Raw genomic sequence first — 65,764 nt, 5'->3', positions numbered from 1 at the left:
TTCCTATCGGTTATATTGGACAAGATTTTTTGAATTTCTGGCCAACACCGGGCTGGCTGGCTAGCTGCATGCGGCTAGCCCTTTTGCCTTTTCAGATTTCATGGGGCCCATGAGCCCTCTGGCCTAGCTCTCGGTTAGAGACGATTTTCGAACTATTTTCGACCCTCTGACCCTCAAAATCCTTTTGTTGAAGATGGTCTAATAGTGTGGAGCCTATAAGGAGGTGGCCTCCGCTGCGGACCCACTTTCAGGTTCAGAGCAGCCCGCCAAAATAATATAAACATAGAAAAACACTGTATGTTTATATATTGTAAAGTGAGTGACAAAAGTCAGTGGATTCCCCACTTGGAGTTGGAGGGTAGTGAAAAAGCTAAACTATATATAATTGCAGGGAAATTTGCAGGAAATTTCCTCTCCATATATTCAACTATACAAGTGAAAGGTCCCTATCGCACGAGGAAGAAAGACACACGCCTACCAACTAATAATTTTGGATAATACATCTTTAAGGGAAGATATCAGTAGGTCTGGAAGAGATTTCTCATATTTTTACAAATATAACGGTTAGTGTGTGGGATTCACATCACATCGCTTTATGATTCCAAACGTTTATTTTTCAAGTTGCACCTCATATATCATCTTTATAAAATATTAGCTAAATTAAAAATATTTAAGATATCTAATTGAGTTCAAATTTTACAACTAATAATTTTGGATAATACATCACATCGCCTACCAACTAATAATTTTACAACTAATAAGTTGCACCTCATACATCACATCGCCTACCAACTAATAATTTTGGATAATACATCTTTAAGGGAAGATATCAGTAGGTCTGGAAGAGATTTCTCATATTTTTACAAATATAACGGTTAGTGTGTGGGATTCACATCACATCGCTTTATGATTCCAAACGTTTATTTTTCAAGTTGCACCTCATATATCATCTTTATAAAATATTAGCTAAATTAAAAATATTTAAGATATCTAATTGAGTTCAAAGAAATTAACGAACACTTTATTCTAAGAGGACATTAAAATTTTATTGTGATAATTAAATACACAAATGGTTTTAGATTGAATTCAATTTTTTTTTGCAAGGATGATATATGAATCAAGATTTACAAAATAGACGGTTTGGATTGTTAAAATTTGATGTGGGGAGGGGATCTCTCTCTTTCCTTAAAGTGCATGATACTTACATTCCTAGCAGGGCAGTCTCTGAGATTTTGGGGGCCCTGTGCAAAATTTATAAAAGGGGCTCATCTTATAAGACATTTAAAAAAAAAAATTGAACAACGTATTGATGCTAAAAAGCAATATTGAAATAAACGTTAAAACTAACTAACCATCTATTTCTAAATATTATTAAATGTAAAGAAAGCTACAAAATAACCATAGTACTAATAACTAACAATAAGTTCAATCTAAAGAAACCAAATAAACAAAACTTAAAAAAGTTAGCATTGAAGCTTCACTTAAAGATGGCTCTTCGTGCCTTTTTTGCTGCAAAATCATCAATTAAACCTTCATAATCAATTTTGTCTAAACAATCACTTTCAATCAATATCAAAGCTAGTCCATTTAACCTTTCCTACAACATGGTTGACCGCAAGTATGATTTTAATAACTTTAACTTTGAGAAACTCCTTTCTGCAGATGCAACAGTAACATGTATAGTCAACAAAATTTTGTATGCAATGCTTGCAGTCGGGAAATAATGCATCATCTTCAAGTAGTTCAATATGTCAATGGATGTCTTTATTTCTTTTGGCAAACGCTCTCGTAAAAGCTTCAACTCTACTAATAATGCATCCCCATCAACATCAAAGAGCTCATCTTTCTTGAGAAAGTTTTGAAGCCGATCACAACAATCTTTCAATTTATCATTGTCTATCGAATTCAACCGTTCTGAAGTGAACAAAAATCCAAATATATCATCATACACTTGATATTCTTCAAACCTTCTCTTCAGTGAACCAATAGCTTGATCTATTATATACAAGAAGTAATGAACCCTAAAAGATTCCTCCACTGATTGTTTAGTTGGTTGGGATGATTCACCTTCATTCTCATCAAAATGTCTTTTTCTACGAACTTGACGTTTTTCTGGAAACACGGGATCAATTTCCATTTCAATAGCAAGTTTTTTAGCATTAATCATAGCCTCTGCAAATCCAGTTTCTCTGTACTTTTCAAAATAAGCGATCAATGCTTGTACTTGTTCTATAGCAATATCAATAATCATGTCTTTAGATTACAAATTTTTGCTAACCTCATTAACAGCAGCCAATATTTTATACCTAATAGTCATGCCCAATAAAAACTCAAAATTCCCAATGTCGTATGTTGCCAAAGATTTAGCTGCACTTCTTGTTACAAAGTCAGTGTCACTTTCTGCTAATTGGAATAAAGCTTTTTTTATTTGTAGAGGTTGGGATTGAATTGCTTTAACACTCACAACACGGCTTTCCCATCGTGTGGCCAACAATGATTTAAGAGTTGGTCCTTTTATATTTTCTTTCAAAATCAGCCATCGTTTTGTAGAATTTGCAAACAAGCTGTAAATACGTTGTACTATTCCAAAGAAGACCTTCGCTTTGCTACAAGAATTTGCCATATCACAAAGCGTTAAGTTAAGACTACGGCAACCACATGGAGTGTACATTGCCCTAGGATTTATATCCAAAAGCCTCTTTTGTACACCTTAGTGTCTCCCTCTCATATTTGATCCATTATCATAACCTTGCCCTTTTACATCATCAATATCAAGATCAAGAACTTTTAATGCCTTCTGCAACTCTTCAAACAGTCATTCTCCTAATGTGTTATTCACAATCAGATATTGCAAAAAATATTCTTCTATTTTTACTGGAGTACTGTTCATATCCACACATCTTATGATCAAGGTCATCTGTTCTTGGTGGTTAAAATCAGGTGTACAATCAACTATCATGGTAAAATATTTAGTTTCTTTGACTTTTTGAATGATTGTAGCTTTGATTTCACAAGATATCAACAATATCAACTCATTCTGGATGGTATGACTAAGATACTGATAACGAATCTCATTATTTTGGAAGCATTGAAGATGATTCTTTATCAATGGATCAGATTCAACCATCATTTGAACTAGGCCCATAAAAATTTTGCATTACTTGATAAAGCGTATCGTTATTTCCACAAAAAGCCAGTGTGTGTTTAGCTAAATATTTCACAATGTAAATCAACCTTCGTAATAACTCCCTCTAATGCTCTTTTTCTTTCTTGATCTGGTCTTGCACAACTTTGTCAATTGTTTCATTTTTCTGCAATCTAAGACGCAAATCAATCCAAGTGGTCATGTTCAAGATGTGATCAAAACTGTTTTCATGCTCTTTAAGCCTCACATTAAGATGTGTCCAATCTTTGTAGCCCTGATTTGCTAATTGACCTTTGAGAGGCCCTTTCTTGAACAATTTACAACAAAAGCAGAACACTTTATCAACATCCCTTGAATAGACTAGCCAATCTCTATCATGTTTCTCTTCATTGGATAAGTATCGAGTGTAAAAGGCTGCATTAAAACACCTATTAAATTGATCTTTAGGACCTTTCTCAATTGATAGATCTCTTGCAAGACCTTTTTCTGCCAACCAATCAATCCATTTAGGATCAAGACTATCCGAAATTTGAGGATCATAAATGTTTGAGGGAATGGACTCACTCGGTTGATCAGTGACAATAGGAGCATCCTCATGATTATCATTCTCATCAAGGTCATCATCAATTTCATCATTACCCAAATCATCAACTAATTTCTCATTGTCATCTTGTTGTTCCGTAATTAAATCATGCACTGAACTTTGTGGTTCTTTTTCTTTCAAAAATAACCTATCAATAGCTCATTTTTGAAACTGAATCAATTGTTCAACTTTTCTTTTTCTTTGACGCTTCAAGTAGCCAGATGGATATTTTCTAGTAAGTGCCATCTTTTATATCTCAGAAAAGATCACAATAAAATTATAGTAAGTATGAACAATGAAAGCTGATAGTTCGTAATACGTGTGCGTCTAGCGATTTTTTGATTTTGTCCTGAAAGGTACAAAAGAAAAAAAATTATTATAGATGAGAATTACCCAAATCTTCAAGTTTCGAGTCAATATACTTAAATTAGTAGATATCTTATTTTGATCTAGGTCTACATCACTTTGATCAGTTGAACTGTCTTTATGATTTGGAAGTTTTTCTTTAATTTCATAAATTTATAAATTAGGGTTTAATAATTTGTGGGAAATATAACAATGGGATGAAGAGAAAAAGGAATTACACTGGGAGTCTGAGACACTCACACTGGCACAGCATTCTGGTGCTCTGCGCTGAATTATTTGCCTCTGTAGTGACGGTAATCTGGTGTGAAAAGAAGAAAAGTGAAACGCAGCAATGGGATTTTGGCGTGAAAGAGAGAAGTAGTCTGAATTGTTTGCCTCGGTAGTGGGGTTCTCCAATTGATTAACTTTGCCCTTTATTAGTTATTATTTTATATATTTTCGTATAGATAGTACTAGTAGTCTGATGGCTTTTAACCCTTTAGTCTTTTAGGTAGTAGTCTGACTGATGGTTTTTAGGTAGTAGACTAGTAGTCTGATGGCTTTTGGCCCATCATATATTTATATGTATATATTTTGATTTGGTTAGTATTTCTATATATTATTTTTATATAATATTATTTTATATGTATTATTATATTCAATAAAAAAATATTTTTAGGGGTTCCAAAAACCAAAATTTTGGGGCCCTGTGCCATAGAACCGGTCGCACTCCCCCAAAGCCAGCTCTGATTCCTAGTAAAGAGAATGGATATATCCCACTCATTGCGAATTATATATCTTTATTGTATAAATGTTTATAATAATAATAATCATTTAACTCTTAATTCTTATTAAAAAAAATCATTAATTTGAACTAGAGATCACTTACACATCCTAATGTAAGGACAAATCGACAATGTTAGTACTATACTAGCATATTCATGAATAACAGTTTATTTACATGACACATTTTGCTGACTAAATGATCCATTTGGAATGATTATTTTTTTAAAATATTGTCACATCCCGGCCCGGGACGGATCACTTCCCGAGCCCGCTCCACCACCGTAGCACGATATTGTCCGCTTTGGGCTTACCATTCCCTCACGGTTTTGTTTTTTTGGGAACTCACGAGCAACTTCCCAGTGGGTCACCCATCATGGGATTGCTCTAGCCCCCTTCTCGCTTAACTTCGGAGTTCCTATGGAACCCGAAGCCAGTGAGCTCCCAAAAGGCCTCGTGCTAGCTAGGGATGGGAATATAAATTTAAGGATCACTCCCCTGGGTGATGTGGGATGTCACAATCCACACCCCTTAGGGGCCCGACGTCCTCGTCGGCACACCACAGCCAGGGTTAGGCTCTGATACCAAATTGTCACATCCCGGCCCGGGACGGATCACTTACCGGGCCCGCTCCACCACCGTAGCACGATATTATCCGCTTTGGGCTTACCATTTTCTCACGGTTTTGTTTTTTTTTGGAGCTCACGAGCAACTTCCCAGTGGGTCACCCATCATGAGATTGCTCTAGCCCCCTTCTCACTTAACTTCGGAGTTCCTATGGAACCCGAAGCCAGTGAGCTCCCAAAAGGCATCGTGCTAGGTAGGGATGGGAATATACATTTAAGGATCACTCCCCTGGGTGATGTGGGATGTCACAAATATCCTTTAATAAAGATTAGGAAGTTAAACGGTTCTAATTATGCGATTTATGTAGTAATAACACACTATTCATAAGGATAAAATATGTATATTCTCCATATGATGCAAGTATTACTCTAATAATAATTAGCAATAATCGTAATAAATAGTAATTTATGATCACGGTGGCATAAAAATTTGGCTTCCCCGCATCCGAGGAGGCGACGCCCGCCGCACTGCTTGGAAGGAGACAATCCGCCGAAAAGAAACGAGGATTGAAAATCAAATACAAGAGAAAGTGGTAGGGCGCAGCCCGATGCTCAACTATTGGTGAACCTTGTTATGGTTGGGGCACAAATTTGTGAGAATATCTAAGACAGGATTTATTATTAGAAGTGTATCTAAATTATAATATACTTGGTAGTCAATTGTGAAATATTAGCTAGAGGTAAAATGAGTAGAAACATTGAAAGTCTGTCTCATCCAAACATACTCTTTAACTTTGGATTGTTACATTGTTTCACATGTGTGTTTATTATTAAAAGTGATTAATGAGATGAGACTAGTTATAATATTTACATGTATTTGATATAATTATTATATAACTGTCATATATAATTAATGTGAATATATGTATTTAATACGATCACTATTTGACAGTCAGATAAATCGGAATTGACCACTCAAGAATTTGAATATATGGCTCCCTAGCTAAAAAGCATATCGATCAAACAGTGCCACAAATATATACTTTTTAAGATAATTCAACAAGAATGAAATTACACTTTGCAAACTCTTTTAAGAACGAAGAATGTTTGGCTACGGACCTATGTGAAGCACTACGAAACTACAGTATTTGGAATTAGGCTCAACTAAAATACAGACAATTTGACATATTGTTTACTGTTTAGTATTGTCTGTGTCTATTGGAATCGAGATCCTCTTTGTATATCTGTGTTTGTCACTCAAGGACTCGGAGATCCGGGCCGTTGAAGCGAGACTAGAGAACTGGAGAATATCTCACTTCTGTTTAGAGTGTTGGCCATCCATAAATTAAATCTTATATACTGATTTTTGACGTTCTTGAAACTGGTAATGATTAAAGAAGGGAGATGATTTTCACACATATTTTTTAGTTTCTCATGCACTCTTGTTTGTTCATGTTTATTTCCGTTTGATTTAATCAATTTAATAGTTAAAAATAAAAGAAACAAAGGCCTACTGACGCTCCGGTTAGAAGATGTGATTATGGGACAGAGGTTCAGGGTCGAAGGGATAGAGGAAGACCTAGGAAGGGACTCTAAGAAAAGACTTAGTATTTGGACCTAACAAAACACATGCGTTCTAAGATTCATGTAGCCTACCCCAGTTAGTGGGAAAAAAGTTTTGTTGTTGTTATTGTAATAGTTAAAAATAAAAAGGAAAATTTTATTAAAACCCATTCAACCTCTTTTTACACCCAACTCTAAAAATATTTTATTAAAATTCCTAATTCACCCTTGTATAAAACCGAAAAACAAAAAACAAAATCAAAATGTATTTCCACACCCACCGTTCTTCCAGCTCAAACCCCACCAGAGATTTGCTGACGATTTTTCAAGGCAACTTCAAATCAAACTGCCTTCCATGGCAGCCCATTTACCTTCCGTTCAAGCTTTGACATCGAACGCCTTCCATACAACATAAAGGCACCCTTGGTTGTGATTCTCCACGTCACCGACTCTGTAACACTTGAAAACTTTATAGGCCCCCATCTTTGTTGGCATTTGTCGATTGAAGGAAGTGAGCAATAAAGAGAAAAAGGGGTAGAAGGAGAGAGAAGGAGAGAGGGAGGGAGAGAGAGAGAGAGAGAGAATAGAGGATGAGAACAAACAGAAAGGAAAAGGAGCCTGAAAATAGAAGACGTTGACACGAAAAATTTACCGGCGTCAGTGAAGAAGTTGTCGGAAAGCTATGGGAGTTGGTGGGGTTGATATGGGTTCATCTCCTTTCAATATATTTTTCTTATTTCACATTAATTTACGGTTAAAGTGAAGAGTTCAATGGTAAAAATATTTAAGTTGAGTGTGGAAATAAGTTTTTAGGGTCTAAATAAAATTTCCCAAATAAAAATGGGTGGGGGAAAGGCTTAAAATATGTAATGTGGAAATTGGTTTCCATAAAGAACTTACATATTAAGAGGATTAGGCGCATGGACTTGAACAACAAGCGGCAAGGTTTGATGAAAACTTATAGGCTATGTTTGGATAGTGGTTTCCACGTCTCACGAGATTGATGTCAAGTTATGAAGTAACGAATCATAAAATGCACATGAGAAGGATGTCAAGTTATATAGATGGCTTAGGAAAGTCCTCCATGAACATTGTAAATGCACGTGAGAGGGATTTGTAGATAATACCTCCCAATGAAGGAATTAGCAAATCTCTCTCATATACCTGTGATGCTCAAGTAAGAGTTTTTCTAATCCCTTCCAAGTGACATTTTATGATTCATTCCCTAAAAACTTAACATCGGTATATCCCTTGAAACTCAGAAACCCCACATCTAAACACAGCCATGGAGTTGATTTGATATCTTTATGGTCAATGAAAATTATATCAAATAAAAATGTGGATTAGGTGTCTATGCTACATCAATTCTTTATCTTTTTAAGTGATATCATTATCATGTATGGTTTTGTCTGCGATAGCATTAGTATCACGTTTATATATAAGAAGTTAACAACGAAAAGTCTAGTCGTCCAGCTACCTTTATTTTTTGTGGCATCAGTTGTGTCATGAGTCATGACTGCTTGTTGCGTTCCTCTAAAATATCTTATCTTGATTTTTTCTTTATTATCAAAATTGTAACAATGGTCCTAATAAACTTTCTGAACGTTGGTCATTGAAATATGAATTTTTTTTTTTTTAAATAAAAAGAGACTAGTTGGTGACTTAGTTACTGTGGTCCACTTTTTTGGTGGTCGAAAAAAAATCACAGAAGCATTTTAGTCTCTTCATGGCCGCCATCATGTAATTCACCGGTACCAAAAAATCGAACCAAAACGTGCTTTGTGGAATACAGGTTTGGAAGATGATATTAGAAGTGGTATATTTTCCTTGTAGTGCCTTCAGTTATATGAAGAATTAATTAAGTTGGAAGATGTTTTGGAATATATATGGTGTTTAAAAACATCGGGGTTGGAATAAAGTTGACATCTTTAATACCTATAATGATAAAAAATTGATCACTCAAAAATTTATACTTATTTAAAATTAACATTATCTTGAACTTGTTATGTTCTTATTAATTATCACTTCTTGAAAAGAAATTAAAAAAAAAAATAGTTGTTCAAAACTTTATCCCCCCATCTTGTAATTGTTATTTGGATCGTCACCAAATTCTGGAAAGTGTTTAAGCTCATCTCCTCCAATTTCTTAAATACTTCTATAAACTCTGTTTATTCGATCTCAAAATGGTGAGCTTTGATTGCTGGAGCTAAGCCTCTTGGTCCTTCTAATGTGCTTTTGGTGGAAGCTACAACTAGGCTTGGCAAACGGATCGTGTCTGTCATGTTCGTGTCGTTTTCGTGTAACACCTGTTATCTTAATGGGTCGTGTTGTGTCACACCCGTTATCTTAACGGGTCCTTAACAGGTCAGGTCACTTTATCCAACAGGTAAAGTGACCCGACCCGTTATGACCCGCTATGACCCGTTTAGAAAAATCTTTTTTTTTCTTAAATTTGCACATACCACACATTGCCACATAAATATTACTTCAAAACATTAAAACACATTTGTCGTTTAAGTACTACATATACACTTGAAAATAAGAGCCTAATAAACAAACATCCATACACTACTAATCTATTACAAAATATTAAATGTGCAAGGATATGCAAAATGAAAAAAATTTTGTTTTCAAGGTTGTGAAGCCTTTCTCGAAAGTTAAAACCTTGCCAATGGAACTCAGAGCTTGCATGTTATTCCTTTTACAAAATCCTCAATTTTCATCGATCATCATGACATAAGAATTTGTGGTATCAATAGTGTAAATATTTTAAATTGAAGATCGAATTCATCTCTGAATGTTTGGTTTTTGCAATTTTTGGCTTATGCGATCTTGAAGCACATAGACTAAAGGTCTAATCTAGTGCTTTACACCTTTGATAACCTTGTGAACCTTCAGTACTCCTAACACACCCCCTCAAGCTAAAGGTAAAAGAGCGAACTGAAAGCTTGTCAATCAAGGAAGCAAATGATCAGCAAGAAGAGACTTGGTGAAAATATCAGCAATCTGTGACAATGTACTAACATGTTGTACAACAATCTGTCCCAAAAGAACCTTCTCACGGATGAAATGATAGTCAATCTCAACATGCTTTGTTCGAGCATGGAAAACTGGATTGAAAGCTAGGGCAACAACACTTTTGTTATCACAGAAGGTGACAAGTTTATGGAGAAGGGGGAATGAAATATCAGAAAGAATCTTGGTTATCCACAAAATTTCTGCAGCAGTGTTTGCAAGAGACCGGTACTCGGCCTCAGTGGATGATCGAGCCACTGTGATTTGTTTCTTAGCACTCCAAGCAACCAAGTTTGGTCCCAAAAACTCACAATAAACACCTGTAGAGCGTCTGTCAACAGGACAACCAACCAAATCAGCGTCTGACCAAGATGTGAGATGTTGAGCACCCTTTGTAAACCATAGACCTAAGTCAATGGTATCTTTGAGATATCTCAAGATACGCTTAACAGCTTGCAAATGAATGGTTCGTGAAGTCTGCATGTGTTGGCACACTTGATTCACTGCAAAAGCTAGATCAGGTCGAGTCCAAGTAAGATACTGCAATGCACCAATAATGGACATGTAGGAAGTAGGATCCGAAAGTGGAGTTCCAGAGTGATCTAGTTTAGAAGAACTGACTGGAGTGTTGTAAAGTTTGACTCTTAACATATCAGTTTTCTTAAGTAGATCCAAGGTATACTTTGATTGATGTAGAAATAGACCTTTGGAAGATCATTGCACTTCAATTCCCAGAAAATAGTGAATATCACCAAGATCTTTAACAGAAAAATAGCTTGCAGGTAAGAAATAATAGTTTGGTAGACTTAAGAGGAGCTGCTAGTGATGATTATATCATCGACATAAACCAAGATGAAAGTAATAATGGTGTCTTTCTTTATGAAAAGACTTGTATCAGATGAGGATAAAGAGAATCCCAAGGACAAAAGAGCCCGATAAAAAGCTTCATACTATGCTCTAGGAGCCTGTTTAAGACCATATAGCGATTTCTTAAGTTTACAAACATGAGTGGGCTTGGAAGTATTAACAAAACCAGGGGGCTGCACCATATAGACATCCTCTTTTAAATGACCATGTAGAAATGTATCGCTAACATCTAGTTGATGAATAAACCAATCATAATGCACTACAATGGAAAGCAAAATCCGAATGGTTTGTGATTTAGCCACGGGACTGAAAGTTTTTGAGAAATCCAATCCATCTTGTTGATGAAACCCCTTAGCAACTAGATGTGCTTTATACATTTCTATAGACCCAACTGCCTTGTATTTCACTTTGAAGACCCATTTACAACCAACAAGATTGCAAGAAGGATGATGAGGCACCAAATCCCATGTACCAGTGGAATGAAGAGCGTGAAACTCATATTGCATTGCTGTCATCCAAGGTGCATATTTAAAAGCTTGGAGATAAGTAGTTGGTGCTAATGGTATTTTGGTGAGAGAATCAACTAAAGAAGGAAGAGGATGCTTTATAGCAGTGAAAACTTTGGGCTTATGAATACTAGATTTAGCTCTAGTAATCATAGGATGAGTGTTGATAGGTGCTACAATATGTTGATTTGAATCTGGTGCTGCAACATTATGATCAAAGACATTGATTGATGAATGAAATGTGGAAGGAAGAGATGTTGGAACATCCATTGGTCGTGCAAAAGAGTCATTAGGACTTACAGAGATCTGAGCTTGCAAATCTACAATTTGAATGGCACATGTATAGTAACTGAGACTGAAGGAGTAGCAGAAATGGAATTGAATAGTGCAGAACATGGAGAAATTGAAAAGTTGTGTTGAAGATAAGGAAAAACACCCTCATCAAACACAACATGCCTTGAGATATAGAACTTCTCAGTTTCTAGATCATAACACCTATAGTCATTGTGATTCAAACTATAACCCAGAAAGATGCACTGCTTATTCTTGGGTTCCAACTTGTGACTGGAATAAGATTTCAACCATGGATAACATGCACAACCAAAAGGCTTCAATGTTTAATAGTTTGGTGGAGCTTGAAATAATTATTCCCATGGACTCAAAGAGGAAGTCTGTGAAGGCAACCTGTTAATGAGATACACTGATGTTTGAAAAGTTTTAACCTAAAATTTGGATAGGAGATCACTCTAAGAAAGTAAAGTCCTGCCCATTTCAACAACATGGTGATGTTTTCTCTCAGCACACCCATTTTGTTCAGGTGTATGAGGACAACTCAGCTGATGTGTTATGCCTTAAGCATTGCAGAAACTTTGGAGTGTTTTGTTTAAAAACTCACCCCCTGAATCAAATCTAAGGCATTGAACCTTAGAGGCAAACAGTGTTTGGACTTTGAGAATAAAGGTTTGAAGTATTGAAGCAACATCAGATTTAAGATAGAAAGGATATAACCAACTGTATTTTGTGAAATCATCCACTAGTATTAAGTAATATTTGTAACGAGTACAATAGGAGGTAGGAGAAGGTCCCCATACATCTGCATAAACCAAATGGAATGGTTTAACTAAGTTACAAGGCAACTAAGAGAATGGAAGCTTAGAAGCTTTGCCCATTTGACAAGCTACACAAACTTGCAATTTATTTACTGAACCAAGTACAAGTAAATGGTTAGTATGTAAAACAGAATGTAAAACTGCAATAGAAGGGTGTCCAAGTCTTTTATGCCAGAGCTAAATATCAACCTTTGCAACCATCAAGGCACGATGAGACACTATGATTCCATAAGATCCATTTGAAGCTATCAAGTAGAAAATATAAAGACCACCTTCACTGGGGCCTTGGAAGAGCATCTTCCCAATTCTTAGATCCTTAATATAGAATCCAAAAGGATCAAACATCAAAGAACACCAATTATCACGGACAAACTTGTACACAGATAACAGATTATGAAATGCTTGAGGTATAAGTAAAACATAATTAAGATGAAAAGCAGCAGTAGGTGTGCGTATAAAGGTATAACCAATATGAGATATACACAGACCTTTACCATCTCCTACAAATAGTTGCTCACTGCCTGTGTATAGAATGGCAAAATTTAAGAATGAAGGATCTGGAGTAACATGATAAAAGGCACCACTGTCTATTATCCAATAATTTGGTATAGAAGTGGTTGTTGTAGACATAGCCATAGGTGAATAACCTGAAAACTGAGGTGAACCAGAAACCTGATTGTGGCCAGAAGTCATTGAAGAAGCAAATTGAGATAGACAACCACAATGAAGGGCTTGATGACCATACTGATTGCAAAGCTGACATGGGATAGATTTACCAGAGAGGAAAAAGTTACGACATCGAGATGGACCAGCACCAAGAATACCACATGTTTGATTGGTAGAGCGATTACCCCCAAAATTGTGATTGCGATTTTGATTGTTGCGACCTCGATAATTCCCTCGGAATCCAGACTGAGAACCAGAATTATTAGAGGATTGAGCAGCATAGGCATGAAATGGAGCAGATATATTAGATGCAGACGATCGGGTTTTACGCTTTTAAAGAGAACTTTCAATGCTCAAAAGTAAACCATGCAGTTCATCAGAAGTAACTAACTCATTCCTTGTTTCTATAAAATCAACAAAGGATTCGTAATCATCAGGAAGACCAGACAAAGTATAAGCTACCAAATCAAACTCAAAGATTAACTCACCCGCAGCAGCCAATTTATTATAAATTTCTTTAATGGAGTTGAGATAATCAGTCATCGAAGAGTCACCTTTTTAGATTGTCTGAATCTTAGCTCGAAGGCTATGAATATGTGTGCGAGAGGCTCCAACAAAACATTTTTCCAAAGAAAGCCAAAGAGATCTTGAATCATTCATTCCAACAGTCAGAGGGAGAAAATCTTCAGAGATAGTCGAATTGATCCAAATCATTAAGATTTGATCTCACTCACACCAAATTTCATGTGTGGAATTAAGAACACAAAGTCCAGCAGAATCACGAATGAATTGAGAAGGGCATGTGTCGGTGCCATCAATAAGCCTTAACATCGTAAATTGCTTCAGAATTGGAAGAAATAAACTACGCCAGGTGATGAAGTTGTGACGATTCAACTTCGTTGGAATCGTACCGGCGATGTTCTGAACAATGATAGAGGTAATCGGAGCCAATAAAGGATTAGAAACTTCAGCATGAGGAGCAGAAGCTGAAGAATTGGCAGGAAAAGAAGAATTGGAAGAGTTTGCCGTTGCAGCCATGGGGAATCACATAGAAAATCGAAGAAAATATGAAGGTAAGAGCTGTTTGGCAGGAAAGAAAAGGCAAGAAAATCAAGAACGCGGAAGCAGGAGATCAACGTCGGTGGACTCCGACGATGATACCATGTAGAAAACAGAAACTTAGCGAGTAAGGAATCATAATTTTAGAGAGAGAAAGAGAGAGATAAATTTAGAGAGAGAGAGAGAGAGAGAGAGAGAGAGAGAGATAGGGAATTGTGTAAATGTATTCTCCATTACATTGAGTATTTAGACATAAATACCAAAACTAAGTTAGCTGACTCAGCATTCCTTAGGTCTAATCTGTTGTTTTACACCTTTGATAACCTTATGAACCTTCAGTACTCCTAACACTATAAAGGTGGGGCATAAAAAGATTGTTGTTGAGGATGACTCAAAAATTCTTATTGATGCCATCAATGGTGGTTGTTCCGTTCCCTGGAAGCTTAGAGTTCTGCTTAATGTTATTTTGAACCTTGCTTGTAATTTTGAGTCCATCAGTTTTGTCCATCTTTCGAGAAGCGAATTTTATCGCTGATAGTTTAGCAAGTTTAGGTCATTATTTACATTCATTTTGTATTTGTCTTAATTATGTTCCTAGTTGTGCAAGGACTATGTCACACACTAATGACTCTTCTACTAGATGCCCTAAAGACTTTGATATTTAATTTTATTTTTCTTTCTAAAAGAATCATCAACAATCTATTAGGGGTCATAATAATGTAATCTTCTTCTTGAATTCTGGTTCGATTTATATTTAATTTGGATAACCCATCACTATGTTCGGGAATCTTTTGTTGCATGATTTAACTAGAATTTCTACATCTTGTGCTATGCCTCTCATCCGCTAAAAAAAGATCAAGTTGACTAATTAAAATAGTAGAGCACCATGACACATTTGTCTTCAACTAGAAACTTTTTGTTGCTGAAGGCGAGTGGAATCAGTATTGTGACAAGGGGCCCTTGCACGTCATGTTGGCACCATCTTTAATTCTTGGGTTAAAACTAGAAATAATTTTTCTTCTTCAATTTTTCTGGAATAAATTTTTAGTCTGAAATTACTAAATGGTGAATTTAGGATAATTTTTTTCTTAAAATAACTTTTTTTTTTAAATAATTATGTAGACTATCCTATTTTAATTTTATGAACACTTTAACCTTAAAATATTTAGATTCTAATAAATATTGAAAAATAACTAAACCGACACCATGAAATTCGTGAAACACTATGAAATAATATGAAACACATAAAAGGAATTTTTTTTTTTAATTACTTTATCCGTTGGATTTAAATGTGAATTGTTAGATCATTTTTTTTTTTTTACTGTTGGATTTGATCATATTAGATCTTAGCCGTTAAATTAAATGAATTTATAAATACAAAACTAAAACAAATACACATATATGGTGGGCCAAGCCCACTAACCCATTGAGAATCATGGCCTAAATTTGTCCAAGAAATGAGTTTGGGTTAAAACTCATATTTGCCCTAAGGGTTAAAATAAGTTGGGGTATGTTTAGAACCTAAAATTTGAGTTTTACTCTAAGAGTCAGAATAAGTCTTATGTGCTGGTGAAATAAATTACACAAAATTTCTAGTGTATGGTGGTAAGTTCATAGACAATGATAATCAATTTTAGAATTGCAGGATCAAAATGAGAAACGAGGTCAAATTTATAAAATCATCCTTGATAAAAATCCTTCCTATCTCACAAAAATAAAAATAAAAAATAAAATAAAATAAAAAATTTATAACCATTTCATTAGTAAAGACCAATCATATGGTAGCCAATAAATTCAACTGACCCCTCCAAATTTCGGAGAATCTCTGTGGATGACTAGGGTGATGCCTTTTTAAAAGTTGGAGTTGTCCTGTATACATGTTTTTGGACTGCTTGATAAAATGTCTCAAAGAGGAGTTGCCATTCTTATTATTTTGTAAAATATATCAACTTGGGCATTATATTATTGTTATGCGTTCAAGTAGTGAATTTTCTCAACTGAAAGAAATTAGTACTCCTGCAAAAATATGGTGGGGACAGGGAGGAAATAGTATATAATCATGTGTATTTGTTAATCACATTAGCTTTGATTCTATTGTTGCTACTACTTCAATGGAGAGAGCCTTTTTCGCTATGAATATTGTGAAAAGTCTATTGCGTAACTATTGCCCTAAAAACTACCAAGTCTTAATGGCACACAAGTCGAATAACTAATGAGCTAACTACATCATTCGATTGAATGCGAGGTGTGCTAACTCGACAACCAAGCTCGGTCTATGAGTGAATGAATGTGGTGGTGGTGGTGTCGAACACATTGTTGACTTCGGTGTCTTGAGATTGTGGTCTAGGAAGGAACTCATCTCGGCTTCTAGGTTCTAGAGCCTATTTACAAGGCTACCAATTTCTTCAAAGTTTATGAATCGTGGGCACCGGGCTTAGTTGATGTAATCATATTTGTGCAAATATAAGTGTGTCGAATTGGTACCAGACTGTACGAACACAAATACTCTAAAGAGATAAGTACCTTGATTATACATGTGGTTCAGCCGTCTAAATGCCAAGCTATAAAACGTACTTCTGAATATCCAATCATAAAATAAATTCGACTTTCAATATGCCGAACAAAACAACGTGGGAACACCTCACTTCGCTGAGAAAGCTAATGAAATGACCTCTTCCAATAAAGACTTAAAGATTCCTTATTGATCAAGACTTGGATAAAGAACCAGCTGATCTCAAAGAATTGTTGTTAAGACTAACTAGAGGTCTTCCTCAGTCGCTTGATTTTGCGGCTCCAATGCTATTAAAACAAACTAAAGGTGTCGTCGGTTGTCAACCACAGTGCTGTTAAGACTAACTAAAGATGTCCTCAATGAAGTTAGAAAGGTCAATGTTTTCTTAAGAATGAGAGGGTTTTGTGTAGAGCAAAAATTTGTGCATGACAGATTTGCTTGTGTTTGAAGATAGCTCGATTGGTGCATAAAGTTTTGTATTTATTGGGTTGTATATTTGCTTAGCATGGCCTAATGGTGTTTGTAGAAGGAATTGGATCCGCTCCAGACCTTAGGGTCCGAAGTCTAGGAATCAAATCATCTGGGTCGCTGATTGGTGTGTAAAAGAAATCAGAGTTGTTGGTTTTGTGTGGTGGGCCAAGGAAATAAGTTAATGAGGACCATTGGATTGAATTTATGTGGTCCAGATGAATTGATCCCTAGGCTCTGGACACTAAGGTCCAAAGTGGATCCAATTCCTTTGTAGAATTCAACTGCAACTCAAACTATAGAAAGAGAGACTGATCCATATGTCATTTACCTTCAGATGGCTAGTAGAGACTTTTCAAATAAAATAAAAGCCTATCTAGGCTTATCACATCATTGCCAAAAGCCTAGCTTACCTAGGTTTCTTATCTCATCATTACCCAAAGCCATCATCTTTAACCCTATCCATGCATGAATCCTAATCCACACTCGCATTAGGAGTCAAATCTCCTATGATGATCACAATTAGAAATAATTATTGATAATTCCATAATAATATTTCTAAAAATCATTGATAATTGTCTTGAGTCACATGTAAAATCAAAATTATTCTTTCATTGAACGGCTTCAATTGAATGGGCTAAAAGTGGCAAAGTCAAGTACAAACAGTAACCGAATGAAAGATCAATGATTGAGTGATACTATGGTGATTTATACTAAAAGCAATTATTTTCTTAATTGATAATGAAGCTATATGTAGTGTCTTCAAAATATGAAAATGCGTCATAGACAATTGTAACTTGTATTGTTATTTGTTCTACAAAATTATTAATGATGGAACTATGGTTTAATTTTTAAGGTTATTATATGTCTAATGAATTTTTGTGATTTTCTACATGTGACCGTCCGAGTAATTTTTCTTGGATCCATTACTGCACCTAACTCAACCTAACCCCACACACAATTATTATTCACCCACAACCAAAACCCAATATTAATAAATTTAGTGAGCTTAACCAATTTGTACTATGGTCTAGTGGTATTTCTCTTCACTTGTGAGAGAAAAGTCTTAGGTCTGATTCTCGCCAAAGGCTAATTTGAACCACATTATTGCTAGCCTATCCCCTCCTCCTTAGTGTAGATAATATCATTTGTTAAAAAAATTCAAAATAAATAAATTTAGTAAGCTTCAATTAAAGAGCCTCTGAAATACCTTTATTTGGCTCAATCAACATTGTCCTTCAAAGATGTGACAATTTATCTTTTAGATCCCCCTTTTAAAGATCATTTCTAGGAAAAATCACCCAAATTTGAAATTACATGACTGTTGGACTAAATGGTAGTTATTTTAGCCTTCTTTTTTTTTTTTTTTTGAAACTTCGTTTATTTTATTCACTGCAATTGAATGTTTTAATAGTTTTGAATTTGTCTAATTTTTGCTGAAATAATATATGAATAACGAATTGAAAAATAAACTCTTCGAAGCATTAAAAAAAATTACGAAATTGTTGTAGGCCTAATTTACTGAATCATATAAAGGACAGAGAAAGAAGGGGGTGCAGCAACACTAGTGAGAAAGAGAGATGTGTAATTGTGAGGTGTGTGTTATCTCACCCCATTGTGCCTTTATCTATAGTAGTAGGGAAGGTAAATTTCTTACCCTAATAGGATTACAACTCTAATAGGATAATATCTAGTGTAAGAGATATGGTAGAATCCCATAAGCATATCCCAGATATGATAGGATTTACACGATCACATTCATAATCTAATAAGACTACAACACTCCCCATTGAGGGTGTAAATACTCAAACAAATAGCACATCTGATCTTTAACGATGAAGTAAGTACAGTTGATGAAGTTATCGGCGCAATGAGCAAATGCGAGTCTCAAAACAACGGAAGAATGCATAAAAGGTAAAACTCACAAAACCTCACTATGGTAAAACCTAAGGTGAGAGAAAAACCCATAGACTAAGGAGAGAAGTTGCATTAAGTCAAAACTATACGTCTTCTGAACGCAAGTAGAAGAGCTCACAAGGGTATGACCAGCCCAAGATGGGTGCCTCATCAAGGAAAATGCTCCTAATCGTAGGAATAAAAGAGTATATTAAGATCAAGTGAATATACTTCTAGATATTCCCCCTGAGTTTGACGGAATTTCCAAATAAGAACTGCAAGCATTGCATATGAATCATTAGGCATACCAATTCCTCAAATAAGCTTCTGGAAGGTTAATTTCGACAGTGACGTGTAAAGGTCGACAAGGTTTGTCTGGGATCGGCTTGCCTGACTTCAGTCTCTTGATGTTTTGCTAATGTGATGTAGACGCAATATGTCTTAGCGATGATTTCGTTGACATATCATGTCTTGGTCAGTTTAATACATGCGGCATAGTCTTCATAGATCATCTTTGGGACTCAACGATTAATGAAAACAGCAAGTACTTCGAATATGCTGAACAAGAATTCTTAACCATGTCTCACGTGTAGCGTAGTAAAGTATGGTGAGTCTTGGAATGATTCGAAGATTTTGCAACTAAGGTCATATCATGGACCTCCAAGATATTATGATATCCCTAACAGTAAAGACATAACCATTTGGGGACGTGCCCTGTACAGATTTGATAAGTAACCAGCATCAGCATAACAACAAGGCAAGCATCTCCGAGGATCAAGGGGGTTGGTTAGCTCGGGATGTGTTGGGATAAGCCCAAATTTGTAGTACTTTCAGGGTAACACAAATACGTCTTTAATACCAACTCAGTGGCTGCGTGTAGGCGGGGTGTTGCATCTTTACCAATAGATTAACAGTGAAGGAGATGTCATATCTAACGTAATGAGCTAAATACAACAAATCGCAAAGTTGAACTCGGATGTGGAACTTCGAATTCCATAACCTCTTCAAGGGTCTCATTTGCATGTACCGTAGGAAGATCATAGTTATACTCAAATGTAACACTTTCCGGGTGTAGTTCGACTGGTAGACCAAAGTACCATTAGAACAATGCTTGAACTTCAGGTCAAGACATAAATGAATTTTCTCAAGATCCATCATCTCAAATTCCATCTTCAGGTGCGAGGTAGTTTTCTCAAGCTCATCTACGGTCTTTGTTATATTCATGTCAATGACATAAACTGCAACTCTAGCACTTTGGAATAAGACTTCATTGTTTAACACGCAAGGGCATAATTTATATCCCTAACTGATCAAATAATCACTTAGACGGATGGGTATACCACATCCGTCAGATTATTTCAATCCGTAAAGTGAACGCCTTAAACGAGTTGAGAGGGTGTTCCATGGTTTGGAACTATTTGAACCAGTATATGTAATTCTTTGGGAACTTACATATAAATCTCCATATCTATATCCCCATGGAGAAACACTAACCACATTCGTATTGTTCTAGTCAATCACAGAACGATTGAGAGAAACCTTGTGTTGTAAGGCCTGCATTATATCGCACTATTTCATTTATCTTATTACGCTTCCTTTCCCACTTGTAACACAACAGGGTTACCTTGAGTAGTGTATGAACGATAAATCTTAACACCTTTTCATAAGGAATTAGACCTGGATTCTGATTTTGGTTGTCCAATCAGTTATACGTTGTCACTAATCAACGAAACACGGTTTGATATCATCGTTTTTCACTTATGTCAATAACTACCATATAAGTGAAAATATCATCGATGATCTTATCCAAACTAGTATACTGGACCATCTCGAGAGTAATCTAGATTAATCTCATGAGGTGGAAATGATCTAAGACAACGGTCGAGTATAGATTCATTTTGTGTCGTGACCTTCCTCTTCTAAGGAAATGAATCCTATGAACCAAGTGATATGTCATGCTTCAGGCCGAGATAGATTGATTGGCTATCCGTCGGTGTACCGAACCATCCAATAGGGATGGTAGACTCTTCGAGGATGTTAACTCGACGTCCGTGAAGTACGTTTATCCTTGTAGGCATGTTTACAGCTGATAAATGGTCTTTTCACTTCAGCTAGATCAGAGGAATACTTCTGAAAGCAACATTCTGAAAGCTAGAATACATCGCACTTGTTTATCACATTTGTGCAGTATAAGGATTGAGATGAGACATAGGGGCCAATGTCCACACAAATTCGCGTTGTTCTACATGAACGTTGATATTCTTATCTCCCCTTAATGACGGGAAGAATGTCTCATTGAAGTGATAGTCTGTAAATTAGCGGTAAAAAGATCACTTGCAAAGGCTCTAAGAGAGCTAGTGTGAAAGATAATTGTAATCGACAAAGATTCACATCCTTCTTTGAGTACCCATATTCGTATGTTGCGGTCGCACAACTTGGCACATGGAATGCACACCCAAATACGTAAATACAAAGCATCAGGTTCGTATTCAGTAACCAACTGTAACGTCAAAAATGGTTGAGTGGCAATGGGCCTAAAGGCAGACCAACATAGCTGCATACAATATTGCATTGCCCTAGACTGAAACCGAAAGCTCGATGCGTTCACCAAGGTCCGGACGATCATTTAAGTTTCATTTTATGATCACTTTGCAAGGCTATTTTGCAGTGAAGATAAGAATTCGATGTCTAATTATAAACCCAAAAGAAATGCAATACTTATCGAAAACCTTTGATATAAACTCTCTGGCATTATCTAGTCTTCCAAACTTTATGGGATAATTAAGGTGGTGAACCCTTAAATCGGCCAAGAGGTTTAGCAACAATGTGTGTGGAAAACATGTGATGAGTTTTTTGATTCATCAACCAAAACCATAAAGTATTTATATGGTTCGTATTTTGGTTGGATTAGTCCACATATATTCCCTTGAATCCACTGTGAAAAGAGCGTTATGTCATATCTTTGCGAGGGATGATATAGAAATCAAATTTCCCAAATGAGCAGGCTTGGCAAAGTGTGCTTGTAAGCACATGATCCTTACTTCGGTTAAGGAAATGCGTTGTGGCATCATTGTTCGATCTAAGTGTCCCAAAAGGTCGTGCCAAAGAAAGTAAGCTGCTCGAATCACCTAGCTCTATGCGGGTCATATATGGTGTGTTCCCAATCGGGAGACAGCCTATTAGCCCCAAAGCAAAGCTTCAGACTCATTTTTGAAGGTGGTGCAAAGTTATTCTACTCTATTTTTCATCAATGGTTTCATTCATGATTATTGTTCTCTCGAATATTCGTAAGACTCAACGACGTTCTTCCAGAACGGGGAGAATAAAGGTCTCTTAAATGGTAATTTAGTACCATCCATACAACGAGGAGCGTGCCAATACTCTTAATCAGGTTGGATAAACATGAAGCCGTTGCTAAGTTAGTGTGCACAATATCACATTCATCCAAGCAACTAATTTCACACATTCGTACCTAATCACATGTTTAATTGAATTCAGTCGCATGTATTAGAAACATGATTCAATTAACTCAAATTCGAGGACAATATCGATAAGATTATCCATAACAAAAAACAAACATCAAACATGAATCCAAGAACATAAAAGAATGTTCACCAAGTAAACCAAAGTGATATAGGGGATTCAGCCAACAAGGTCATTCATGTCAAAATTATGTTTTTCCAACGATGTTCGGTGGAGCAAAATTAGTCTCACATCTTGACTACAAGAATGATACTCCTCAAAGACATTAGTAGGGGCACAAACAAGTGCGTAACTACTAATCTATTCCATCGAGACAGAAGTAGATTCTACAGAGTTGAGGAATGCGAAAAATATCCCTTATTCTTGAAGTTTTGGGTCTTAGGTGCCAAAGATCACGCTTCAAGCATGATGCCACACCTTGGTAGGCCCTAATTCTACCATATGTTGTAAAGACAAACTCGAAATTGGATTGTGATAGACAAACCCAAACTTAGGTTTGGTAGGCTCCAATCGAAGCTGGAGGGGTCTGTTCGGTAGGCCCTTACCGAAGCAGAGCAATATCGTTCGGTAGACTCCAGTCAAAGCTGGGACTTTACCTTTTTCTCACATTTATGCTAGTAATCAAATCCAATAATTTGGTAAACTTCTGCTCTCTATATTGTTGCTTTAGGAGCGAGTTAGAATCAAGGAATGACGAGAAAAGTATTCTCCAGTCAAAATTCGATCAGATTTATAAACTTCAGAATCGTACTCATTCATGAACGTAATCATGGTGTTCTTCAAGCAATATCTTTCATGATTAGACAGTTCGTAGAAGCAAGCCAAAAAGCCATGGAATTATCGTTCAGGAGGTATTTCCATTTGTTATGCATTGGGCATAAGTCTTCGTATAAAGATCATGGAATAGGCTTATTCAGCTTTTCCATGCCATTGTTGGCTTCAATGGTATCTTAGCTTCTTGAGAGTCAAGTGGAGATTCATGTCTTGTACCCACATAAAGTGGTTTCTGTCAAGAAATGTCCAAATCAGTGAAATCAAACTTGTTACAATTCGACAATCCACTGAATTGAGGGAACAAGATTGTGATTGGTGTTTTAGAAATAAGATATCTATAAGCATCAAAGTTAGAACATTCAGGTTCTAAGACATGGTTTACACAAACAAACTTCAGGTATACATGGGTGTATTGTTTTATGAAAACTTCGGGTTTCAAAGGCACTAAATTCGAAACTACAGGTTCGAGTTTAGTTATGAATCTTTCGGTTCATAAAAGGAGGTACATGAAAGAACACATAGTACAATATACAACTAAGCATAGTGGATTTGGGTTGCTTCAGGAACTCAAGTGTGAGTGCTTCGGGACTATGAAAGGGAGTCAACAGTTCAAAGAAAAGAATAAAATATTAAATTGTTACATTCCAAAAGTGGACTTCATGCCAATAATTTTGAATGTAATGTCAGATTAATTGACTATTGGCCACTTTTAATTGATTCAATAGGTCGAACCATACGGGGTCGATCATAAAAGCAAAGAAATATAAAATTTCAGACCATATTTTGGGTTAGATGGTTGCGGGCCATGCAATAGAAAAGCCCTAAAAATTAGTTAGGGCTGTGAAATCGGGCACCAAAATAATATAGGTGCAGGTTGAAAAAAGACAACCAAAGGATTGTTCCATGTTGTCCAGATTAGGGCCCTGCAGTAAAAGCTGCAGACTTAGGCTCAGGCCAGGCTACACGAGGCAGCCCATGTAAGTAGGCAAGCTGCAATTGCAGTATAAAGTAGACCAAGGGGAAGAGACGGGCCCAGCAACATAGAAAGCTACTGGAGGCGGGCCGAAACGTGGGAGCGGAGCCTAGAAGATCGGAGATTACTGGTTGGTGGGCTGAGGCTCGGGATAAGCCCAGCATATGCTAGCTTTGGTTAAGCGACACGCTGACTTCTTGGGATGAGACATGGGCGTTAAGCCCAGCACGAAAGACTCAGGCAATGAGGCCTAGTCCAACACAAGAACAGCAAACCCAAACAGAGGTTGCTGATGCAGGATTGAAGTCGCCATGTCACTGGCTCAAGCTGCAGGCTTGGCACGGCTGGGAGCCGAGGCTCAATTGCAATTTTCCCTAAAAATAATTTTCTTTCTCTTTTTTTTCAAACTCTAGGGTTTGGAAAACCCAAAAGTGCTTCTATTTTCTTTCGATTTTTTGACTCACAAATTCCAAATAGCTAGTTATAATTACGTAATGCATGAATGTGTGTGTGTGTGTGTAGGAAGCCTTTAACGATCCAAACCATCTATTTTTTAAGTTGTACCTCATAGATCATCCTTACAAAATATTAGCCAAATCGAAAATATTTAAGACATCGAATTGGGTTCAAATAAATGAACGAATACTTTGTTCTATAACAAACAATGAAATTTGATCTTGATAATTAAATAGGCAAATGGTTCCGGATTGAATTGAATATTTGCAAGGATGATCTATGAATCGAGACTAACAAAACAGACGGTTCGAATCATTGAAATTCGATGTAGAGTGTGCCCCATATCTAATCCCCATTTATACACACACACACACACACACACACACACACACACATACATATATATTGCCAAATATATGAACATATACAATATATAGATCAGAATGAATATATAAATGTAGGGGGTTCATGCATCATGGGGAATGTTTTCATATTTTATGGTTGTTTCAAAGATCTTAATTTATTTTAAAAGAACCTGATTGGCCTTGGCCGAAGACAACTAAGCCTTTGAATTTGTAGAAGATCCTTCTCGAAAAGCCAAAATTGCATCTCCAATGCATTGTATCACGTTCAACAAAGAAAAATTAAAGTGAATCACTAGCATGTAGATTAATTCAATAAAATAATAAATTAATCATAAAAGAATGATTAAAATGTAATGCTCTCCTGGTTGAAGATCAAACTCTCCTTAGCACAGCGTCGAGAGCGTTCTGATAACGTATTGTAGGCCTTATTTACTGAATCATATAAAAGACAAAGAGAGGGGGTGTGGCAACATCAAAGAGAAAGAGAGAGATGTGTAATTGTGAGGTGTGTGTTATCTCACCCCACTGTGTCTTTATTTATAGTAGTAGGGAAGGTAAATTTTTTACCCCAATAGGATTACAACTCTAATAGTATAATATATAGCCTAAGAGATATGGTAAAATCCTTTAAGACCCCACATATGATAGGATTTACACAATCACATTTCTAATCTAATAGGACTGCATCAGAAATGCATTTGTCTCTCAATCCTCAATATAAGAAATGGTGGTTAATGAATAATAAAATATAGGTATAAGATATAATTGGTTAAATTTCTTTTCTATTTATACGTCCCACGTAGATAAAATCTCGTCTCCACCGATCCATAAAAGAAAAAAAAAATTCCTTATCATTGACAACTTGTCTTTGGTGTTAGGGTCAACGACAATTCTTCTTGGTTTATTTCTTCCTTTGTTCCTCCTTATTTCTTGTAGTGGTCACTCTCTTGCTCTATCAAGGAGATCCCTCTTGGTTGTGACCGCTCTTTCTCTTTGAAATGAAAGTTTTTGTAGTTGTGGTCGCTCTCTCACTTTATTGATGAGCACCTTTACTATATGTATGCCTTATTGCTCAAATTTGAATTTCAGAGCGACAACTTTGTTTACTAGTTTTGTGGTTTTTGCACTTAACAGGCTACAAAGAGGAAGCTTGACATTTGTTGGAGGTGACTCATAACATAACTTCTTTGTCGGCAATTGCAAGATCATTAAAAGTTTGATAAGGTATTTTCCTTTTGGTGCCCTTGCAGTAGTTCTCCAACTCGTAAAATTTAGTCCTCGAGTTTTAATCTTAATCTTTATGGTTGCTTAAATTTGGTTGAACCTCTTGTGAGCTAATTAGATCACCCAACAAGTCGCTAATATTGTCCTTATTGGTTGGTATTTCATCTTGCTCAATCAAATTCCAGGAAAGTAGTTCAAAGTGCCACAATCCTTTTATCTCAAATTCTCTAAACAAATACCTCTAAACTTTCTTTTTTCAACGAGATCATTTCCTGGTTACCAACATATCATTAAAGCACACAACCAAGGCAACCTTATATTTAGGCTTAAGGAACGTGTGATTAAAATTGCTTTGTTTGTAGCTAGATGCATTCATCGATTTAATGAATCTCCCAAATCATGTCTACGAGATAGCAATATATACAACATATATGCACACTAATAGTTCTAACCTTGAGAAGTCATTGAAACGAAGCAAATGGTGAACTGAGAACAGTAGCAACAAGAAAAGATCTTCCGCTCTCTCTACATGCCTTATACACTCCTATATCGGGTGGAATGGTGTGCTAGAATGTTGTATATGAGAATGTGGACCTAAGAGTGATATTTATAGGTAAGATTACTCGATTTATGGCCCATAAAGAGAGCACAATACGTATATTTAACACTTGTAAAATTCATAACCTAACAGAATAGATATTCCCATTAATTATAACTTTACCGCATCAAATAATTCGGGATAATATCTATTACTTCCTATCTTGTATCCTTAATCAATAGGGCTCCTAATAAATGTAAACCCCACAGAAATCCTACATCTAACCTTCTCAACCCAAGATTTTCGTCATTGAGCACGAGGCGTCATAGTGGTGGCGTTCTCATACCATAATGCGCAACCATGTTAGTTTACAATTTATACCTACAACTTAATCGCATTTCTCCTGGTCAGAGAATAGGTTTCGAGCCATGGACAGGGCAAAACAAAGGATGCAAAGACAAACAGAGTCGACAGAAAACAGGGCAAAACCTTTGTTCGAATAAAATCCACGACCAAAAGAGGGCAAAGTTACAGCACAATACATTATCAGTTGCATAAAATAAACTGTCGAAAATAATGGAAAAATAAAACGACGGATATAGTCACCATACAAAATGAAAAAGACAATAGTTTTCCCTAACATCACAAAAAAGGCGAATACTTGTGCCTCCATGACCGAAAACTAACATCTTTCCCGTTTAAGTATTGGTGGCTCTGGTGTAAATCTGCTGGCTAGCATGAGCAGCTATCAGCCTAATGGAACCCCTTGCCATCAAATCCTTAATTGCACGGCGAGCCAATGATCCATTAATCTGAAAAAACAAGAAAAAAGAAATAAACTTCAGTTACTTTAGCATCAGCTAAAGTTAACGACCACTTCATCGACCAATAGGTTAAAGACGTGCAAATTGTTATATAATCAGCAACTGAAAACACAATGCAATATATGTAGAGAAATTAAACCTACATTTGTAATCCAATATCATTATAAAAGCTACATGTGGAGTTTAAGCATGATGGAATAGTTCTCAGGAACAATCGTTGGGACAGTACAAAAAAATTATTCTTTTACTTTAACAAGTGCCTATGTATGCTGCATGCATACGAAGCATTTGAATTTTAATCACCATACACGTTTATGCCCCCCATGACGATCCTCAACTACAATTTGAGTACAACATGGGAGAATATATGTATACAAGTTTCTCAGTTGACAATCAGTAATAACAACAGAATTGATGTGATATGATGTGATGAAAAGTGAGAAGAAAAGAATCATAAATGCAATGAACTGAATTATAACGCTTTCCATCAGTCCCCGGATTTAAAGAAAACAGAACCCTACCAACCAAAGTGTGAAATAAACAGTCCAAAAGTCGAGAGATGTTAAAAAACAAAAAGAAAATCCTAGCACAGGAAGAATAGAAAATTGGAGGAGAGTATGAGGTATGGAAAAGGATGAGGAGCTGCTTAAGCACTGAAAAGGAAAACTGATATACTGCAACGTGATACAAGGTCCCCTGATATTCTATTAAAACGAAGGACATTAAGTTAAATCATGACAGCCCAAATCAAGCCCGATAGTTTAAAGCTTATAATTTACTGGTGTCGGGTATTTTAAGAAACAATCAGTTACAAAAATTTCCTAATTGATTCTAGCAGAGAGCAAGTATGCAGGAAAGAACAACAGAAGTCATAAGACCAAGGGGATAAATAACCTCAATATGCAGCACAAATTACAGCTTGCCTAAGACAGACTTTAAGCTACATAACAAACACAACATAACTATCCAATTATATTGAGTAATTGCGCAGGTATTGTTTGACATGTAAAAATGTGAATCATGATTGTGAATAGAAGCGAAGCACATCAACAATTGAAACAAATTTACATCCATTATGCGTATTTAGTGAGAAATCAATCATGCCCTTAAATAGAACAGGGTGAAAACAACAATTTGGAACAAACCCTTTTACAAAGTTGAAATTTGTTTACATTGAAAACCTACACTCGTTTAAAAAAAAAAAAAGAACAAAGAGTATACCAAACATGCAATACAATGTAAGTAGATAGATACAGTGTGCCAACGAGATAAAAGAATGAACTTGTAAAGATCATAGATCACTTTAATCACTTCATCAATGCCCGCAGTACGATTTCGTCAATAGGTTTACCAAAAAACTATAAATCCATTATGACAATTAATATTAGATAACCATTATGTAACTCAAACATATACTTAGACTTCCAAAATAAGGGACAGACTAACAACTCCCTATGTGGACAATCATACAGAAGAAAAATGAAGTCGGACTCGGAATCATACCCTTAGTCTGTCAGACAAGATGGAAGGAGTAATGAGCTTGTACTTCGGAACTTCGGAAAGCAGCTTGTCGTAAGTCCCCTGATCAAACAAAACCATGTTGTTCACCTTCTCCTTTTGCTTTCCCTTGCTCCACTTCTGTTAATCCATCAAAGTTTTAAAAAAAATGAGAAATTCCTCACAAATTTTCACACACAAAAATCAATGAGAGAAAAACAACTCATGTACTGTAGCCCAAACAATCAAACAAATGCCCCAAATATTAGAGAAACGGATTCTGGGTAGGAAATACAAAGAGACCTTCTTCTTCTGCTTGCCTCCGCCAGACTTGGCAGGCTTTGAGGACGGTGGAGGAGCCTTATCCTTCTTGGGAGCCTGTAAGAACAACAAGTACAAGAAATTAAGCGACCAGTCTACAAAATTCCAAGACCAAAAATGTTGCATTCAGGTTTTTTGTAAGCATTAGAAGGGAAATGAAGAGACTTTGGGGCTCGGAAGAGAGAGAAAATTACCATGGCGATGAGGGTCGCAGGATTCACAGGGGTTGCAGGGCTCTGGAGTCAATGTGGAGCAAGAGACAGCCGTCGGACGGAGACGTAGAGTTAGGGTTTTGATAAGAAGCGCAAAGAAATAGAGTTCGGGCTTGGTAGGGTTTTTAAGAGCAAATAGTCCCAAAACCCACTCCACCCCTAAAATGGCCGGCCCAAAGTCCACCCCATCTTCTAGGCCGGCGTAGAATGGACTGAGGGAGGAATCGACTTATCTGACGTCATGCTAACGTGAGCCACGGGCTGAGTTTTTTTTGCGATTGGCGCGTTGGATATACGCGAGCGTGGGAGCGCATTCCTGCAATGAAAAAAAAAATGTAAAAATTGTTTAAAAATATCAAAAAATTAAACGAATTTTTTTTTTTATATAAATACCCAACCATCTTTCACAAAAGTTGTACTTTCAAGAAATGACACGTGGCGTAACAAGATTGATTTAAAATTCTATCCAAAATTAAAAATAAAATTATTTTTTATTATTTTATATAAAAAAATTAATAATATTTTAATACGAATTGACTAGACTCTTGCCCAACTCATTTTTTAGAGGTGGAGATGCAATTGGCCAAATACTATTTATTGTAGTCAATTATTATTCAATTGGGTGGAATAAATGGACTTTGGGCCAACTCATTTTTTAGGGGTGGAATTGCTTTAAGAGAAGCACTAACATGAGCCGTATGCATCTTTGTTTTGTTTTGTTTTTTTTTTTTTTTTTAGTACATCAATGTATTTCCACTAGGAGGAGGGGGAATTCGGATAAGCCACATAATGGACAGCCAAGTTTGGTATTGAATTTGCCATCCACGAGATTTGAACCTAAGACCTTCTCACTTCTAAGCAAAGAGGTATATCACCAGACCATAGTACTGAGTGGCTTTAAGAACATTTTTCTCAAAAAAAAAATGTAATATCAAATTTTTCTTTCTTAATTTTGAAAAAAAAAAATCATAAGAGTACTTTCATCCTTAGACCATATCCAACACTTGGGTTAAAACAAAGGAAAAAAAAATTATCCGGAAAATTTAGGTTTTAACCATAAACATCTTTTCTACTTGATAGGAGCATATTTATGTGACTTTGTTATCTTATTTCTTTGCATTTATTTAGTTAATTTCCATTTATTTTGGTAATTTATGTTATTTTCGTATTATTGTAGGTCCAGTTGGTAAATATGACAATAAATACCTAAATGGAGCAATTTGGAGCAGTTTTGGACTTGGATTGGATAGCAGGCGTGGATAGCATATGGGCTGAACGTTTTTGGTATTTAAATGGTGCTAGATATGTGCTAAAATATGGAGAAATTAAAGTTGAGACTTGGAAGGCAAGAAATTAGACAAGAAAGAGGAATCGTAGTTGGAGAGGAACATTATCTTATCTTATCTTATCCAACTTTATCTTATTTTATCCAACTTATCTTATCTTATCTTATCTTATCTCCAACTACAAGGAGGAATCCTAATCACATTCCAAGACTCTCCACCTGATTTTTAGAGTCCTAAAATAATTCAAAATGCCAAAACCCTTTCCTTCTTGGATTCAGCCATCTTCCCCTATTTATATGAAATTCCTGCAGAGATTTAGAGTGTGTCATGCCTACCATTCATCCATTGAAGTTGCTAAAATTTTCAAAGTTCTTTCTATCTTTGTTTTAAGTTTCAATGTTTATTTTAGATTGCTTTTCAGTTATGATGAACATGAGTAACTAAGTTTCTTTTTAGCTAGAGGTGAATTCAAAGCTATGATCATATATTTTATATAAATTGATTACATCCAGTTATTGTTTCGTAAAACATGTGTGCGACTTACTTATCTACTTTATAGAGAACTTATTCTTGTATGTTTATTAAGGGTGCACACTTAGTTTGCATGCAGGGATTTGATGCTAGAATATAAGGGAATTTCACCTAATCGTTATGAACTTATATTTGTAAGTAGTAAAAGTCACTAGTCATGATTGAGTTAAGTAAATTCTTGGCAAGAGTATCATGTTTTTCATAGTTACGAATGCTTTGTGAATGCTTATGATTGTCACAGAACTTAATGATCTTCGAGATGTATCTCTATCATGCTTTTCATATTTAGGGAACTTGAGAAGAATAATTTGGTTACGTCGTTCAGTCCAATTCAATGAATTTAGGAAAATCTAAGAGTTAATTAGTGTTGTTCACAGTTAATTTGGGGCATTGTCATTCATGGTTTATAAGAAGAATAATTGGAAATCGATTTGTATGCATATGTTTCATGTGTGGAGAAGAATCCTTTAGCTATCCCTTCATCCACAACTTAATTAACTTACTACCATTTACTTTCGTTTTAATCAAATTCATCCAAAATCCCACCAGTCATTGTTTTGTTGTTAGTTTAACTTAGTTTTCAGTTTTATAAGTTTAAGTTGTGTTGATTAGCATCCATTCTAATCCCCGGAATAGAACGATCCCTACTTACTCGTACTAGGATTGCATAATTTATAGGGTTTAATTTGTGTGTTAGTTTCTACCACATCAAATTTTGGCACCGTTGCGGGGGATTTGTAAAATTGCTAATCCCTCTGTTTTTTGTTTATTTTTCTTTTGATAGTTGATTTAGTTTTATTTCTTTGATTTCAGGTACTAGAGAAGCAGGGCATGGCAATTGCTAATCTTCAAGCTCAAATGACGAATCTTACTTCTCTTATATCGCAGTATATCGAAAAGTCCACAATGCAAAGTGTCCCTACATTTGGTGTGTCCTATAGGTAAGGACATCAAACTAATCAACATCCTCAATTAATTGAGAATGAAGTTGAGATAATGTCAATGTTTGGGGTTATCAAGGCCATAATCAATCAAGGAACGACTTATTTTCCAACACTTACAATCCAGGTTGAAGAGATCATTCAAATTTTATGTGCAGTAAACCTCAACAAGTTCAACAAGAAGGATATTGGCAGCCATCTCAAGAGTTTTATTCAAGACCTATCCAACCACCACGAATTCCCCCGCAACAATTCCAGCCATATTCAAGTATGTCCATGGATTATGATAAAATTATTCAAACACTAAATACTTCTTGTGCTTCTTTGACTCAGGACTTAGAAAACCAAGTTAAAGAGATGGTTGAATTGAAAAATCAACTTGGACAGATTGCAAAATTCATAAGACAAATTCGAGAACAAAGTGAACTCTCCAGCTCAACTATTATCAATTCGATGGGAGAATTTGAAATTGCTGAAGTTATCACTTTCAGAAGTGGTATGGAGTTTGCAAGTGATTTGAAGGTGTCAAACCATAGCCTAGAAGTGGACAAAGAGTATTGTTCGATGAAGAGGAAGACTCATCCATGGCAAGCTTAGAAGAAGCCTTGCCGCAACACCCAATCATCTCTAATCCTATTGCCACAGCTACCATAGCTCCACCACCATCCAATTCTAGTAAGGTTGTTCCGAATTCAATTCTTTCTAACCTTATTCCACCAAATATCCCCATTCCTTGCAGGTTCTTGCAATTCAAGAAAGAAGAGAGAGAAAAAAATCTTCGAAACCTTCCCAAATGTGCAAGTTAATATCCCGATTCTTGGTACAATAAAGCAAGTTCCAAAATACGCTGAATTTTTTAAAGAGCTTTGTACAACAAGAAGATGGATTCAAGAGAAAGAAGTGGCTAGGGAATATCTAGAATTCATCAAAGAGGATGTACTTGAGACAACCATCCCCGAAGAAGTTGGATTTTATGACATGGGACAAGTCAATGCCCTCACACAAAATCTGGCCGAGAGCAACATTCCTGAAACTTTCAAAGAAGTGTTTATCCTTGAGTTCTTGTTGCAACACATAGGTAAGCCACCTCCTCAAATTTCAATTTCGTTTTCTACTAACATGTTGTTGATTTCAATGATTCAGGCACCCACTCTAGAATTTAAACCATTACCGGATTATTTCAAGTATCACCTTCCATTCAAAGATCAACTTCATGCCACTGGTCCTAGTGAGGACTAAATGGAGGTATTGTCCGACTAGAAGACGGTAAAGCAACCGCTTCTTAGGAGGCAACCCATGTGCAGATTTGCTCTCTTTTACCCTTCTCTTTATTGTTTTTACTTTGCCGTGATAGTCTTGTTTGCTAGTTATCTTTTGTTGTTTCTTGTTTAAGTTTATTTTTGAAACATTGAGGATAATGTTTGGTTTAAATAAGGGGGAGGGGGTAAACAGATTGCTTTTCATGACTTATTTTTGAATTTCACCACCTATCACTACTAATGTTGTTATTCATTGTTTTAAAGTGCTTTTATTGTGTGTCATGTAAAAAAATTTGAAAAAAAAAAAAAAAAAACCAAAAAGAGTCATTTTTGTTGCTTGTGTGTTTTAGGGTACCTTCCAACACAATGATGAGGATTTTTTTTTTAATTGCATGACTATTAAAGAAAGTTACAAACATGGGTGGATGTTTGATATGCTCTTTGGTTAATACTTAGTTGTAGTTGTCATTTACGAATTCACATGTAATCACATAGAAAAAAAATCAATTTTTGGAACATGCTTGAAGGAAGAAAGTCAAACTAATGCTACAACCCTGTGAGACTTGAGCCTATTTTTTGTTTGGAGAGTTATTAATATGTGATATTGTTGTTTTCTAAAGTCGTTGCATGATCTCATTATTTCTTTGCTTGGTTGCTCTTAGAAAGATTTTTCATCATTTTAGTTCCAAATACTAGAACTCATGCCCATTTCATTCAAAGTATAAAATTGATTGCATGACAAATAACAAGATGAAGTTGTTTAGTTATCACCAGAGCCAAAAAGCCTTATCCCTTGCATATGTATTGTAGGTTTAACCCCTTTGAGCCTTATTTAGCCTATTTTCTTTGTTAGCTTGCATTATCCCTACCTAGCCTAGTATAGAAATATCCATACCCTTATTCTTAAAAAATAGTGAAGCATGGCTTGTTGGGAATTCCTTTTGATTTACAATTTGCAGAAAAATAAGTGTGGGGGAAGGATTGCCAATGAAGTAGTTCTTATGTTTTATGTTTCAAAGAAAACAGAAAAGAAAAAAAAAAAAAAAGAAGAAAAACGTTGAAAAAAAAGGAGAAAAGAAAAAAGAGAGGTTGAAAAGAAATGAGAATGAGTTCATAAGTGTTGGTTGCTAAAGAAGGGTCCAAAAATGTGAATCTGACCCTAAAGTTGTACAAATCTCCCCTTTGTGTTTATAGTTGGGTGTTGCAATCAAAAGTTGAATTCTAAGTGTTGATCTCATTACGTTGCTTACTATCACTTTAAGAACCATTGTTTATCCTTAATCTTTTTTTGTTAGCGAATACCTTAGCCCCATTACAACTCTTAGACTTTTATCTTAATTGTTATATGATTCAATATGTCGAGTTTGAAATTGGTACGAGCATATGGAATCCCTGGTTCTCGCTTCTAAGTAGTGGCATTCCGTTCATGAGATCATATACATGTTTGTATTAATAATTCCAAAAAGTGTCTTCTTTGTTATAACATATGTGGGTGCTAGTCTACATGTTTACACCAATCTTCTCACATATACTTAGTTTAGGGAGCGTAATCAGAAAATCTGTACGAAAATAGAGAGTATATCCAGTGAGGAATTGAATGAATTCTCTAAGGCATGTTACTACTTTCAAATGTTGTTTTAAATGATTAAATGCGAGCTGGTGAGTGGCTACTGCGGTTAAGTATAAGCTCAAAAGTAAGGATGGTTAAAATCTATGTAAGTAATGATTTCTCACATGTCATGTTTCATTGGAAATCCCTGAGGTAATTATTGGAAGGTTTAGGTGTTGTTTTGTTTTCTTTATTTTGCTCAGGGACTAGCAAAAGCTAAGTATGGGCGAATTTAATAGGAACATATTTATGCGACTTTGTTATCTAATTTCTTTGCATTTATTTAGTTAATTTTCATTTATTTTGGTAATTTATGTTATTTTCGTATTATTGTAGATTCAGTTGGTAAAGATGACAATAAATAGCTAAATGGAGGAATTTGGAGTAGTTTTGGATCTGGATTGGATAGCAGGCGTGAATAGCATATAGGCTAAACATTTTTTGTGTTTAAATGGTGCTAGATATGTGTTAAAATATAGAGAAAATAAAGTTGAGGCTTGGAAGGCAAGGAATTAGACAAGAAAGAGGAATCCTAGTTAGAGATGAACATTATCTTATCTTATCCAACATTATCTTGTTTTATCCAATATTATCTTATCTTATCTTATCTCCAGCTACAAGGAGGAATCCTAATCACATTCCAAGACTCTCTACCTGATTTTTAGAGTCCTAAAATAATTCAAAATGCCAAAACCTTTTCCTCCTTGGATTCAACCATTTTTCCTTATATATATGAAATTCCTGCGTAGATTTAGAGTATGCCATGCCTACCATTCATCCATTGAAGTTGCTGGAATTTTTAGAGTTCTTTCTATCTTTGTTTTAAGTTTCAATGTTTATTTTAGATTGCTTTTCAGTTATGATGAACATGTGTAACTAAGTTTCTTTTTAGCTAGAGGTGAATTCGAAGCCATGATCATATGTTTTATATAAATTGATTACATCCAATTATTGTTTCGTAAAACATGAATGCGATTTACTTATCTACTTTATACAGAACTTATTCTTGTATGCTTATTAACGGTGCACACTTAGTTTGCATGCACAGATTTAATGCTAGAATATAAGGGAATTTGACCTAATCATTATGAACTTATATTTGTAAGTAGTAAAAGTCACTAGTCATGATTGAGTTAAGTAAATTCTTGGTAGGAGTATCATGTTTTTCATAGTTACGAATGCTTTGTCAATGCTTATGATTTTCACATAATTTAATGATCTTTGAGATGTATCTCTATCATGCTTTTCATAGTTAGGGAACTTGAGAAGAATAATTTGGTTGCATCGCTCAGTCCAATTCAATGAACTTAGGAAAATCTGAGAGTTAATTAGTGTTGTTCACAGTTAATTTGGGGCATTGTCATTCATAGTTTATAGGAAGAATAACTGGAAATCGATTTGTATGCATATGTATCATGTGTGGAGAAGAATCATTTAGCTTTCCCTTCATCTAAATTTCATTCACAACTTAATTAACTTGCTACCATTAGTTTTTGTTTTAATCAAATTCGTCCAAAATCCCCCCAGTCATTGTTTTGTTGTTAGTTTAACTTAGTTTTCAATTTTATAAATTTAATTTGTGTTGATTAGCATCCCTTCTAATCCCCGGAATAGAATGATCCCTACTTACTCGTACTACGATTACATAATTTATAGGGTTTAATTTGTGTGTTAGTTTCTACCACATCACTACTCTAACCCTTCTAGATTAAATTTTAGCCCGATATTATTAAGGATTGAATTAAGGCTTTTTTTTTTTAAACAACCTTTTACCGAGACAACCATTCCCTTGCCGGTCTACAGCCTGATGGCTTCACATCACTAAAGAATCAGTAATTGACAGCAAGAACTAAAAATCAATAAAATGAAAACTTATATGGTGTTCTATATCTCCATGAATCTAGGAACTTTTGCTTGCATTGTATCACTTGGTCTACGTACCGGAAATGATAACATTCAAGATTATCTTTGGTTTCATAGTCAAGAGTATAATAAGTCAATTTATAATCTTTAACACCAGCTTATAATCCAAAACTTGCTTTAGTCTTTGTTTATGGTGACGTAAGTCCCTCCCTACAACTAATCAACTAATAATACTCACAAGAACAAGGTCTACTAGACATGATTATGAAGTTAATAAAACCTTTCACATGAATCTTTCACAAAACTATGAACTAATATTATCAATCAATCATAATGGTTCGTTATTAGACTGTGGTATTTGATTTGCCAAATACATCATTATTGTATACTCTTTCATATGTATGGCACAATACAACCTTTGTTTTTCAAGTTTCTAATATCTTATGTTTAAAAATCACTAAATCGACACTAATATAATTTTTTTTATAATTATTTTAGCCATTGGATTTGATTTTAGGTCGTTACATCTTTTTCTTTTTAACTGTTAGAATTAAAAAAAAAATACATTTGAATATGGACGGTTGGATCAACCAATGATCCAATGCTCTAACATGGTTAGATTAAAGCAGAGAGCCATTAGCTTCAATATTCTGGCCGACAACTACTCGACAAGCCCAAGTAGGTGGGTCCTTGGTTGTCAAAGACTTGAAGAGCCTGGCACGTTGATGTGGGCCTTGCGTGAAGCTTGTGTGTCCGGGCTTCTACTAGTAGGGTCCACACGCACAAATGGGTTAACCCACTAACCCAGTGTCAAATCCTGGTCGGAATTTGCCCTAAAAATGATTTGTGGGTTAAACTCATATTTGGCCCAAGCGTTAGAGCAAGTTGGGGTGGGTTTAGAACCTAAAATTGGAGTTTTACTCAAGGGTTGGAGTATGTCTTAGGGCAAAATTGTCCAAGAAATTGGCCAATAGGCTTAAAAAATAGTAATTATCCAAGTGCATCTCTATCTTGTAAATGAATTATCGGGGCAATTAGCATTATAAAAAAATTAATATAAAGATAATATTATATTTAATTTTGGATATGATTTTTAACTAATCTCGTTACTTATTGTGTCATTATCTAAATGTACAATTTTTGTGGAAGAGTATGGTTGTGTATAGTTTTTTTTTTTTTTTTTTATTTTTTTTTATTTTTAAATTGCAATTATTTTCTAATCAAATTAATATGGATTGTTGGATACAGCTTGTTTATTTATTTATTTATTTTTTTTTGGCAATCCAACATCTAAGGTTGTGCTATGTGGGCCCAATTTTTTTTAATTTTTTTATTCCTAAAAAGGACAGATTAATATAGACTGTTAGATTATATAATAATTAGAAATCCAACGGTTCACGTTGCGCCATGTGTACTAGCCGTTTGATTAGAAATCAAAATTTGGTTACCATTGAAAATCCAATAGTCCAGATTTTATACCGTTGGAAATCAAATGGATGAAAACGGCCATGTTGCCCATGTAGAATATGCGCTTAGTGCACTGCAAGTTGGGGCCCACCAGCCTTTTTTGTTTGTCGATGCACCATCCACGTGCACATGTTGTGCACGCGCCTGACGTAAAAATATTAATAACATAGATACTAGCTTATTGTTGTAGAAACCCGTATAATAACCAAAATCATACTACATTATAAGTATGAAAAGCCAAGAAGTCGGGTTAAACTCGTAAATTCACAATATAAAATTAGCAAGAAAGATCCAACGGGTAGCAATCACAAATCCAACATGTCTCATTCTGAATTCGTGTTAATAATAAAATAATAAAGTACCTTGGCACCAGTGAAAATCAGGTTCAACTGAAAAGTAAGTAGAATACAAATCATCAATTACACAGACATGGTATGCTGATCAGATAATGCGAACACCTAACATTATGTATATATATTCCGACATAAATAACTTAGGTGTATAAATGATACTCTAGTACTACACACATGTGAAGCTGACATTAAGCGCTCACATATGAGTCATATTGCCTAGTGCAATCTAGGGACACATCTACACTGGATCCAATGCGATTTTAACGGTGCATGTGAACATACATGTGAAACTGATCCTAACCACCTGGACAATACAAATAAAGAAACACATGCAAGCATATATAATGAGCAAATATATCATATAAAAACATGCCATGGATAATTTCTCAAATAAAAAGTGTTACAAAATCATGAGGGTAATGCTAAAGAGGTTAAATTTGACAAAATTTTATAAACTAAATGACATAAAAGTTGATGATTGAGTTATTACTTAAACGTTGATAAACATATTCATTCCTATTGTGACAAATCATTTAGTTTTCAAATTTTGTATATAAATTTAATCTCTCTAGCATTACCAAAATCATAATATCGCAATAAACATCGCAAGTCTAAAAGTAAAGCATCGTGATAAAGCATTCCAAATAAAAGTTCACAAATCTCAGTAAACAAAACATCATCATCATATAAAACTTTGTGCTTTTAAAGTAAAACGAAAGCATGAGGCGATATAAAACACATTATAAAACCACATTTGAAAACATATAATAAATAGTTTAGAAGTGAAAGCCTGCTCACACACATTTTATGGTTGCAGCCGCCTTGCGGTGCACACTCTTGTAATCCATAAGATAACATTTCTAAGGTGAAACAACCTTTACTCAGCAATTAAATCAAATACAATATTGAAATATAGGCTCGAAACACCAAATTCGTTGTCCGAAAACGTACATCCATCGCAGCGCGCGTATTTAAGAAAATAAAAATACTTTGATAAATTAATAAGTTACTAATTAATAAATTATTAACTATCAGTTATTTAATACTCATTAAATTGATAGATTTTCATTGGTCCCCGTTTGAAATGTATATGATTTAGAGGACCTACGTATGCATATTTCATTATTTGGAGGGTACAACGAAGTCATAATGACACGTTTCGAATTGACTATGGTCACAGAGCAGATGAAATTTCCTATAGTCTCTTTGGACCTGAAAGTAATATATAACTATGATTTACCACCAGTTGTCTTCTTTAAATAATAAAAAAAAAACACTAGGTGCATGTACGTTTCAAATTGAATTGGCGCCGTTTGGTACGCAGACGGGACGGAATATGATGGAATGGGACAGAACGGAACGCGTAGGATGGAACAAGATGGTTGTTCTATTTTGCATTTGGTAAGCACATGGCGAACGGAACTAAAAGATTAAATGACTAACTTACCTTTGTTCTGTATGTTGTTTGGTGCAATGTTTATGCGATGAGATGGGACGGGACAGTTTTTTAGTTGTTCATATATTTGAACACATGTATGCTTATCTATGATATATTTTTTACACTAGCGAATATCAATATTTTTTTGTCATTTTATTAAGGGAAGTGTTATTGGCACTTCAAAAATCTTACTTTACACTCCTCACAAATGTATGTTTCTTTTCTAATATAGAAAGTTTGGAGTGTAGAATGAGATTATTGGCACCGTTAGGTTTTAAACGGAATATTCCCTAACGCCGTTAGGGATTTCGTCAGTGTGCCAGGCACGTGCTTGCGCGTGGCCGGTGTATAAAAGCGCATGGGACGTCAGAAAATTATTCTAAAAATATGGGGACACTTGTGGTGTTGAGTAGGCCACGACGGTATATTCAACACCCCAATTGAGCAACGTATGAGAAGTTATTGCACGGTTTTGGTTATGTGCTTAAAATTAATGTTGAATTAGTTGTTTCACATATAGGTTAGACGTTCCCGGAGAACGAGCGTAGCCAGGCGAAACTTGGGGGTTACGACCATGCTACATACCAGTGAGTGGGCTTTTGGTTTTTATATAATATATATATATATATATGCGTTTCCCAGAAACTGTTTTTAAATGGAATTTTGTTTAAAATGCCATGTCATGTTTGCTTTACATTTTAGCATATGCATTAGTATAGCTTTGCATAATTTTGCATGATATTGCAGAGGCCTAGGTAAGTTCAGGTAAGCATATATTGACGGTATGGTTGCATGGTAGTTGATTATGAATTTATGCACGTAGAGCTCATTGTCCTGCACCCCGGTGTTAGTGCTCCGTCCATGGCGAGGCCCTAGCCTTCACGTGATCGTTCACCTTCTGCATCGCACGCTCAACTTGGATCCAAGTCAGGTGCTAGCCTGTCGTACAGACCACATTAGGTGGTTCTAACTCGTAAATGACCTGCGATTTGTCACACAACTTTCCCGTGATCGTAGCACTTGAGCGCACTTATACATTCAGCCTATCTTACAGACCACATTAGATGGTTCCTGCTCATGTGCAGGTTTAGTGCCGTATAGGTCATATTAGGTGACTCCGGCCGGATTGATGAGCAATAGGTTCAGCCGTATAGGCATATTAGGTGACTCCGGCTAGCATATCACTTTTACATTGATTTATATCACCTGGCTTACATATTTACTGTTGAGATAGTGACATGGCATATACTTGGTTTTCGTTACTCTCGAGCTTGATTTCTATAAATACATATGTATTACTATTTTCTGGGAAATTATAAGGGTTTTACAGTGAGCGGTTATTACTTTTGGAAAGAGAAATGGTTTGAAAAAGCTTTGTTTTTGCCCACTCACACTTTCTGTTTTGCGCCCCTCCAAGTTTTAGGTAGAAGTTTGTGTTAGTGGCTTACGAGGATTCTACGGTGGTTCTGACAGACTTCTAATAATGTAGGAACTTTACTTCTTTCATATTCTGTATAATTAATATTTAGCATGCTGGACTGCACTTAGGTTACTTGTGCTCTGAATATGTGATTTACACCTTAAACACTTTCACTCACACTTGTACATTTATCTAGTGTAGGTTAGCTAATTTGGTTTTTATTTACCCACATTTCCATATAACTATCACTTCCGCATTGCGCTTATAGCTATGTCACTCTCACGTAATGGCCATCATGCCTTAATTTAGGTCAAGGTGTGTCACATAATTTATTTATAATGTACCCCTTTTTTTTTTTCTTTTTTTTTTTTTTTTTGCAAATGTACCACTTTGTTATATGTAAAATGTATCCCTATTTTTTTTTGTAAGTACCATCTTTTTTATGTAAAATGTACCCATTTTTTAATGTAAATACTATTTATTTTTTAATCTAAAATGTACTGTTGTTTTTTTAATATAAAATGTACCCATTATTTTCTATAAAATGTACCCACATTTTTATGTAAATGTACCAATTTTTTGTATATAAAATGTAGCCAAATTTCATTATATAAATGTACTCATTTTATAAAACCCATAAGCAATTATTATTTTTTTATTTATCAAAACCCATAAGCAATTTGGAATAATTAAATTGGCAGGGTAAGTGAAAGCCAAAAAAGAAAAGGAAAAAAAAAAAAGGAAGAAGGATTAAGGACCTCAACTAAACTCTCTCTTCCTATTATTATTATTATACACACTTTTTTCTTTGACCATCTCTCTCCCATGTCTCTCTACTTTCTCTTCTTCCATATGCTTCTTACTCTTATCGTGCCCAGATTGCTCTCCGTAAATATCAAACTCGGTAAATCAAACCCATACTTTCTTTTCATTTCATTTTCTTTCGATTCAATTCAAACCCATATTTCTCTTCAAATCAAACATAGAAAAATCCCAAAATTTTCTTTTTTCAATTTACAGAGGCTTCATCGGATCATCGGATCTGCAAATTCATTTCAATCAATTTCTTCAGTGCCGTCATCGTCCTCCTTGCAGCGTTGTCGTCGTCCTCTCTAGGCTTACGACGATGACCTGGCTATGGTGACAGCGCATTGAATAGGTAGCGGTGGAGGAGCTTTGACATTGTCAACGACGGCCTTGGTCTCTTCTTTGCACTTTTTGTTGTCATCGAAAGAGGCTCGATGATGCTTGCTATGTGAGTCCTGGGCGTCGCTGGCAACAATCTCATCGTGGGACTAGCAGGGAGGAGGGAGGTAGCGAGAGAAATCTGGGTTTGAGTTCAAATGGGTTTGCTGGGATTGGGTTAGCCATAGTTGGCTTGCTGGGTTTGTGGTGGAGGATGATGAGGCTATAGGAGAGATGGATGGTAGAAGAGAAGGAGGCTACGGGAGAAAGAAGGAGGGTAGACAGTGAAATTAATGAAAAGGAAGAGGGGTATTGTTGTCCTAAAAAATTATAATTTTGTGTTCCATGGGTTGGAACAAGTCGTTCCAAGGGGAAGGTAGAACAAAAAAAGTGACGAACATTTGTTCTACGGGACAGTGCGTCCTAAACAATTTGGCACACTAAACGTGGGACGAGTGCGTTCCGTCCCATCCCATGTACCAAATAGTACAAAACGAATAATTAAAGTACCCAAAATTTAAATTCCTCCATGCAATTTGGTTTAGGTGGGTCGACTGATCAACTATGTAATTGAACCGAACCAGCGGTCCAGCTCAAAATAAAAAACAACTAAAAAAAAAAAAAAAAAAAAAAAAAAACCTTTTCTTAAATCAGGCGGTGAAGAGGTTCCATTTCTCCATCTGAGTCCATCCTTTATAAACCCTGAGGATGCCCATTTTAAGCAACTAGATTCTTCTTCTATCGTCTCTCTCGTCTCAATCGCTGCAAGCGTTCGTCTGGTAAGCCATTTCTCTGTAACATTTCTCATCGACTCTTTGTTTCTTGCAATTTTAAGGTTTGTAATCGAGTTGCCTAACTGTTTGATGTCAGTCACCACTGCCAGTGTGACTCCGATATAATTCGTGGAATCAATTTTCCTAAATTTTTTCAGTGCTGATTTAAGGTTTAATTTATTTATGCTGCACCAGTTCCTTAATTTCTATAAAAATTGAAGCTCGATTTGTTAATAATTTTTTGAAAAAGTATTATAGAACATTTCATTTCGTATGATTCTGTAATTTGGGTTTATTGGAATGGATGAGGTTATAATAAAGAAAATTGTTTGCAAGTCAAGGCAAAGGGAATTAAGGTTCTGTTTAGTTATAGGCTATAAATAGTGAAATATAATTCTCTCTTCTTTCGAAAGAAAGTAAGGGAGTGTGTTACAAGCTGCCGTTGGTCCTTAGTTTGTGTTAAATATACCATGTTTATTTTGAAGAATGAAATCTCGGTGATATGCATTCAAACAGACCGAGGCATTTTGCTTCTTTCTTTATTTGTGTAATTTTTCTTCTGGGTTTTCTTTTGGGCGAGGGGATGAGGGCGGGGTTTGTAATTGGAGGTGATCTTTAATGTATCTTACTGAATTCTCATACTTGCCTAGTTAATATTGGACTCAGAAGAGGGCTTATGTGCTATTAGGTCCTTGATGGTTTTGTTGTTCCAGGGGTGGGGTACAATAGAGAACATCCTATCGTGCGTATGCAATTTGAATATGACTTGATAAAGGTTATGGTGGAAAAGGTTATATTATTAAGTTAAACAATAAGACAGTTGGGTTTATCAGAGATTATCAACAGTTTACAATTTTTGGTTTTTTGTATTTTAGAAGTTTTTTTTAGAACTGAAAACATCGCTTATAGAATAAAAGATAAGGGTATGTTTTTCTTGATCCATAATATCATTTTCAGGTAGGATAATCAACTACAATGGCATCAAGGATGGCTGCAAGGTTTGTGCCTCGGAGGTTTTCAAGCAGTGGAAAAATTCTCAGTGAGGAGGAAAAAGCTGCAGAGAATGTTTACATCAAGGTCATTTCTAAATTCCCTGGATATTTTCTCTTATGCTTTTCCTTTGAATTGTTTGGCTGCTTATTTGTGGTGCATTTTTATTAATATCCTCTTGGACGTAGGTTAAGTGCTGAGGAACATTGTCGGATGATGGAACTGTCTTTATTTAGGAGCTGAACTTATATAAATCACTTGTCTGTCTTGGGAATATGAACTAAGAAACTGATTAAAAATCTGAAGATAAACTTGTAGAAATGTATCAGGTCTATATACTATAGACCTCAGTATTAATCTTATAGCTGGTAAACACCTTTTAGAGTTGGGTGTAAATGATGCAAGAACTAAGTTAATGGAATGCTAAATAAGTCGATCCACGTACAAGCACATAAGGTGAAGAGGCTTTATTTTTTTTAATGTAATAAAATGCAATTTAGACATGTATTTGATGGGTCATTGTGTTTTAATCTTTCTATGTCACATGATTATTGTATTAGATGTCATAATTTGATTTTAGAACTTCTCAAGCGTATTGTGGGTCTTTTGAGATTCATAAACTAATGAACCTATGAAAGGGGATTTTTCTTAAGCAATTTAAAAATAAAAAAAGTTGTTCTTTGGCTCGGCTAGGTGCATCCCAAATTTCTTTTTTATTCAAAACCTGATGAGTTCAGCCCACCCTGAGCTTAAATCCTGAACTTTTCTTTTTCTACAACCAAATTATTTGAATTTTGTTTCATCAATCTTGTGCTTATATCTTGAACTTGTACATAAGCATGTGAACTTCATAGGCCCAAATAAAAGCAACATATGAACTGGGTAGTGGCGACGTGCGATGGATCTCAAATCACTGTTCATATGCTAATCATTTTGGATTTGGTTTCCATAAAATATTGTTATGTTATTCTCGAGATGCCTTTATTTCTTTCTTTGTTTTCTTTTTTATTCTAAAATGTTGATTATCAAGTGGGTGTGGGGGGTTTCTCCGTAATGATTAAAAATGTATTAGTCTGATCGAATTTGATTCTTTCAGTTGTGATGACAATCAAGGATAGAATAATGCCTGCTTTTCCTTTGAGACCGATTCCCATTATTTCTATTTATCTCGAATCTTCTGGCTGTGTCTTAATTTTATTTTCATTCCTTTTGGGATTGAAAGTCAACTGCATCAACAGTTTAGGATCTTGATTTGCATCTAATTCTCCTTTGGCTTTATGCTGGAGTTTTGAAGATCCAACATTGAAAGGGAGAAAAAAAAAAAAAAAAAAGAATGTATCTTAATTTGATTAGTGTTAAGATGATTTGGTGATAGAAATGTCGCTCAAAGGATTACTCAGATTCGCAGATGGTTTCTCCGTTTTTCTTTTGTTCTCAGATGGGGTTTCTATTAGAACACCTGGTTTCTGTAGTGGATTACAATATGACCCATGCATTTGTATTGTTTCAGATATTTAGATTTGTAGGATCTCATCACTGTCGTGTCAGTCCCACACATTTGGAAGTTTGTGGTACTCTATTTGTGGAAAAACCTGTGTGTATAGATACTCATAAATATGTTGATATACTCTATGATGCGTGAATGATTGCTTTGATTTTGTCTGTTTCTTTATCATATTTGCAATGCTATTCTGATACATCTTCTCACAGTTATTGTTTGTTTGCTATTTTGCAGAAAATCGAGCAAGAGAAGCTGGAGAAGCTTGCACGTAAAGTATGATAAGAATGTTTTACTTTTTCTGTTCTTTAAGAATTAAGCAATCTTAGATGCTCATCAAGTTAGAATGTAAAGCGTTCTTTATTTATTTTAGCCGATCACTTATGAAGGTTTTTGTAGTGTTCAATGAAAGCTCATTTAAATTGAAAAACACAATAATACAAGTGGGGATCATACATTGGTGTGCACATACTTTATAGTGCGATTTGTTGGTGTCAATTTTTATTTTTGCGTTGCTGATCACATATTTATTATGGTTATCACAAAATCAATTTGATTTATACGTTCTGGTTGATTTATACACTGGTTGGGATTGGCATGCCGCTGCCACAAATAATATGGTCAATTTGAACATTTTCAGGGCCTTAAACCAGAAGAGAAGCCAGCTGGAAGCTCAGGGGGGCCAGTCTCTGATGCCAAACCTAGTGCCTCTTCCTCTGGAGCATCAACAGCCAAGGTATCGACTGACAAGTACTGGAATTATGCTGTTGTAGCTGGTGTTATGACTGCTGCTGCTTCTCTCGGTTGGTATCTCAAAGCTAGTCGAAAGAAGGAAGAAGTGCAGGACTGAGATTGACATGATTTGATATGGACTATCGAAGCTTCAGTTGTTATAACTAGTTCTGGTAGAGCACAGGAATAATACAAGCTGTGAACCTTCTCTGTTTGTGTTCCGGATGTATACTGTTTTGAGGTCCGCAATATCCTCATGACCTTTTCTGTTTCGGGAAATATATGCGTAAATGATAGGTGTTTAGCACTTGGGTTTCCAGTGCGATTGCTTTTCCATTATGTTAACAAGTTAACAAGTGGGTAGAAAATGGTGTTGAATTGTGTTACCAACTTACCAGGTGGGAATGTCACTGGGGCTCAAGGAGTAGCGGTGAACGCAACGCAGGTTCGACCCGATGCCTTCTCTCTCTATTTCCTTCTTCGGCCACACCGCACCACACCATACGCTAGCCACAGCACCGACGTGACGCTCTCTCTCTCTTTATATCACCTTCGACGACTCCGACATCACGCCTTCTCTCTCTTTCACCTCCGATGGCTGCAATGCAGAAAGAAGAAAGTTCATCCTAATTCAACAAATTTAATCAGGGCTTCCATTTGGGATTCTAAAATGGAAATTTTGAAATAGAATTAGGGTTTCAAGTTGGGATTTTTGAATTGTAATAAGGGTTTAATTACGCCTTTACAATTACCGACTCGAAAAAACTGAAACTATTTTGGTACGGAATTGGATCCTCTCCCGAGCAGGTGATCAGGATCCTCCTGATCCAATAACATGGGCCGTTGGATTAAAACAAACAGAATGCCTCTCTAAAAGTTATAATAATTGTAACCGTTGGATCAAAACTCAACAATCCGTGTTAGTGGGTCAGAAAGTTCCTGATCTCCTACTCATGAGAGGATCCAATTCCTTTTGGTACTACCCCAATTTTGGTATAATATCGAAACAATTGGTTCCGTTTCGTTTTTTTTTTTTGGGACCACCCATTTCGATTCAGTTCAGAAGTCCAACTCGGACCATTTTAAAAATTAAATATAGAAATTGGATAGTTTTACATTGCATTGAATAATATGGTCCGAATGCATGAGTCCAAATACCCGTATGCTCACCCTTAGGAAAAAAATTTCAGGGTACCCGCTTCCCCATTTGAGCTGGTGTTCCCAGCAAATAGAGGCGTGACCCATATTTATTTAATTTTAAAAGAGCTGTTATTCCCATCACAATGTCTTATCTTTTCACCCACATTTTTATGAATTTTTTTAATTACCAATTTGTCCATTTGTAAATGACTAATGAGGACCTTAATTACCCTCTTTTGCATTACTTTTTTCTTTTTATATAAAAAAAAAGAAAAAGTTTGGGCGTGATAACTCTCACGCTATGTTTAGATGATTTGTCTCTCTTAAACCCTAACTCATCATTCCCATCTCCTTTTATTCAGAGAAAGCAAAAAGAATGAACTTAGAAGATGACGTTTCTATAGAAGAAGTAGATGATTATGTTTCTGTTGAACATGTAAAAGATAATTTTATGTGGGTCATTTTGATTTGTCGACATCGTACAATTGAAGCATAGCTCTGTGACTTTTTATTTGAATTTGCATTAGGTTAGGGTGCAATTTGTTTCACGTTTCCCTATGAGAATTCTTGGAATTCGTTTTCATTAGGTTAGGGTAATAATTCAAGTAAGGCATGTTTGTCTTAACTGACATTGATAATTGTCCAACTTGATGTGTTGTCTTCGAAACCTACACATAAATCCCTTTCTTAATTAGCACTATTTTCAACTTGATGTAATGCCCATTTATTTACGTATGGTGGAATTCGTTTGCAGCAGGTAAATGAATCTGGCAATAATCCAGCGTCTACACATATGGTGGATTGTACTAGTGAATTTACCACAAATAAGGTAATATTTGCTTGACTATGCAATTGATTTACTTATACTCTTGTATGTTTATTCATAATGTGCAATTTTGGTATTTAGTTATTCAAGAGTAGAGAAGAATACAATGGGCTCGAGGAGTTGGGAAGTCAATGGTTTTGTTATTGTGACCTTATGATCCGATCAAGGTGGAAACGAAAACAGGAGCCCTAGACTTGCATGGGTTGTGAAGGGAATTGACAATATGTAAATTGAATTCACAAAAACATAACAGATGAAGATAGAAGGAATTCTGGAATGAAAAAATGTGGATGCCCGTTTCAATTAAAAGGTAAAAAGCTAGCAATTGATGATGATTGGATATTGACAGTAGTTATTGGAGTGCATAATCACACAGTAGCAGGCCATTTGGAGGGTCATTCATTTGCTGGTAGATTATTGCTTAAAGAGACTTCGTTGTTGACTGATTTGTCTAAGAGTTTGGTGCAACCAAAGGAGATTTTGACTACACTAAAATGAAGAGACAAACGAAATGTATCTACATTGAGGACAATTTATAATGCATGTCAACATTTGAGGCTTTTCGAGAAAGGTGGGAGGTCCCAAATGCAGTAATTGATGAGTAAGCTATCTGAGCATAGGTACATTGAGTGGCAAAGAAGTTGCCCAAAGACTAGCCTTTTTTTGGACTTGTTTTGCACACATCCGACCTGTTTGAACAATTCCAGATTCTATTCATGGTATTTTTTTTTTAATAAACTCCCCGTGTTTCGATGCTTTTCTATATTTTTCTGACTAAATTACTCTTGGTTTGATCCTCGGGGAATATGAATTGGGATTTTTTCTGTCTTGTTTTGCTTTAGAATTCGTGCTCTTCTTTTAAATCCACGTCTATGATTTAGTGGTTTTTTTTTTTTTTTTTTTTTTTTCTGTAATAATTACTAAAATATTTTTATCCCTAAGATTTTGGTTGCCCAAATGAGAACCCACCTCTCTACAACTCCTATTTGCCTTCCCTTAATGAAATTTTAGAAAGCATTCTCCATCATCATCTAGCATAACCTCACATACATGCGCTCCTTGCAAAAAAAAAAACCCCAAGGATTTGGACTTGAGGGATGGTTTACTTGAGTAAACTTCTCCATTTTCAATCCCTCCCAAACATGTACATCAGGCTGGAGATTAGAAAACCTCTTTTTTTTTTCTTGGCTTTTAGAAGAGTAATATCATTTGTTAATATTATTTTTTTTAAGAGAAAAGTTTATCTCTAATTATATATGTATATAGGGTTATTTTAGAAATAATAGTGGGTGAGAAAATAGTATTTTAATTTTTTAACTTTTATAGTGAGTGCAAATATAAGGTGGATGAAGAAAGTGGATGGGTATTGTAGCTCTAAAAAAAAATGTCACTATTTTTGTCAGTACATTCCTAATTTACCCCTAAAGTGAAATAGAATTTCGAAAAAACCACTCTCCCCACGCCAAGAACTCACACCGATCAATCACCCCTCGCCGCCATGAAATCATGGCAAGACAACGACCCACCTCCATTGATGGCGATATTACACCAGCGACATTCTCTCGCTTCCTAATCTTCATTTTCTCCTCTTCCATTCTTACCTCGTCATGAAGCCCGATGATCTGCGACAACTTCAACCTTCATATCTGTTGTCGCCAACCTTGTAGGGATGGCTGACGACAATTTGTAGTGTCCTTCTCATTAGAACGAAAAATAGGAAAGTAGAAGAGATAGAAAGAAAAAAGGAGAGGGGAAGGGATAGATGGGTGGGGCTGGGGCGGAGATCGGGAACTCCGGGACCAGAATCTGGGTCAGTTTCCTTAATTATTTTTTTTGTTTTTATTTAATTTATTTTCTGAAAATTTAGGATTAAACGGGTAGATTGTTTGCAACCTGTCAAAAAGATGGCTGCGTGGTAAATAAAGGCCACGTGTCATGTGCTCATTTGTGAGGTACACCAACTGTTTGATAAATTTTTGATTGTGACGGGAACATAGATGATATACCATGTGTTTTTATATAAGTGTTGAGAATTTTTATTTTTTAAGTTATTAATTTTTTAACACATATATCGTACTATTTATATAATAACACGTGATGTACCATTTCGTGTTCTGGTCACATGAAAAAATCTCTCCACCGTCTGGGGGCAGCGGGTACCCAGAAAAATTTCTCCACCCGTAGCGGAGAATCAAATGGCAGGTCTAGTCCACTTTGCTGAAGGCGGCGGAGTTAAAAGCGCCACTCAACCAATTAACAACACTTATCACGCTGAAGTAAACAGAAGATTTTCAGGGGAGGACAGGATCAGAACATAATCCGCACAGAGAGAAGAAAATGGAAAAGGGTAAACGGGAGGTGGTGGTTTCAGCTCTGCAATTCGCTTGCACCGACGACGTCGCCACCAACGTCGCCACCGCCGAAAGGTCTCTCTTCCCTCTTGCTCTTCACCCCTTTAATCTTATTTGATCAATAAATTTGCTGAGTTTTGTTTCTCCCCAATTTATTAAAGTTTGCAATTTGAACTTTTTATGTGTATTTCTGCAACTATAGAACCAAAGGTTATCAGCTTGTTTTCCGTATGTGAACAATTCTTGTACTGGTTTAATTTCTGGGTTGTTCTTCTTTTGCCAATATTACTCCATTTTACTGGTTTTTTACCCAGAACATTGCTCCAGTTGTATAATTATATGTTCGTGTTTGTTTTGCCATTCCTCGCAATGTGGCCAATACTGAAAACCCTTTTGTTAGAGTAAAAGTAAGTGGTTGCTGTGGATTCTATTCGCTTTAAGGCGGATGTCTCTTGATTTCAACTTGACACTGCTTTACTCAGGTACAGTTTGCTTGCTCTGGTTAATAGGCGTTTCCTCGTATTAACCTTTCAACTTTGATCTCATGAATTGGATCATGACGCATCTCCTCAATTACTTAAAGAGTATGCTTTTGAAGATTGTTATGCGTATTGAATCAAAATTTATTGGTTAATATGAAGAAAGTCATTTGCTTACGTGTTCCAAGCTTTTGTTCTATTGTTGGTCGGATTTTGATCAAATGACTGAGAGTGTGGTTTGTGTCTCATTAGATTACTTAAAGAGTATGCATTTGAGCATTCTAGTGCGGTTGTGTAGGGCTTCGAAAGAGGAAGCCCTCTTTTTATGAAAAGAAGGAACTACAGTGCAGTCCCTTCATTGAAACCGTCTATCTTTTAGGTCCTCTTCAAGGATCATCTCTTCAAAAAATTAACTAAATGATTTTTTTTTAGCCATTTAATTTTCATATGGACAACCACGCACACAAGTTTGTGACAAGAGTTCACATGATTTGCTCATGTACAACTAATATCTTCCTGGCTTCATAAGATTTTATTTTTTTATTTTTTATTTTTATTTTTATTTTTATTTATTTTTTATGTGAAGCATATCATGCGATGTCGCGTAGTGGATGATGTTATTTCAGAAAATTGAACCGTTTTAGAATTAGGCTATTACACTTTATTTGAGAGTAACTGAGGATAAATTTTTTTTCCCACCTACACTATATGGATTTGGATCTGGTTTTTGTTTTGGGGTTGGGGGTGGTTAATTTAAACTAAAGAGTTGAGATCCTGAGGGGTCTTGAGGGTCTTGCCTCAGCTGGGTCCTCTCCGGGTCAGCTTTGACCTAAAGTTATGTTTGCCCTTCCCCATGCTCCTGCTTTTTCTCTAAAGCAATATCTTGTGAGTTGAATTTATTATCCTTTTCCATTCAGGTTGGTTAGAGCTGCTCATGCGAAGGGTGCAAATATCATTCTTATACAGGTATGACACTTCAAATCTGGAAGATTTTTTTTTTTCCTAAGTTTTGAACTCTTTTATTTTCCCTTTCTTTTCTTTTCCATGCTTATAGTGATACATCCTCAAAGTTATTAAGAGATAATTCAAATTAGAAGTATATCTGCAGAGCTTAGCCTAAGCGTACAAAGGGTAGAGTAAGAAAATGCATTCAACCTAAGATACTAAGAACTTTGATAAATTCTTTGACACAACTTTTGGACAACAGTCAAGCTTTCATGCTCCTATCCAATAATGGATGTTGCTTCAGTTCATTGATACATTGAAGTTCTGAACAGTGCTGCACAGAGTGCTTGCAACTATTACGTGCATGTAATTTTTGTGGCCTTTTAGCACCTTGTTTTGGGAAGGGATAAAAGAATACGTAATTATGGTAAAACCTAGGCATATAAAGGGGAAAAATAACCCAAATAAATATGGCTTGAGGAGCAAGTTTTCCATAAACATATGATTGAATGCACATTTTGATAGTTTAGGTCCTTTCTGATTGATTGTTGCAGGAACTCTTTGAGGGACATTACTTCTGTCAGGCACAAAGGGAGGACTTCTTTCAGCGAGCAAAGCCTTACAAGAGGCATCCAACCATTCTTAGGTGAGTATTGGAGAATAGCCTTACAACATACCAGGATAATCTTAAAAAAGAATACAGGAAAAAAGAAGAGAAGAAAAGCTTCTTAATTTAATTTGTGCACATTTTTTGGGCAGTAATACTTGTTAAGAATTTTAATTGCAAGCTCTGTAGGATGCAGAAAGTTGCCAAAGAGTTGGGTGTGGTAATACCAGTTAGCTTTTTCGAAGAGGCAAATAATGCCCATTACAATTCAATTGCCATTATCGATGCTGATGGGGCAGATCTTGGACTTTATAGGAAGTCCCACATCCCAGACGGACCAGGTATTCAAGTAGGATAATGTTCCTGTTGTTTAAATTCACCTGTTACCTTTAATAACAGCCACTATTTTTCTGCTGCAGGCTACCAGGAAAAGTTCTACTTCAATCCAGGTGATACTGGATTCAAGGTCGGTGCTTCAGACAATTACAATCTATACTTAATGCTATTTAGCGTGCTTTTGATGGTGATTAATGTAGTGTTGTTGTTAAGCAGGTTTTCAAGACCAAGTTCGCAACTATTGGAGTTGGTGAGCAAATTTTAAAGTAGATGCTTCCCTAATTTGATGATTTTTAAGGGGGCACCAGTTGCCCAATTCAAGGGCTGGCCATATCTATAATATTCTGTGGGCTTTATTTGAACTCTGCAATCTTTCTGTACTGGATAGTAAAAATCATCTGGAGCTTTGTGTGTTTGACCAATGGTATACGTAATGTGAAGACTAGAACCTAAATCTGCTAGTACTTCATTTTGTATCAGCAATTTGCTGGGATCAATGGTTTCCCGAGGCTGCCCGGGCTTTGGTTCTTCAAGGTGCTGAGATATTGTTTTACCCTACTGCTATTGGTTCCGAACCTCAAGATGGAGGTCTTGATTCTCGTGATCACTGGAGGCGAGTGATGCAAGGGCATGCTGGGGCTAATGTGGTAAGTTTATTCATAGTAGTTTGGCTACTGGCTTCTTTCTTTTTTCTCCTTCTTTTTGGCACTAAGTAGGGCGGAGGAGCAGACTACTGTTTTGACTTGGAAAGCATTTTTATTAGTCTAGGTTAGCTTGTATTTCCTTGTCCATTTGGCTATATCTGGAGTTAAAGTTTATTTTCTTTATTATTTATTCTCTAAACTCTCGACGTCCTTGGATCAACAATGGCCAGTCATACGATGCAACATAAAAGGGGGACAATTCGAGATCTGTTTCGTACTGAATTCTTTTCAAGGAAACTAATCTAGTTTTGATGAACTTCAGGTCCCTGTAGTAACTTCAAATCGCATAGGAAAGGAGATAATTGAGACCGAGCATGGAAAGAGTGAGATCACTTTCTACGGTAACTCTTTTATAGCAGGTATGTTTCTCTGGTTTTCTGTTTTCTCTGGTTTTATGGAAGTTGAAACTACATCCATATAGTCTATCTTTTGTTAATGTTGGATGTGAATTATTAAGAAGTAGTTGGATTTGCATAATTCATTGTCCAGGACCCACTGGTGAAATTGTTGCAACTGCTAATGATAAAGAGGAAGCTGTGCTTGTAGCACACTTTGACCTAGACAAAATCAAATGGAAGAGACATAGCTGGGGAGTATTCCGCGACCGCCGCCCAGATTTATACAAGGTGCTACTGACATCAGATGGCAGCAATTCCCCTTTGTGATCATTCGTTTTGACAGTGCTTGTTGTAGAATTAATAAAGGACTTCCAAGGTACGGTCCCTCGTACGATTGGAGGATTTAGGATTTACTTTTGAGGAAGAAATTTTCTCTAGTGAAGTATTATTGGATGATCATCTCTATTTGCTCGTCTAAATCTTGAAGGTATCCGGTATTTATTGAGAATGAGATTATCATATTTCTTATTTAGTATGCTATTATATCGCTTCTGGTTAAATTCATTTGTGTTGTTTAATTATACAAAGACATTTGAACCTAATACCTCTCACAAGTAAAGGGGAATACTACTAAACCGTAATACTAAATGAACGGATAAAAATTAAAGTAGGTGTGAACAAAGCTTATGACAGAATAATAAGTTGGGAACTTGTATATCTCTGCTCGCTCAGATTTGGATTTAATGAAAGATTATGCATTGTGTTTCTTATTACACATGGTTATATTAAACTTTCTTCAGGCCTCACGTGGTTCTTTGCATTAATTGAACTTTTTATTCGACATTTTAATAATCTTTCAACTCATTCATCGACTCATGTTGAACCATTGATTTCAAATCGTGAATTACGTATTTTCAATTTATATTTTTCTGATAATTGTATCTTATAAACTTTCGTATTTTTTTTGTTCAAACATAAGATTCATTGATAGACCCGGGTACATTGGGGAGGCCGAGTAACCATGAGTGCAGATAGACCCGGGGTCCGCCATAAATAGAAGGCCTCTTCGTGCTCTAGCTCACCTGGGAATCCCTACCAGTAAATTCAGTCACACTAAGATGACCATCCAAGGATACAATGCGGACTCCAAAAGAGCGATTGGTAAGATTCTCCTTAAGTGTCAGTTGGCAGACTTGAAGTCTGAAATCACGTGTTATGTGATTGATAACGACACGTCCTACAATCTACTGCTGGGAAGGCCTTGGGTCACACTCTCGAGATCTGCTACACTTTGAAGTCGTGGATCCGGAACAAAATAAATTAGGGGAACATTATCCTTGCTCCAAATTTCTACAAGGATCCTTCACGAAGAGAGGACCCAACACCTGTAACATAGTAGGCTTAGGAAGCAACTCAGATGAAGAGCTTAACTTCCCACAATAAGAAGAAAAGCCTAAGGTGGTAGACCAGATGCAACTCAGAAAAGGGAAGACACTACCCGAACATCAACCCCCAATAGCCAAGGACAAAGGAAAAGAGAAGTGGATTGAGATTGAAGAGGATGCCATCTCTCGGCTCTTCAGGATGGCTCCTCTGGAGGGTCGTATCTATCTGAAAGATCAGACAACATATATTGCTCACTCTATGTTTGTTCATCTGCCAATTTCCTCCTGTTGGAACAATGTCACTTATGGGAGGCCAATGACAGGATAGAACTATCTTTATGATATCCCAAGTGCCCTCACATAATTAGTGAATTACGCATATCGAAGTACTGTGGGTTGCTGGCCCAGCTCAACGTTATGGTCAAATCCAGGTTGCTGCCTTTATATCTGCCCCACGCCGCTCTGTTCCGTCAAGCGGTAAGGATCTCGCCCGAAAGTGATGTGCTTACAAATGAAACCTTGCTAGTAGTTCATCAAACTTCATGAGCTCACAAATAGGTCTCTTGCCCTACCGTATGGCAAAGGTACTAAACTACTAGATTGGCCCTGAGATTGAATAAGGGTCATTCTTTATAGATCAGATCTGCAACGCTTACTGATTCAATCACAGCCGATACACATTCAATTGCAAACAGAACACTGGTTAATTGAACAATTAGCAAATTTGTACCCCTAACGGCCTATTATTTAGCAGCTGATTCTAGACCAGCCAATTCAATTGCAGCTATTTCAAAAAAACTGCCTATTATGGCTATGTAAAAGGACCAGCTTCCCAGAAAGGTTAATGCCCTAGGATTGGATTCATACCCATATGGAACTGGGTGAGGGATTCCTTGAAACCAGAGCAAGAACCTAAAAAGCGATAACAAGCTAAAAGGCGCATCTCTCTAAGCCAAGATCGTTCGCTCCTCAGCAATTGATCCAAAAAGTCCCACAGCTCCTTCTTAGGCGAGCGAAGTGAGCTCCGTTGGACGTTGGAAGAAAGAAGCTAATAAAGTCATAGAAGATCCCGAAAGAGGTGAATTGCTAGAAAGTTTATCAAATCCGATTTGACGACTAGCTTTACTTGATAGAGTTACCTTCCATGCCTGGTTAAGTTCGCCCTTAGGGGAAAAAGCCTTTCCTTGCCTTACCAGACAGTAAGAATTTAATTGCCTTGAAAACAAAATAGAAGTACTACTTTGGATACGCTACGATTTGCATCTCTCATTAAACTTTTATAATACAATCTATGTCCCATTCCTTTAGTTTTAGCTTTCTTCATTGAGTAAAAGGAAATTAGCTTTTCAAATAGAAGGCATATGATAGCTCATTCCCGAACTTATTTATATCGTAAGAGAGAAAAAGAACCTTCTATGCCCAATGACTACCATGCTTTCCTTTGGTCAACAACCAACCATAACTCACTATAATTCTTCACTACTCGTACAGGAAGGTAAGAAAAACTTGCTTTTTTGGAGGGAATCAAAATGACGTAAATCCCAATTTTATGACCCAGGAACAGATTTTGCTATTACAAGTAGAAATAGAATTACAACTCAAAAGGGAAAAGCAACTAGAAAAGGAAAAGCTATTAAAACTAGAAAAGCTATTAAAATTACAAGTAGAAAAGGAAAAGCTATTAAAAACGCTTGAGTTGCTGCCTTGTGAAAACAAACATCATATGTAAGTAAGTAGCATCTCAAATAGAAATATCCCTTAATGAGTATTCATACATCTCCTCAGAGGCAGCGTTCGGCGGCTTCTTTGTCTTAATCTAAGCCTCGGGTGCATCTTGACCAACCAATGCCAAACAGGAGGGCTAGGCTTGGCCCACCATTTCACAGGGTTGATGCCACAAAATGAGTATTGTTGGCGTGAATCACAAAGTCTTTTGCCCTTCGCACACATTTGTTGATTAGCCGACAATGTGCGAAAAGACTCAAATAAAGAAAAAAGGGTTGAATTTCCTCAGTAGCCCAAAGTATGCAGGAGCTCGCTCCAAAGAAGGAAGAAAAACAATAGCTCGGGAATTTATATCTCAAGAAGTCGGAATGCGAGAGTTGGGTCATTTCGAATTATATTATGACTCTTGATAGGAAAGGCAGTGAGATGAATCTTCTTGGCAATTGGGAGAGAAAGATGCCTTCCGGGACAACCTCCAAAACTTGACCACCGGATGCTCGCATTCCACTTCCCACACATAAATACCATGGCAACATCACCTTCGGTGCCTTATGTCAAGTGCAAAGTAATAGTGGAAACTAACTTCATTGAACCTATAATATCAAAGGGAAGAATAGGCAGAAGAGGTCCCTCTAACCGTGGTACATGATGTCGTTTGATCTCGGCATTCATTAATAGCTTATGGAGAGCCCTAAACAAAGAAAATAGAGATATTTTTAGAGAATCTGCAGGATTTTATGGCTCGGCAGTCCCCCGAGTGGGTTAGTTACCCACTACCTTGTTTATTGATAGAAAAAACAAGATTTCATTGTATAAGCACAACTGGTTGTATATGGGAGCATGACCGTTGGAGGAAGGTGTGGCCTCTTAGCTCGTCCACATCTGCCCAACTGGACTGAGAACCCACCATTGGTTTTCATAGCTTTTTTGAAATGGTCTGTCATCCAAGCTTCCCCTATTGCACAAGAATATCGGGCTAGTTCCAGGGCTCGCGGGGATTCTCGTGTAATTGAGCCTCCACCTTTACCCGGACCTTCAACCCTTCTAACTGTCTCGAATTCCGATTCATTCGTAGTAAAGCTTTGCACTTTTACGGGAGCTGGGTACGTATCCCTTCAACATTGTACCCCGAAACCCTTATTTTCATTTACTGTATTGTATGGTTGATTGCATTATCTATCATCTGGTTCGTAAGCTGATGTTGCTCACTTGACAAGAGCTTGTTTTCTGGGATTTCGAATTGAAGTTGGTAGATGTAAGGTTGAGAAGCAATGGTGAAAGAAGGGCAGGTTCTGAACGAAGTGAAGACTTTATTTGCCCACCATCATCAAGAAAGTTGTGAAGCAAAGACGTTTATCCAGTAAAATGGTGGCTATGGGGATAAAGTTTTTGAGGCAGACGCACACTTTCAATGCCTTTCTTTCAGAACCTAGGTCTCGATTAGAGGTCGATCAACTAAAAGAGAAACGAGATTCTTCAGTTATGAGCACGAAGACAAACACCCATCCCATCTCGTTGCGAGGAGCTTTTTAGCAAGCTGATATAGCCCACGGTAGGGAAAGGAAGATGATCAATTAATACCCATCCCTACCGTGGGCTATACCTGGTAGGGAAATCAGAACAATGGAGATCATAAGATGATCAATAAATAAGACCAGGTATAGCCCACGGTAGTGGAATCTCTTGGAAATCCACCGAGGAAGGAACAAGCCGAAGTGATTAGGCTGTGGATTGGGCTTTAAGATCATCACTTGGTAACTAACAACGGTACGTGCCATCGATTCCCTGGTCGCATTGATACGGGGGCAGGAATTAAGGGTAGCTTCACCTAACACTCAACATTGGCCAAATGGGCACCATTTGTATAGAAAACCTACGTTTTATTTCATAACCTCAGACTACTTTGTTAGAGTGGAAAAACACGACTAGAACTCTTGAAATAAAGTCTGTGTTTCCTGGATCTGGAAAGAACTGCCTCTGCTTAGCATTCACAGCGGATTCTTGAACTAACAACCTTGTTAGCAAGCGCTTTCGCTTCGTACCTTGATTTTTTTCTTTCAAACCAACCTTGACTATTGAGATTATCCATATTCTTTTCCGAATCGAAATAAAACTAGTATCCACCTTCTTCCTTTGCCAGTATCCTATGATCTCTTGACTAAGTCATTTCACAATAAGCACTGAGAACATGGGCTCGTACCGTGCTACTGCTTTGACCTAGGATTTTTTTCCTCACATCGGATTTTGAACTGGAAAACTGAAGCTTGCGAGATTGCTCGATACCCTTTGCACTGTTTGCAAGCCTTTTCCCCTTGGATAGATAGCGTTGTGAAAGAGAGAAGGATTCAAGAGATTGAGATCGATCTCCCTTCCCCTCTTTCAAGATCAGATCGAGAGTTCTAACAGAACGAGCATTCGCTCTACTTCTTCTTCCCTCTTCAAGCTGCGTAGCGTATATAAGAGAAATAGTGACTCGTGCATCTTTTCTTCTTTTAGATAGGCAATAGAAGCAAGCATAAGTGGAAATGATCAATGACTTGAGTTTAGTTCTTAAGTTCGAGCGGGGGTAACATTTCGGTCTTAAGCAAAGCCGTCATGCCTGTATTGTTCAGTCAGTTGTATATTGGTAAGCATGATTGTAGAAATACAAATAGGCGAATAGCTGTTTTCATCAGGAATTTAGTTAGAAACAAGGCTAATAACTAGAGGGCAATGGTATTTCTTTCAGAACTTTAGCCAAGTAATCACCATCTCTGGCCGACTCTCTTTCAATGGTGTTGGGAAAACAGCCTTAGAAGAAACCGCTACAAGGTACGAAAGTTACTTAAAGGACTAAGAAGAGCTAACAGACCACAGGCTATTAGGGGAAGCCCAGAGCCCCCAGATAACCGCTGCTCAGCCAGAATAAAGAGGGACCACAAAGTGGCATACATACATGGCCAATCAAGAACAATTTCATCACCCACCCCGGCTCAGATTCAGGCAATACAAAGCTATCTGGATCTTCCATAGCCTCCTTGAGAATCTATATTTGTGAAAATGAAGCAATCTTTGTGAGGTTAGATAACCTTAATCCATGTTTGGGCTCGGGCCAAAGGCATCTTATGAAGAATTAGGGTTCGAGCTGTGCTGATTCCTTGATTCGAATCATTCTTTCTTGTCTCAAGGGCCGCCTGCATAGCAATCAATCGTCGTTGGCGCTTCCTACTCCTGCGGCTAACAAGAGTGCTCCATTCTCCTTGAATATATCTTTCACCATATTTTAAGTCTTCCTTGCTCTTCCGATGCTAGAACTAAATAGGTTATGTTTGGTGAGATCTCAGCTATCAAGCAAAGAATATCTCCAACTATTACAAGGATTTGAGGTGACCACAGGTTGCTTAGGACAATCTAAAACTCTTTTTTTTGGAAAGGAGGATTTCGGCTTCTTTATTCCCGAGTGCCAATTCGATCTTGCGATTGCCCTCCTTTATTTGGGGCCACCTCTGGATAAAGCCATCTTTCAATCCACGTGGATGAGTTTGATGGGGTTAAAGAGGTGGCTAGTGGGGCTACTTGGGACGACCCAGCTTCAGAGAAGGCGACTGCATTAGTGGACGGCACAGTCCCTGATTCGATGGGCAGCGGTGGAGCTTGACGCTCAGGAGTCTGATTTACTTCTATTTTGATGAAAAAATGAGGTACTTTCGCCAACTACCCAAGTCTGATTCAAAATTTTGTATTGAAGAGGGACCGACATCACCCATGTGCTGCCCTTGGTTAACTGTCTCATTTTTTCCCGGCATATTCATTACCGTTCCGTCAAAGATCCTGAAAGCGGCTAGAAAAAAAAAAAACCAAAAAGAGCCATCCTTCACGGGCTAAGCCCTTACTCAACAGGACTTTTCTCCTAAGAGAGAACCCTATTTTCGAAAGTAGGGACTGAAAAAAATCCATGGAGGCAAGTTTTAGACAAAAAAGATAGAAAAGACTGGACACTGTTGTTACAAAGAGGAAAGGCATCACAACTTTGGCCCTATCTTAAGAAGCGATCGAAATAACTCTTGCATGTTCACAACAGTTAAGTAAATCAGCTTCCACCACCACAACCTCAGCGGTCATGATGACAACATCCCCCAGAATTCAATTTGAGGGTTTCTAGTGAAGGTATATTAAAGACTGGGGCTTCCGCAACACCCCATGGGGAGCCATACAAAAAAAGTATGACCACCGCTTCTTAAAGATAGATCAAATCCGCATTTCAAAAGCCTGGGGATCATGTCCTTTGGACTACTTTAGTAAAGGGAGAATGGCAACTGGGCTCTGCAGTGGTAGAACCTGGTAAACCGGACGTACTGAAAAGAAACATTTTCTTCTCTTATGAAATTCCTGACTAGTCGTAGTTAGCCTAAGGACCAGAATAAGAGGTTTCAGCGTATCAGGGCTGCTAGGCTCCTTTCTCATGGGAGAGGTTCACATCCAACTCTGCTTGGTACCTGGTCATTGGCACCATCTTCTAACTCGTTAAGCGTAAATGGCCTATATAAGATAACTCTGATCGTCTCTTACTTCTAACTCAAGTTATTAGCCCCCTACTGACTACCATGGCAGGAGAAGCTGTGAAGTAATTTAATAGCTCGACTGAGACGGTTACGAAGAAAAGGCACTCGACTACGATAAGAAGAGACTACGCAGTAGTGTGGCGGGGTTGGTTTTGGATCTCTAACACCACGACTTTTGTTTCATAACACCTTGGGTGATAAGGCACACAAAGGGTAAGGGGAAGCCAGACGTACCGGGCTAAGGGTCCGCGGGAAGACCTTATGAACAAAATAAAGAATCAGTGAAGCAAAACTTTCGAGTGATGAAGTAGCTCGACCGTGAGTAAAAGGTGAACTGTGTAAAAGTATGGTTCCCAAGCATGATAATTATAAGCAGGTTGTTGATGAGGAGTGGAATGATTTTGACTTAGACATTGTGTCCAAGTTGAGTAATTTGTCTGGGAAGCTGTATGAATAGAATAAATGAGTTTTTGGTCCATAGAAAGAAGAGGATTTTGGCCAGAATGCAAGGGATGGCTATTTGTAGAAGATATTCTCATTTCTTAATTCAACTAGAGCATAATTATCAGAAGGAGTATGAAATTTTTCTGGATCAGGAGAACTTGTTTTGGAAACAGAAGTCCTTGGTTACAAGGTGGGGACAGAAATACAAAGTTCTTTCACATTTCCACTCTTTTAAGGAGAAGAAGAAACAAGATTGAAAGGTTGAAGACTAGTGATAAAATTTAGGTTAATGATAAGGAGGCTATCAATAACTTAGTTGTGGAATACTTTACCTTTTTCTTGAGCTTAATTCTGATTCCATGGTTATGGATTTACCTAGATTATTTCCTGTCATTGAACCTGTTGATCTGAGGTAGGAATGTGTTTGAAGAAGAAATTAAAGATGCTCTATTCTCTATTGGCCCACTCAAAGCCCAGGGCCTGATGGGTACCTTGCTATTTTCTTCCATAACTGTTGGAATAGTTGTAAGGAGGACATTATCAAGCTGGTTTTGAGCTGTTTCTCTTCCGGAGACTCTCAATGACACAATTATTGCCTTGGTTCCCACCGCTTGAGGGCTTTACTCACTCTGCAGAACATATAATTGAACAAGAGTTTCCGACATTCCAGCAACCCCACGGAAGATGCCCCTGTTGGTTGGCTATTATTAGTATAGGTTTGAAACGGCTATAACAACGTATTTATATTAAACTTAAACCACTCATGAAAAAGAAAGGTCAGCTTCAGTGACTTAATCCTATGGTTTAGCTACTTCTGGTCATTGCGAAAGTCTTTTTTTACTCGAGGTACTTAGTGTTATTGGATGCTCGGATTGTAAGGCTAAGAAGAGCAAGAATCTATTATGCCTTTCACTCAGTTATTAACCAGTAATAGAATAGGAATTTGACTGGATTGAGATTCGTGGTGCTTACACCTCTAAAGTCAGCCTCACTCAACAATTCCTCGATACCAAAGCAAAAGTTTTCTTTCGATCCCAAGGAGTTAATTACCTATTATAGTTGGCTATTCTAATGATAGAGAGATTAGGGGAATATACTAATTGAGAAGAGAGAGTCAGACCCTAAATGTTTACGTGACAGAGAGGAGATATGCTAGTGAGATGCACAGGTGTATGAGTTCTGAGATGTGTAGGTAGAAAGAGAAGAAGCCATTCCAACTGGTCCGTAAGGGCGACGAAAGGTAGGATGCCCCTGTTTGGCTTTTGTTTTTGAAACAGGGTTTGCTGTTAAGCCAACCCTCCATATCTGGACTCTAGTTCAAGTCAACAGTGGCAAAGATTGCCCACTTCACTTCGCTTCACTTCCACCTCACTTCGTTTACTTCGTAACCTCATGTTTACACAAAATGTTGTTGTGAAGGAATTCCCACTATGGTCTCCAGAGAACAATCCTAACCCAAATCTTGGAAAACAGTTCATAATCCTGCCTTCAATCTCTGCAAGCGGAGGGTTTCGCACTTAACCAGCGGGAGATTGCTCAACCATACCATTAGGGAGAGGGGATTGATACGATCTTGAGCGTCAGGCGAAGCCGAGACACATCCATACTAGAAGCCATTCAAACTTCCAGCAAAAGGACTTGAGGGTGACCTAACTAAGTCCATCTTGTTGGAAAAATCTCCATTTCATTAAGCTAAACCGAGCCTACTCGCTAAGCAATGGGCCTGTCTTCCTGGTTGGTACATCTTGCCTAGTTTGATCAATGGGAGGAACGAAGTGAAGAAACAAACCCATTAGATTCTTCCATCTTGCTAACTAAATAAATGGCATCTCGTATTCTTACCTCGCATTTGGCGCCTTCTACTTTCATTCACGACCCAAGCTTCGATTTCAATCTGAACTAAATCACCCTATCCAAATCAAGATCAGAAACGGACCGTATTTATTGTTAGAACATTGTAGATCCAGGGGCAACATAGATCCAAGGGCCAGAAACATTGTATTTATTGTCAGAACCCGTGTTCACCGCGCTCTGAGACACCCGAAAAAACTTGTATTTTCCGGGGAAAAAAGAGGGCTATAAGTAGGCCGTTTGCTATTGCTATAAGGGCTGCTCGCCTTTATACGGCTTGGCTTCGATATCGCTCCTATGTAGTGGTCGGCCTATAAAGTAGTATTCCTGCCATACTAGAATGCCTATTATCTAGTGCTAGAAGCTTCGCCAGAAGCAAGCAAGACGAGGCCGCTCTGCTTCGTAGACAAGGCTCGTTCCGTACTTTACTTACGAGCTCGTGTAGTACTCGCCCCTATCTCTAAAGGGGCTTATGCACTCCACTCGCTGTTTACTAAACGAACGTTAGAGCGAGCGAGCGAAGCCTTCAATTTAGTGGCTTCCCCCCTTATCCTTCTAGCTTTTCTTGAAGGTAGTCCTTTGGTCTATGGGCTTTGAAAAAGTATTTTGCCCTAGAGTGGATAAAGTTATTAAAGAACTGAACAATGTCTTGCTCCGCCAGATAGGAAGGGCAGCAGAAAGCATAAGGATCGCAGGTCAATACATACAGTTAGCTGGGAGACCATCCATCTGTCAACCAAAAAAAGAGGGTTGATTGGGCATCTAGAGCCTTAGGCGATGGAATGAAGCCTGCCTTCTCAAGCAAGTTTGGCTGCTGGCCTACAACCCCAGTTCCATATGGATCGACTGGATCAAAGCTAGATATATCAAATCCAAATCGATATGGGACTATTTCCTTCCAACTGGCTGTTCTCCTGTGTGGAAGAATATATGCAAGCTGATCCCCAAAGCAAAGCTATTCATTTTACATGTCATTGGTGATGGATCGATCACTAAA

General features: G+C 36.7%; 4 protein-coding genes across 4 annotated transcripts; 2 read left to right on the top strand and 2 right to left on the bottom strand.

The window, feature by feature from the left end:
* Positions 1–3,251: 3,251 nt before the first annotated feature.
* Positions 3,252–4,857, bottom strand: LOC125477268 (zinc finger MYM-type protein 5-like). The gene is made up of 3 exons (XM_048584214.1): positions 4,795–4,857; positions 4,313–4,392; positions 3,252–3,876 (listed from the first exon to the last, which is right to left on the bottom strand). The coding sequence occupies exons 1-3, from the start codon at positions 4,855–4,857 to the stop codon at positions 3,252–3,254; spliced, it is 768 nt and encodes a 255-aa protein (XP_048440171.1).
* Positions 4,858–27,376: 22,519 nt separating this feature from the next.
* On the bottom strand, positions 27,377–29,891 carry LOC125477262 (40S ribosomal protein S25-like). Its single transcript, XM_048584207.1, has 4 exons — positions 29,733–29,891; positions 29,521–29,595; positions 29,224–29,358; positions 27,377–27,708 (listed from the first exon to the last, which is right to left on the bottom strand). The coding sequence occupies exons 1-4, from the start codon at positions 29,733–29,735 to the stop codon at positions 27,595–27,597; spliced, it is 327 nt and encodes a 108-aa protein (XP_048440164.1). The 5' UTR covers positions 29,736–29,891; the 3' UTR covers positions 27,377–27,594.
* A 13,836-nt stretch (positions 29,892–43,727) lies between these two features.
* Positions 43,728–47,434, top strand: LOC125477260 (uncharacterized protein At2g27730, mitochondrial-like). The gene is made up of 4 exons (XM_048584206.1): positions 43,728–43,881; positions 44,833–44,952; positions 46,601–46,639; positions 47,004–47,434. Exons 2-4 carry the CDS (start codon positions 44,851–44,853, stop codon positions 47,211–47,213), a joined length of 351 nt encoding a protein of 116 aa, XP_048440163.1. The 5' UTR covers positions 43,728–43,881; positions 44,833–44,850; the 3' UTR covers positions 47,214–47,434.
* Positions 47,435–51,160: 3,726 nt separating this feature from the next.
* On the top strand, positions 51,161–55,349 carry LOC125477259 (N-carbamoylputrescine amidase). The gene is made up of 9 exons (XM_048584205.1): positions 51,161–51,487; positions 52,809–52,857; positions 53,391–53,482; positions 53,633–53,784; positions 53,863–53,909; positions 53,996–54,029; positions 54,260–54,426; positions 54,746–54,842; positions 54,973–55,349. Exons 1-9 carry the CDS (start codon positions 51,399–51,401, stop codon positions 55,146–55,148), a joined length of 903 nt encoding a protein of 300 aa, XP_048440162.1. The 5' UTR covers positions 51,161–51,398; the 3' UTR covers positions 55,149–55,349.
* Positions 55,350–65,764: the final 10,415 nt, after the last annotated feature.

Source organism: the organism of the source record quoted next, unplaced genomic scaffold (genome assembly GCF_019419815.1).
Source record: "Pyrus x bretschneideri cultivar Hongxiangsu unplaced genomic scaffold, Pyrus_bretschneideri_v1 Contig209, whole genome shotgun sequence".
In the NCBI taxonomy this organism is placed as follows: domain Eukaryota; kingdom Viridiplantae; phylum Streptophyta; class Magnoliopsida; order Rosales; family Rosaceae; genus Pyrus; species Pyrus x bretschneideri.
The sequence above is the reverse complement of the archived record's forward strand: the minus strand, read 5'-3'. Positions and strand labels throughout refer to the sequence as shown.

Excerpts from the sequence above, each read along its gene's own strand:
- LOC125477268 (XM_048584214.1), bottom strand. The coding sequence starts at position 4,857 with ATGAGTGGGATATATCCATTCTCTTTACTAGGAATCAGAGCTGGCTTT. Across the intron at positions 4,393-4,794 it reads GCTTTGGGGGAGTGCGACCG|ATTACCGTCACTACAGAGGC; the intron begins GTTCTATGGCAC and ends TTTTCACACCAG. Across the intron at positions 3,877-4,312 it reads GAGTGTCTCAGACTCCCAGT|GTTATTTTTGAAAGAAAAAG; the intron begins GTAATTCCTTTT and ends AGCTATTGATAG.
- LOC125477259 (XM_048584205.1), top strand. The coding sequence starts at position 51,399 with ATGGAAAAGGGTAAACGGGAGGTGGTGGTTTCAGCTCTGCAATTCGCT. Across the intron at positions 51,488-52,808 it reads AACGTCGCCACCGCCGAAAG|GTTGGTTAGAGCTGCTCATG; the intron begins GTCTCTCTTCCC and ends TTTTCCATTCAG. Across the intron at positions 54,843-54,972 it reads CGGTAACTCTTTTATAGCAG|GACCCACTGGTGAAATTGTT; the intron begins GTATGTTTCTCT and ends TTCATTGTCCAG.
- LOC125477260 (XM_048584206.1), top strand. The coding sequence starts at position 44,851 with ATGGCATCAAGGATGGCTGCAAGGTTTGTGCCTCGGAGGTTTTCAAGC. Across the intron at positions 44,953-46,600 it reads CAGAGAATGTTTACATCAAG|AAAATCGAGCAAGAGAAGCT; the intron begins GTCATTTCTAAA and ends GCTATTTTGCAG. Across the intron at positions 46,640-47,003 it reads TGGAGAAGCTTGCACGTAAA|GGCCTTAAACCAGAAGAGAA; the intron begins GTATGATAAGAA and ends GAACATTTTCAG.
- LOC125477262 (XM_048584207.1), bottom strand. Across the intron at positions 29,359-29,520 it reads GAGGCAAGCAGAAGAAGAAG|AAGTGGAGCAAGGGAAAGCA; the intron begins GTCTCTTTGTAT and ends ATGGATTAACAG. Across the intron at positions 27,709-29,223 it reads TCTTGTCTGACAGACTAAGG|ATTAATGGATCATTGGCTCG; the intron begins GTATGATTCCGA and ends TTGTTTTTTCAG.